Here is a 72,089-nt window from a genome sequence, read left to right as displayed (position 1 = left end):
GAACAAGGTGAGGGTTTCTCTCCATGTTCACTTACTCCAATGCTGGACATCTTAGTCCACAAAATAAGGACAAATGAGGACAAGCTGAGGGGAGTAAGTGTGGAAATGAAAATAAGAAACTACTTTCATTTAAAAAAAAAATCCTAAAAAATCTTCTTCAAATTGTTTTCATTATTTTGTGATATTGACAGGGTCATAGGATTAAAAGTTAATGAACAAACACCCAAACGTGGTGACAAAGGAAGAGACCCTGCACAGAGAAGAATTAGAAGGCTTTAATGTTACCAAATAAGTTATTCTTCTATTTACATCTGCTAAATTTCCAGTGTTAGTTGAAAAACTTCTCCCCAAGGCCAATGTTATACAAATACTTTAAAAAATTATCTTGAAATTACTGTTTAAGTTATTATTATTATTATTATTATTATTATTATTATTTACATTTTGGGCTTACATTCATTTAGATTTTTTCTTTTGGTCTGATGTGTCAGTGCTCCAGCATGATTTCCTTCCAGAAGAGATTTTTTTAAAAGTTATCATTTCCTCCACTGATTTGATATATCATTAGCTTATTTGTTTATATGCCAATATAATCATATTTTTCAAGTTCAATGAATAGAATGTTTTATTCAGCTTTGTGTCACTGTGACCAAAATACCTATCAAGAACACCTTAGAGGAAGGAAAGTGCCTGTGCAGCTAAATATAAATGGAATAGTTTGTCATGCATTCTTTTCTATCTAACTCCTTTTGCGCACCATAATATTTCTGAGATTCTTTTATGTTATTACTCGTATCAATAGTTTATGTTTTTATTGTGGAGTTTTATTCCATTTCAAGGATTATGATAACTTGTTTTATCCAGGAACTTGTTCATGGACATTTTGATTGCTTCCATTTGGGCACTACTCTGAGCATAGCAGTTCTGAAGTTCATGGGAACATGTAGTTTTCTAGTTTTATGCGTTTATGTCTGGTGACAGCATTGACAGGTCACATGATTAGTGTATGCTCATCTTCATAAGCAGCCACCAAACTGTTTTTCAAAGTGATAGTAACATGTATCCCTCTCAACAACAGAGGATGGAGCTGCAGTTGTTCTAAATCCCTGCCAACACTTGGCATAGTCATTTGAATTTTAGACATTGTGATGGATGTGAGTTGGTCTTCATTTTTGTTTTCCTGATGACTCATGCTCTTGAGCAAATTTTCAGGTGTCCATTGATGCTTACATTCCCTTCTTTGTGTAGTATCTGTTGAAATATTTCATCCTTCTTTAAGTTGCTTGTCTTACTATTGCCAAATTTGAAGATGTCCAATGACCATAAATCTTGTCAGATACCTGAATACTGTTAAACTAATAATAATAAAATTTATTTTATTATTATTAATATTGTAAATATTATATGTGACTTATCATTTTCTTTTTCTTGATGGGAAATTTCAAACAGCAGAAGTTTAAGATTCAAATAATGTTTAATTTATCTCTTTTTTACCTTAATAGATTGTCCTCTTTATCTCAAATATAAGAAATCATTGCCAATATAAAAATTCAAGGACAGAAAATTTTTTTATCTTAGTTTTCTTCTCCAAGGTTAGAGTAGCTTTTATTTCTAATGCAAAAACAATGAATTAGCACACTGAGAGATCAAGCTGAAGTCTTTCTCTAAATAGGGCACAAGGGGTAACAGCAACTAAAGGAAGAAGATAAAGAAGTATAAAAGGGAAGCTAAGGAAAATGATTCCCAATCTGACTTCTAGAAAAAAAAAAAAGACACTTTGGGCGAGCACAGATAAGAAAAAATAACATAAATATAAGAAAAATGTCCTGGCTTGTCTTCAGATACAAAGACATATAAAACATTAAAGAAAATTTTAAATCACACATACATGTGTGTACACACACACACACACACACACACACACACACACTAAGGCATACCCCAATGGAAATATATCATTTTGAAATGTTCTATAACCAGAGTAAAAAGAGAAAGCGCAGATTCTTCACAAATTACAGAGGAATTCACAATAGTAGTACATAATGAAAAATACAAAGTAAGATCTTATTATGTTATAAAATTACTAATAATATAACTGTGGACTTGATAGCAAATTTTTAAAAGAGGTGCATAAAATAGAAGCATGAGGTAAAGTATGTTATTAATAATCTCTTTAAAAAGTTTCACATGATGCCAACAAAATTGCAAGATGTTGGAGAAAATGGTAACAAATTATTGTGTAGGAAAACTGTGTTACCCAAGGCAATTTTTACTACCCCAGAAAGCATTTCAAACCCATGTAAAAGGGAAATATGAACTGGCCAAGGCTCCAACTGTTAACAAAATAATATTGAGAGAGTACAGAAAACAATTTCAAACACTCATGGTTTACTCTTTGTTCTGTATTTTTAGTGGATTTTGAAATAATGACTGCATATTCAGAGAAGAACATTATGACTATATTACATTGACAGTTTTGCATTGTTCCCTTGAGGAAAAGCCTTATGATCCACTTTATTATTAAGGAAATAATGAGGTGACCACTGGGTAGTCCTGTAGATAATTTTAACTTGTTGGGAAACCAATTTTACTTCGAGGATTCTCCACATATACCTGTAGGAGTAATGTGAAATATGGTGTTTGGAGAAGGGAACAAAGAAAAGTTGGTATCATTGGCATGAGGGTACACAAGTACTGAGACTGCCCAATGAGTGGCGGTTGACATCTGTAGTGACTTCTGAAGAAACCAGTGGGTCAGCCATCATGAGGCCATTGGAAGGCAGAGGCTCCCACATTCCATGACATCTCCTACCTTCTGATTCTGTTAGACTGTTACCTAGCGCCCTCAGCCCTACCTCCTCATTTCTGTCTTGAGTCCATGCTATAGACTCAGGTGTGTAAATCCTTCTTTGAAAGGTGAAGGAGTTTCAAGTGTTGTGGACTGCTGAGTACTTACTCTCAACAGTAAGTGAATCATGACAGCTTCTGTCTTCCCTTAGTCCTGATGAATGCTACTTCGGTTATTTTTTTTTTTTTTAAATATTTGTGTCAGAAGCACTCAAACACTGAGCCACATATGCAGCCTTTTTTTTTTGTATTTTATTAAGAGACAGGGTCTCACTGAGTGGCTTAGCACCTTGCCATTGCTCAAGCTGACTTCTAACTCTAGATCCTTCTGTCTCACCTTCTGAGCCTCTGAGATTATAGGCGTTTGCCACTGCAGCCAGCTCTTGGATTCACTTGTTTTTAACCCATAACATGTTTGGGTTTTCTTTGCAGGTCCTGGCTGTACATTTACTGTACAAACATGGCAGAATTCTTCAGCCCTTCCCCTGATGGAGGGGCTGAAATGAACCTTGACGGAGAGCCTCAGATGAAACTTCAAGAAATTATACGGGGACTACAGGCTGAAGTACAAGAACACAAAATGAATTTCCGAGATCTGGAAGAAAAATTCATCTTATGTCAATCTACCGTGTGTACCCTGGCCAACCAGTTCCAAAAATATCGTAAGTTGCAGATAGGTTTATGGTCACTAAAGTGAGGTATGATTGTCTGTTTCCCCTCTGAGAAAAAGATTTTCTCCAAAATTTTTTCTCCTCTTTTCTTTCATCAAAAGGAAATCCATCATTTCCAGAATTAAAGATATTGTTATTTTGCCTCAGTTTGCTAACAATGGAATAATGAAACACAAAGACTGTAACAACTTTTAGTTTACAGGGAAGTGTCGGGTGGGCATAGGTTAATTCCCAGTTAGTGATTTCTACTGGAGACATGAAAATGCCTTTTCATCCTCAAGAATAGCTCAAACCTTTTTTAACAGTATTCTGTTGTACCATATCAGATCCACAGACATATAACAGCCATGTTGGTAAAGGTCTGGGACTGATGATTCTTCATTGAGTTCAGGCTTCCCCTGTGTTTGTAGTGAGTGATGTAGAAACTACTCATTGACTGACTGGACATTTCTGAATTTGATTTCAGGGAGTGGTGCAGAGGAGGAGAGTGGAAAAGAACAGGAATTACTGGCTCCCAGGTAACAATGAGTGTTAAAAGCCTGGGAAAGGATGGGTTAAATATGAGGAGGGTCCCCAGATGAACAAACCAAGAGGTACAAAGTGTCCACACAATTCACATGCAAAGGCAAACACAACCTGCTGGTATGACTGCATTCCTCAACCATGGAAGAAGTCCATCTTTTAAGGAGGTGTTTTTCTTTTCTCTGTGGTTCCTGTCTGTATCCAACTAGAAGTAATCAAACTAACTAAATGTTTTTTATTTTTTTTTTTACCTCAGAGAATCTACATCTCCTGTCTTGTATGGGTCCATTGAGTATGAGATATAAATCTGGTTTCTTTCTGGTTGATAAGACTTTTTGGCAGGAATGTCATAGCCTTGGTGGGGGGAATCCACATACACACACATATATAAAAATGCGTGCACACACACACACACACACACAAAGTCCATTTTCTGTGTATGCTGTGGCTCATGGTTGTATCACACAGGGAGAGTGGAGTCTCTGTCCTCAGTTCTTTTCTAGTCAGTAGATTGAGCCCCTCTTCCTATCTCCTGTCATGAAGACATGTGCACCCTGCCCACATCCTAGGAGGATCATTTTCTTTCTCTTTGAAAGGAGTATCCTCTTGCCCTTCTGTGACCACTCCCTTAGGCCTCTATTTAGACCAACTGGGACTCATATTTACTACTCTATTTTAATCGTACTCTTTATCCCTCCAGTCTGAGACAAGCCCCACAGGAGGTGAAAGAAATCCTGCCGGACGTATTGAATGAGGGCTGTAACACTTGCCCTGGTCACTCTGAATCATCAGCTATCCACCAGGCTTCCTGCTTCAGTGCTGATCTCTTGGGTGAGCATGAAGTCTCCCTTTGTCTAGCTGCAGCTCATGACTACCCCATTAAAACACAAATGCACTCCTATTAATTATACTTCTGAGGGTCCAGTGACAAATTCAGGATGGTAAACCTAGAACTAACAAGAGCAGGGAAGTTGTAGAGATTGTTACCTACTCACAGGCACCATTTATGTGTGTGCATATCAGGGCTCTGCATGACCTTATTCTTACAACCTAGGACAACTGATCTCTCCTACAGTGTTCTTACTCATGTTTGATCCTTTGATTACAAGCACAAGCCTATAATCTCAGCTGCTCAGGAGGTTGAGGCAGGAGGATCTTGGGTTTAAAGCCAACTCAGAGGGCATGGGATGTGGCTCAAGTGGTAGGACAGTCACCTAGCATGCATGAGGCATCATAAAAAAATAAAAAAATAAAGATATTGTGTGTCCACCTAAAACTAAAACAATTTAATTGTTTCCTTTACTGTGAAGAAGCTTTGCGGTTTGCCATCCCATTTATTGATTCTGGCCTTCTTAGCATTCAGGCACAGAAACCAAAGCTGACATATCCATCACACGCATGATCTCTGTCACTGTAGCTGAATCACAAGCTGGTTTCCCCAACAGACAGGGACATAAGAAATGGGCATTCTGGGGGGAGGTACTAAAGAAAGAAAGAACTGGGATAGTTATGGAGCCCTCTTCTCCTTTTAGGTATCTCTGAAAAGGGCTGCCTCCAGCAGCCTTTGAGTGGGCATGTGAGCCCCAGTGTGTCAGAGATGCAAGCCTCAGATGTACACCTGGATGTAAATGCCCAAATGAGTAGTTGTCAGGGGACAATGTTGGATCACCAGTTAATCTATGGTGATGGTGGAGCCAGGCTGAGCCTTTCCTCTGCTCTCAATAGCTGTGTAGCCAACACTGACCCTAGAAAACAGTGGATGCTCTTCCCAGGTAGGAAAGGAAAGGGAATTTGTAAACTCTGATCCACGTGTTGGTTGTCAGAATATTGTGGGTGGCAGAGATGGTGGGCCTGTTCATGTTCTCTCGGTCAGACTTAAAGCTTCGATTCTCTGACACAGTGATGTGAGCTGGAGCCTGGGGCCTAGGGTTAGATACACTCTCAGGTCCTGGGCTGGCCTTTATTAAGTGGGTATCCTAGGTGCTTTTATCTCTTTTATTGTTTATTAAAATAGTTTCCATAGTACCAGTTCAATAAAAATAAAAACTTTTAATGAAAGCTTTTACTCTGTAATCTCAAATCCTCAGATAACTTCTGGTGATTTGATAAATATAATTTCACAAAAGATATTTTCATTTTATGTAGAGCAATTTTTCAGTAATAGTATCAATCCTGGGCCCACAAGTCTATGTCCTGACATCCAGCTCACTTTTCTCCTTTCCTCACCTCTTTGAATTAATGAGACACCTGCACACATAAAGTGCACAAATTGTCTCCTTGATGATTCCACACTGAGTCCATCCTCTCCATTCATCTGTCTCCATAGCCATGTTGTCATTGTCCTCATAAGGACTCAATTCTGCTCAGATGTGAAGACTGAGTTTCAGTCCCTCCTGCCCCCTTAATCTGGGTTGTGTGCATCTTGATTCTCTGTCTCCCTCAATGTCAGCTTCTGGAGCCTCTGGTTCTCATGTCAGGTGCCACACTCTGACAGATGTGGGCACCCTTGCCCTCATTACAAACCTGTGAGGTTCATGCAAGGGAAGAAACACCTGTCCCTCATGTAGAGCACTCCCTGGCATGGGCTCAGTGTGTGTCACTGGTGTGTAGTTCTTGAAGCACATGTGATAACTTAAGGAGGCTCACCACCTTTTCTTCCTGCTGGACTCTCTAGGATGCTCCCACAATCCCAGTCAAGACTCAGCCTACCGGCTCAATTGGGTGATAGTGTTCTGGTGTCTCACAGGGAATTTTTGAACATCTGCTTTTCAAACATCTCTCTTTTTTTTCTTCAGGTTTCTAAATTATTTCTGACTTCTAGTGGCCAGAATATTGATATTATACAATCCCACATGTAAATGTTCATAATTATCTGTTCATCAGATGTATCCATTTTATGTTAGGCATATACAGTAGTTCTATTAGTAATAATGCCTGTATATAAAATAAGTCAGTCATAGTAAGAATTAAAATATCCCAGGGATGATTCTTCCCTAGTTCTCTACTTTCATATAGTTTTCCTTCTACGATGATTTTGCTTAACTTTAACAATCTCTATCTGACTAAAAGCTCTGTCTAGATCTGTAGTGGTATCATTGCCTTTTATATTGGGGAGCTACAGGTGTGTATAACTTCCATATTTCTTGAATATTTTCAAGAATTGGAAGCACACTTGCCTCCTGTCAAGTTTATCATACTGGATATACCAGAATCATCAACAAAATGAAAGTATCAGTCTCAATGTCTTTATTTTGATGTGGTGCTGAGGATAGAACCCAGGGCCTCATGCATTTGAGGCAAGTGCTCTAACTCCAAGCTACAACCCCAGCCCTGAAAGTATCAGTCTCTATAAGCTACACATCAATCCTTAGACTTTCTTGTGCAATGCTGCTTTCTTGATTAGGTGACTCTTTGGGGTCAATAGGTGTGTCACACAGGATGATAGTTCCTGTTTTATTTTCAGAACTGAATTTGGATACCTGCATTGAACTGCAGAACCTTCCCACGCTTGAGGGTGATGCCCTTGGAGGCTTGGCTGTCAAAACACCTGGATGTGAGCTGCGTGTCCTCACTGATACCAGGAGTGTCCTGAAACAGAAGATGATGAAAAGAAAACAACTCTTCTGCAAGTGGAGAATGGCATGCAGATTCCCAGTACTTCAAGCTTCGGGTAGAGTGGTGACAACTTTTGTGGCTCTGGGATGCACTTTCCCATTTTAGCTCTCTCTATGAGGATGTAGCTCCTTCTGCTGTGATTTCTCTTCACCATTGGTTCTTTCCAAACCAGATGGAGACTGTCTGGTCTTATGTCTCTATTTTATGGTCTCCCACCCTGAGAGGCCCTTCCATCTCCACCTCCTGTTTGCATTCTGAAGTCTGCTCTGTTCCTACATCTGCTGTCCTGATATTCCCTGTAACTGCCACAGGAAAGCCCAGCCTGATTGGGGGTCCTAATCCCATGAAGAGCATCTTTCAGACACATGCCACCTTCCCTGGAATCACACACTGTCTAGGTTTTTGATCTAACCACCTTCCTTGACTCCGCTGCCTCTTTCTTCTGGGAACATGGCCTTCATAAGTCTCTGGCACATGGCTCCTTTTGGACCCTCCTTGGCAAACAGGACTAAGTCAACCCTGGATTCTTATCTTGTACACACAAAGTAAAATTGTGAAAACTGATGAGGAAGATATGACAACTGAACTTTATCTGGGCTATAGGTGGCAGACCCAAACAGGTCTGGAGTCATTTTGTCTTCACCCCTTAGCCCACTCCATTTTCCATGACTCCTTTTTCTGCTCATTCCTGATCTAAATTGTCATACCTTTCAAGATTTCCTGCAGATCTTATTCCTGTCTAGCCAAGGTGACTGAAGAACCCACAGGGGCTCTGTGTTGAAATGGGTGAAATAGCACTATGTAATGACTCCTGGATGTTTTTGAATTGTTTGCAGAAAACCATGAAAATGATGATGGAAAAGACCAAAATTCACTGAATTCCAGGTAACAACAAATAATCTGGAGATTGTAAGAAAGGGCAAAATAAGGGGTTCAGGATAACCTGAAAGAATAGATCATGAGGTCAAAAGTAGACACATTTGATGACCAAATGTAAAACAGACTACTGTTGGCACTGGTGATGTTGACTAAGCCCAGTGTGATGGAGCCCTTTAGCAAGGTTATCTTTTATCTTTCTGGTGCTGGTACAGTGAGTGTGACTGAGAAGAACTGCACAATCAGTCTTGGGCATTTATTCCTTTTAACAAAAATAACTTGTTTATTTTTAAGTTGAATAATCAGAATTAGAGGCATACTATCTTTCTATACTATGGCCTGATAATCGCAGAAAGGTATGTCATAGCAAGAGAAGCAGAAATACACTCCCTTTCTACCCCTTTCACCCCCCCAACAAAGTATTATATCAAAAAAAGAATGGATAGAAAAAGTTCTAGAAGGCACACATTCTTTGGGCACTCTATCATGTACCAGGCTGTATTTGCTGGCCATCTATATGTAAGTGTCAATATCAGTCATGCCCTAGGTTCAACTACAGCTTTGCTTCTCATTGTATGATCCTTCTGTAGTTGTACTTTATAGATGAAGTTGAGCCTCCTTTCTCATCAGCTTGTAATCTGGCCAGTACACTGGACACTGGTGGCTCTCCCTCTCTCATACCATGGCACCTGAACTATGTTCATCAGATGAAAATAATTTTATGGATCACTTTTGAAGGGAGGGATCTGTTTGGGGACTCCACCCTTCATCTTTAAATCAGGACCAACTGGGAGGCTGTAGCTTCTAAACCACCTTGATTTTTTTTCTGTTATTCTTCCTTGTCTCAGCATTCCCAATGGTGAACTTCTGGAGAAGGAGGATGCCCTCCTGCTGGGGAAAACTTATTTTCTACCCTCGGATCATCCTAATTCCTCTAACACACAAGAACTTTTCAGAAGCTCTGTCATTCCATCAGCTGAGCCTAAAGTCAGTCCTGCTGCAGATGAAGCCAGTGAGTACTCCTATCATAATTCAGATGAATCTAGCTTCTCTCCCTGGGAAAGCACAAATTCTCTGCACTCAACTCTACTGTGTAGGCTGAGATATATGCATGTAGAGGCAGGAGACCCATTTTGTTTCAGAGTAGGTACAGAGGTCAGGTGGAACTTAAGCTTTGCTGTTTTCCTATGGCCTGGTCAGGTTTATTTCATTGTTGCCTTTTCTGTGTCAGCCATATATTTGCATGTAGGTTGCAATTAAGAGGGAGCACATCATGAGCACTTCAGAGACTCTGACTGATTCTGTCTTTAAAGTATGTCCGCTGTGCTTGGCATGGGGCTCAGGCCAAAAATCCCAGTGGCTTAGGAGGCTGAGACAGGAGAATGAATTCAAAGCCAGCCTCAGCAACAGTGGGGTGCTAAGAAACTCAGTGAAACCCAATTTGTAAATTAAACACAAAATAGGGCTGGGGATGTGGCTCAGTGGTCAAGTCCCCTGAGTTAAATCTCTGGTGTCCCCCCCTTAAGAAAAATATGATGTTCACCATTTCTATTCATGAACTTTTCTGCCTGTGGATCAAGATCAATAAATTCCTTTTTTTGTCCCATGCCCTGGTGTCTCTGTAGAATGTTCCCTCCAGAAATAGTGAGTAAGATTAATCATATTTGGATAATAAACATGAACACACTGTTACTTTAAAGCCCTCTTTGTCAATTGGATAACTTTATTTTAGGAACTTTTGTATGGGTACCACCCACCCAAGAAATACCTAGGCACATGTACAAAAGATGACATGTCCATTGGACACATGATTTCTGTCACTGTGCCTGGGTCGCTAGATTGGGTCAATTTGCAGGGACATAAAAAATGGGTTTTCCAGGAGTGGTTAGCAAAGGAAGAATTGGGATTGTTACTGAACCCTCTTTTCCTTTCAACTTCCTCAGAGAAGGCCCAAGGGCCTTTGAGTGGATATGTGAGCCCATACATATCCTAGATGCAAGTTTCCCATGCACAGGTGGAGTCAAGAGCCCAAAGGAGCAGTTGTCCATCAGATAAATATAGAGATCCCTCTTGTGTGTATTACACATTGTTTATACTTGTGCTTTATCATATATAATGGGTATACATGAAGTATATCATTATTATGCATATTTTTTAATTCCTTAGGATGAGTTTTCCTTTCTTTAATAATGTGTTTGTTTCTCCTTTGATTTTGCTTGATTTTTATTATCTCTTTCTTCTCCAAAGCGCAACCTACCTGCACTTTGATTTTCTAGTGTTTGGCAAATATATCTGGGTGCTATTGGATTTTACAAATCCTGTCTTACTTGCACATACTTACAGAGCATGTCCTCAATGATGCCACAGGTGTCAGCCAACAGAGGATAATTACAAGAAAAATTCTGATGAGCAAGAGGAAACTAGCATGCAGATTCCCTGGCCTTCAGGCTTCAGGTATGTTGGCTCTGGGATGCACTTGACTCCTTTTAACTCTATAGAAGATTGTAGCTCCTACTTCTGCAGTGATTTCTCTTCACCTGTGCTTGTCTCCAACAGCAGATGGAGCCTCTGTTTGGTCTTATCTGTGTTTCCCATGGCCTTGTGGCCCTGACCTGCCCTTCCATCTACATTTCCTGTTTACATTCTGAACTCTGCTCTGTTCTCACACCTGGTCTCCTAATATTCTTGATAACTGCCACAGGGAAGCCCAGTCAGATTAGGGTCCCAACCTTATGAAGAGTATCTTTCAGACACATGCTACCTTCCCTTAAATTCTATACTTTCTAGACATTTTTGCCTTCTGTACCTGACTTCCTTGACTTCATTACCTCTTTCTGCTGGGAATGAGTCTTTCCTAAGTTACTAGCACATGGATCTCTCTCTGGGGGTTTTCATATGGAACAAGTCTAACTCAAACCTGGCTTGTTATCTTTTTTTTTAATATTTTTTTTAGTTGTAGTTGGACACAATGCCTCTATTTCACTTATTTATTTTTATGTGGTGCTGAGGATGGAACCCAGGGTCTTGTACATGCGAGGCGAGTGCTCTACCACTGAGCCACAAACCCAGCCCCCTGGATTGTTAACTTCAACATGCAAATTAAAGTGTCATTTTTTATTATGTTTTTTATTGCTTTTTAGTTATTCATGAGAGTAGAGCCCATTTTGATATCATATAGAAGCATTGAATATATCTTAATCTAATTAGGACCCCAGGCTTTTGATGTACATAAAGGTGACATTCTCTGCATTGTGTTCCTATATGGACATAGTAAAATTATGTCAGGTTCATTCCTTTTCTTACCATTCATTTCCTTTCCTTACCGTACTCTTTTTCCTTCATTTCCCTTTGTATAATACCTGGAACTTGTATTCTTCCCCTCTTCCCTCCTTAGTGTAGATTAGCTTCCAAATGTCAGAGAAAACATTTGATATTTGTATTTGGAAAGTTTGACTTAATTCACCTAGCATGGTAGTCTACAGATTCATCCATATACTGGCAAATATCATAAAGTTATTCTTCTTTATGACTGAGTAATACATGTGTATGTATGTGTGTGTGTATATATGTGTGTGTGTGTGTGTGTGTTTGTGTATATATATATATATATATATATATATATATATATATATACATATATATATATAAATAAATATATAAATATAAATAAATATATCTCAAAACCTAGATTGACTCCATAGCTTAGCTATTGTGAATTGTGCTACTAAAAACATTGATGTGACTATATCACTATAGTGTGCTGAGGATAGCCTCTTCAACAAATGGTGCTGGAAAAACTGGAAATCCATATGTAGTCAAATGAAATTTAGTCCCTCTCTCTTAACACTGAACTGAAAGCATATCAAAGACCTTTGAAGTAGACCAGAAACCCTGCATCTACCAGAAGAACATGTAGGCCCAACACTCTAACATCGAGGCTCAGGAACTGAATTCCTTAAGTACACTCCTAAAGTTCAAGAAATAAAATCAACACCACAAATGGGATGGCATCAACCAAAAGTCTTAAAACTGACGAACAATCATCCTGGATAAAAAGCTGTATTGCAAGTCCAGAAGATGGTGATATAGTAGCAAGCTGCATTACCTTGTCTCATGAGCATAGCAACAGGAATACAGACACTTACTGAGGTTGATGCAAAAGGAATTTCACAAAATATAATAGTGTACATTCAATTGGACTAGGGAATCAGAAATTTGAGTACAAAAACAAAGAAAAAGAATATATAGATGTCAACGCACCTTCCACCTGGGTACAGAAAGCAGCAAAGATTCCCCACAAAGGGAGAGGAGAACACAGAGATACACAGATTGAGTACAGAAAAACCTGAGATCAGAAAAGCTGCCTAAACTTGGTTGATCCAGAGGTTGCAGTATATAAATTCTTAGCAATTAGAGAAATGTAAATCAAAAGTATACTGAGAATTCACTCACCCCACTCAGAATGGTAAATATTAAAAATAAAAGCAACAGTAAATGATGGCAAGGTTGTGGGGAAAGAGATTCACTTAATACATTGCTGGTGGAATTGCAAATTGGTGCAACCATTCTGGAAAGCAGTGTGGAGCTTTTTTACAATACTTGGAATGGAACCGCTATTTGACCCCATTATCCCACTCCTCACTTTATACCCAAACAACTTAAAATCAGCATACCACAGTGACATAGCCACTTGAATATTTAATAGCACCTCAATTCACAATAGTCAAGCTATGGAACCAACTTAGGTGCCCTACATCAGATGAATAGATAAAGAATTTATTATACATACAAAATGGAATACTACTCAGCCATAACGAAGAATGAAATTATATTATTCACCAGTAAATGAATGGAACTGGAAACTATCATGCTTTGTGGAATAAGGCAGTTCCAAAACCCAAAGGCAGAATGTGGATGCTAACTCACAACAAGGGAGTGAAAGATTAGAGGTTCATTGGACTAAACAAAGGGGAATGAAGAGAAAGGGGGAACATGTAATAGGAAAGACAGGAGAATGAATAAGACACATCTTTCCTATCTTCATGTATGAATATACAAACAATGAAGTTCTTCATCATGTACAACCACAATAATGGGGGATCCTATTTTCAACAGTTATAATTATTCTATGTATGTATAGTATGCCAAAATATGCTATTATGTAAAAATAATATTTTTAAAAAGAATTTTCAATAAAAATACTGTATTCCTAGATTTGGGGTTATAGCTCAGTGGCGGAGCACTTCCCCAGCATGTGTGAGGCACTGATTTTATCCTCAGCACCACATAAAAGTAAATAAAGTAAAAGTATTAAACAAAAATAGCTCTACGAAAAGAAAAAAATATACTGTATTGATATATATATATATATATATATATATATGTATATGTGTGTATGTATATATAAATATATATTGTAATTCCCAGGATGTTAATATATTAGCCTACATAGTTGTCTCCTACTATCTAATTCTTGAACTAGTTTTCTATTTCAGTTTGTTTTTTCTTATTGGTACCACTGTTAAATACAAAACACCCGACAATAAGTAATGCTGCAGAGCTCTAGTAACAAAAAGCATGATATTGTCACAAAAATAGACCCAAAGAACAATAGGACTGAATAGAAGACAGAGACAAATCCACATACTTAGAGCCCTGTGGTACTTAACAAAGGTGCAAAAATATACATTGGAGAAATGAGCCTTTTTAATAAATGGTTCTGGGACAAGTGGATAACTATGTAGAGAAATAACACTAAAACCCTATTTCTCACCCTGCACAAAACCCAAATGAAAATGGATCAAACACTTAGGAATTAGACCAGAAACCTTACAACTGTTAGAAAAGAATGTAGGGCCAACATTCTACATATAATTGCTGGCACCAGCTTCCTCAAAAGCACATGAACTGAAACTATGAATAAATAAGTGGGACGCCATCAAACTACAAAACTTCTTCCCAGCAAAGGAAAGAAAGAAGAGTGTGAAGAGAGAGCCTACAGAATGGGAAAAATATCTTGGCCAGCTACTCATCTGGTAAGGGATTAATACCCCAAATATATAAATAACTCAAAGCACTTCATACAAATATATCCCAAATAACCCAATCAATAATGGGCAATAGAAAAAATGAAGTAGAAAATTCTAAACAAAAATTTACAAAGAGCCAAATGGATGAGAAAAGGTTCAACATCACTAGCAATTAGGGAAAGCAAATGAAAGCAGTACTAAAATTTTATAACCAGAATTGCAATGTTCAAGGATATAAATATGCAGGCAAGGTTGTGGGGAAAATGTACACTTGTATATTGTTAATGGGACTGCAGACTAGTACAAGTCCAGAAACCACTATAGAGATTCACCAAAAAACTAGAGATGTAAACATCCTATGAGGATCTGCCCACTCCTTGGTATTTTGCCAAAACTTCTAAAATCAGCATACTACAGTGACAGCTACCTCAATGTTTATAGCAGCACATTTCACAATAGCTAAATTATGGAATCACCTTAATAGATAAATAAATTTTATGATTCTGACACATATATATGATATGTGTGTAAACACACACACACACACACACACACACACACACACACACATTGGTGTTCTTCAAAGGCGTAAAAGAAAATGAAATAATGGCATTTACAGGTAAATGGATAGCAATGAGAATATCATGCTACGTGAAATAAGCCAAACACAAAAACTCAAAACTTGAATGTTTACTCTCATGCAGAAACTAGAGTAAAACAAAGGAAATGGGGAGGGCAGGATAGGATATCATACAAATAAAGTAAAGGGCAGTAAGGGAGAAGATTGAGAGGTAGAGTGCAGAGATGGGTAAGGGGAGGCAATGCAGGTGATTGTTTTGTTGTTGTTGTTATAGATGAACACAATATATTTATATATATTTTTAACCTGGTGCTTAGGATTGATCAAAGGGACTCAGGCATTTGAGGCAAGTGATCTCGACTAAGCCACAACCCCAGCCCCAGAATGAATTCTTAAAAAGTTGTTACGTGGACATATAAATACACCACAGGGAACTCCACCTTTATGCATAGGTAGAAAGAAGCCATCAAATATAAATTAATAGATGAGCAAAAAGAAGTCTAGTAGAGTAGATGAAAAAGATTTGGGAAATGTTAGGGGGAATGGGAGAAAAAAGAGAGAGGGAATGGGGCAATCATGAACTGAAGTCAAATTGCATGTGTGTATGATTTTGTCCAAATGAAACCACTACTATGTACAACTACACAGTTCTAATCTTAAAAAAGAAATATAGGTTAGAAAATCATTATGAAACCTAAAAAGGCAAAATCAAATTTCTATGGAAGTTTGGCTATAGGTGGGGGACACATACTGGCCTGGAGCCTGTGTTTTCCAATGTCATTTATAGTAGGACAGGTTTTACTATATTTTTATATTTTACATGATCCAACTGACAAAGGGGGGAGCTGAGACATTAATAGACAAGCTGGGTTTACAGGATTTAGAGACCTAATCAGGTGCTTGGCTTTTTAGTTGGTCTTCCTTCCACTTCACTAGGCTCCGTATCAGTATCAGACCTTCCACACTCTCTAAAGTGGGTTCCTTTTCTTCACCTAGGGGGACCTCAGTATGTGGCACAATGCTCCTGTCCCTAAGGAAACCAGGGCTGTGGAAAAGTGCTGGGTGGCAGGCACATTTATTCCACGTGGTAGACATCCACTTGTGCGCCAGTCTCTTGCCTGCCTCTTCAGATCAGCATGTTCACCAGATTTCTCTGGCTCTCTTCAATATCCAGCCTCTATCTTGCCTCCCTACTTTTAATTGGAGTGTTAACAGAGGCCCCACTCCCCAGCCTCTTGACACAACATTCCGCTCTGTGTCTTCTGTTTTGTCTTTTGGGGGCACCAATGGATTCACGCTCTCCAATCACCTCCATGGCCATATCCTCAATCACTTCTGCTCAGGTTTCTCAAAGTCTGAGCCTTGAAATTTTCATGCCAGATATTCTTGGGTCATGTTAATCCTTCCTTTCTCTGTTGCGGTGAATACTCATTTTTCAGATAATGACCTCGAGTGTCAGATGAAAGTGGACTATTTCATGGACTTTTTATTATGGCCTGTAAGTAAGATATATCTGTAAACTGCTAAGCTCAGTACCCAGCTGGCAGGAACTGCTCAGGATACATTAGGTTGCTGCCTTGCCCTTTTGGAGCTGCCACGGTGGGTGTGGTGTTAAGGCTCCTCTTCACTTCCTCCTGACAGGGCTTCCCTGTCACTGTTTTCCCATGTACCAGCTGAGATGCAGCAGCCTGGCTCAGTCCCTGCTCTTCCTCTTGTTCCCAGCCCCAGAGGCCTGAACTGGAACCTGGCTCTGACCCACACTCCTCTTAGCAGGAACTCCTTTTATTGATTGTATTACCCCACACTCCTCTTAGCAGGAACTCCTTTTATTGATTGTATTACAAAAGTTCAACAAAATGTAAACTGAGAAATTGAACCCAAGTTCTTCTGAGTGTGCCAGACCTGCCATACTCTATAGAGTGGTTTCTTTTTCTTCATTCTACCACTGAACTGCACCCTAGACCTTGATAAATATTTTAACATATACATATTTCACATATATGCATATGTATATGTATTTTCTATATGAATGTCATTTTGTGCATATTTAAGTTTCACTACAAGGCATTGTACTAGAAAGCACATAGAAAATTATACACAAAGTTGGTTTATGAAATTGTACCTAACAAGTTTTTACTGGAAGTTACATTCATGTGGAATATCCATCCATCAAACATTTTTTCTTTCAAATAATAGAAACATAAAAATCTGTTAACTTTTGCTTTTCTATGTGACATATATGGGCTAATGATATGAGAGGGAAGTCCTGGCACCTTAGATCTTGTGTGGTGAAGGCTGGACTGTGCGTGATTTGGGGTGCAGGCTGTTTGTGATGTCCTAAACACTGGTTGTTTTTACTCCCTAGATTCAGTTGTTTCCTCTGTACTTGGGGTGTTGTCATAGATTTTCTAACTCTGGTCCTCCACAGCTCTTCTTTCTCTTCTCCTGGCTCAGATACTGTCATTGTCACCAGGACAAATGGTATAAATATGACAAGTAAAGGGCTTGGACACAATGAAGGGAAATTATTAATGCAAATAGCTGTTGGTCCTCTGTAAGTGTGTCATGTGAATTGAGAAAATTTTCTGTGCGCAACATCCTTTTTCCTGACAGAGAAAGCATCGTCCATGTTCCTTGACTCTTCTGTGGCTGCCTTTCTTCTCATTCTTCTTCTTGCCAAAGTTGTCCTATTGCTCTCTTTTGGTCATTGCCCTGTACACATTCTTATTCAATTGTCTATGCCTTTTCTATACAGAAAACTTTCATGTTTATAATAGTGTCCTGAATAGCCCACTTGTCGATGAACACAAAATTTGTTATGTAATGATGTAAGAAAGATTATAAAAATAAAGAAACCAAAAGGTGTCTATGGGCTTGACCCACCCTGCATTTCTGAAGGCTGCCTTTCTTGAACCTGGGCTCTTTCACTGTCTCTGCACTGGTGAGAACTGAGGATAGTATCATGAATAACAGCAGATCTTTATTATTGTGGTTTTCTTTTTCAGAGCTGGATTCAAATGATCCTTCAGGAATGAAGAACTCTCTGAAGCTAGAGGGTGATTCTATGGATGGCTCCTTCGCCAACAAGCATGGCCGCCACATCATAGGCCACATCGATGACTATACTGCTCTCAGAGAGCAGATTGGGGAGGGGAAACAGCTGGTTGAAAAGATCCAGTCTCTCCTGAGGCCCACATGCAACTTCCTGGGCCTTGAAGCTCAGAGCTCAGAGGTAGTCACACCTGCAGCTCCTGGGTTCACCCTTTCTTTGTGCCCTTTGTCCTTAATTCTAGTTTCTTCTCCTCTATTTACTTTTGTGGCCTGCATCTCCCAAGGACAGAGAAAGCATCTTCCAATTATTCTAGCCAAGCCCTTGCTTCCCTATCTCCTGATTCATTCTATGTTCTACTCTGTGGTACAGGAAGCAAACTAGATATTCTCCCTCAGAGCCACAGAGATGTCTGTGCAGTGTTGCCACCATCCTCAGTAAAGTATTTGTTAAGAGTTGATGCCCATATGATGTTGAAATCAGCACTGTCTCATGGTTCATTATCTGTTACAGTCATGCTGGCCCATGTGGATTAAAATCAGTCAGATGGACAGGTAGTGAGGGATTTGCATCCTTGTATGTGGAAAGAGTAAGAACCTGGCAATGGGAGGGAGGCAATCTGCAAATGCTTCTCAGAGTACATCTCTGTTCAGAGACAACAAGGGCCAATGGCTGTGCTGTCTGAGCCACCAGAGACCCATGGATGTATAGACAGAGCCTTGCATCCAGGTAACCCCCACTTCAGGGCAAGACACAGACCCCTATTTATAAACCAACTAATGGGCCACAGGCGCAATGTGAGAAGTCACCTCTTGTGCCTCAAGTTCACTGGTGCAGAGGGGTCTTTTATTGCATGTGAGGAAGGGTAAAGGTCTGTAGAGGACATGACATGGGAATGAGCTTGATAGCCTTATATATGGTGTCCAGGTGAGGAGTCATTCCAGGTAAAAGGAGCCACACTTCAGTCCTGGGACCTCAAAGGGATGAGCTAGGGTTTTCCAGGTTCAAGCAGCCCATGCTTTGTGCCTCATCAACAAAGGAAGCTTGAGTCTTGTGCAGGGCTGCAATGTCGTGAGCCCTGAGATGTCTCAACTTCAGTGATGTCCATGGCTCCCTTCCACCTTTCCACAGGCACCAGGCAGCAAATGTTTCCATGAGCTAAGAAGCAGTGCTCATGCCCTGCAGCACACCCTAAATGAGTCAGCCTCACTCCTGACCATGTTCTGGAGAGCAGCTTTACCAAGCTTCCACGGCCCTGGGCTGCCTGGCAAAGTGGTAAGAGGCCAGTGTTGTCTTCTGGTATAAGCCCTGCCCTTCTGCCCCATGAGATTCTATATTCTCAGTTCCAGGGCTTTCTGAGGGTCAGAAGTTACATAGGTTGTTAGAATGTGCTGGATCTTAATGTAGCATCCTGGAGGGAGATCCCTGGTGGATGTTTTCATTGAAACTCTGATTCCCTTACTTTGTCCTCACACCCCAAACCCCAAGATAATAATTCAAAGAGAAGAAAAGGAAATGGAGAAGCACAGACGTGGATGCCCTGGTAATCTATAAATATCTGCTTCCAATAAATCTGAAATTTGAGGCAAAATTCAGGGGCCTTTGAAGCTTCTCCATTCCTCTGAGCTTCTTGGTCAAAGGATCAAAGGAAGTCACTGTTATCCTGCAGCTTCTTTCAGTCATGCTCCTAGAATCCCAACACACCTTTTATCTCTGTTCCAGTCTGGGGAAAAGGTAGAGCCCCTAAAGGATTGTCCTGCTTTTGGTGGGCTAGTCTCTGAATCCCCTCACCAGTTTTTATTTCCATATTAATATAACTGGTATGTTTGGGGAACAAATTATGCTAATTACAAGGAAGCACTTTACCATCTTCAGGTTCGTACAGACATTTTGAAATGTGAACACTGTCATCAGGTAGCCCTGTGTCCCAGACATTGTATCTCTGAAATTCCAAGTCCTTCATGGATGGGAGAAGGGTGAGACCAAGCTTCTTCAAGGACTGATTTGGAGGTCTTGTTCACAGTTGGGAGTTGCTGTGGGTCTGGAGTCAGGGTCTCCTTGATCACAGGAATGTAGGCCTGTGCTAGTCTGATTGGGGGCTTACAGGTTCTCAACATTCCTACCTGTGGTCTTTTTCTCAACTGTTCTGAACTGAGGGAATTGAGAAGTTATAATGAGGGAAACTCAGTCTGCAAGTGCTCAGAAGATTATATAGAGTTCAGCTTCTGATTGGTAGGAACCACAAAGAACTGGATATGTTTGGTCTCCAAACTGTTGTCTGAGAGGTTGTCCTTCTTCCCCAGGATGAGACAATGGAAAGGGAGCTCCTGGATCTGCGAGCCCAAGTATCCAAACAGGAGAAGCTCCTTGAGAGTACAGCTGAGCGTCTGAAGACTGCTAACCAGCAGAAGGAGAACATGGAGCAGTTCATTGTCAGCCAGGGTAGGTGCCCCTGAGCTGTGGAGCAGCAGAGGAAAGGGCTGGTCTTGCAGATGTCCCACTTGTGCTGCAGATAAACAGTGACCACAGAGGCACTGGAATGTTTGGAAGGGAGAGTCTGATGCACTGGGCCCAACCCTCCTGTGACATGAGCAATTGAGGTTGCAGAGGGAGCGGGGACAAAGGGGTCAGCAATAGGCCATGATTGAGGGGTGAGAAGAAAATGCTCTAGAAAATGCATGCCCAGCAAGTAGAGCCTAGCTGGAAATTCCTTCTTTGTGGGGCTCTTTTCTTCTTTCAGTGACCAGGACACATGATGTTTTGAAGAAGGCAAGGACTAACTTGGAGCTAAGGCAACGGTTGCACCTTACACAGTCACAGAGCCTGCTTCAAATACATCACCATCTGACATCAGATCTGTAAGTGACCCTGATCTCCTTTACCTTCTAGGAGATATCTGGTCCACCACACAGGTCTTAGCTCCTGGATAGTCTCCTCTTAAGATTCAATCCCTTCACCCTCCTCTCCGCTCCGCTTTCTACCCTGTTATTATTCTCCTCTCCTCACCATCTCTCCCCTTTAGCCCAATTTTCTCTCTTTGATGTCAGTCAAGCAAGGCGTCGGAGAAATGCAGTTCAGTTGGTCACTGAGGGAAGAAACTTTCAAAGTCTCTCTGTGAATTAGTTGTCTACCAAGAGATCTTGAGGTCATATGTGGATTCTGGACTTTCCTGAACTAGTTTATGAAAAACCAAATAAGGCATAACCTTATAAATTGACTTTAGTGCACAAAATTAGGTTAAGAACAGCAATTTTATTTTAACACCACATTTTTTTTAAAAAACAAGAAGGAAGATCCACTTGGTCTCCTGGATATAAAAGAAAAAACTGATAATGAAAAAAAGACACTTTAAGGGAAATTAAAAAAAATATATATATAATATATATATATCAGATATTCTCTACATTTACTTAAATGCTGTGCTAATAATTCCCTAGAAATCCTATTAAGAGAAACTTGATGTGTAACTGATTGTTTTAAATATGAGACATGAAACCTTTAAACTTAGAGGGTAAATATCAGAGCAGTTGAGCCTTCTAGGAATGTTCCTAAGTTGTACCCTGAGAGCCTTGACACCCACAGTGTGATCAAGCATGGGATGTATATTAACTAGCTCTTACTTTCTAATTCCCTTTGGATCTTCTCTGAGGATTGCTTTCTTTCCTGAGCCTCTTATCACAACACTTAGAGGATTGGCTCTGTACAGCCTCCTCCTATTGCTGCCAAGTTAACCCACAGCCTCCAGTTCCTGCTGGCTCCCTCCAGTGTGCAGCCCACCCTCTCCTTATTCATGATATCTGGTCTCTAACTCCAGGCTTAATGTTAATTGGTTGTATGCCTTTGGCTGGCCCCTTTGCCTCTGTGAGCTACTACCCTTCATCTGTTAAAGGTGGACCTAGACTTTGATAATATCTGAGGTCCCTGCCAATTTGACTTCTCCTTAAGAAAAATGAGAGACAAACTTAACAGGGGAACTTGCCTCAATATGTCCTCTTCAGTACAGGCTGTTTCTACATGTGTATGTTTCATGCTCCATATTTCTTTTCCTGGAATATGACAAAGGCCTATATTTTTCTTCAGACCACATAACATGTAGTATGAACTGGGTAATAAAAGGACAGTAGTAGGATCTGACCCTAAGACATGCAGTAGGGCTATGGATGGGGCACCAGGTATTTGGGTGCACAGGGAAGCTTATCCTCTAAGCTGGAACCTGGAATCTCCTCCAGACCTAGTGCATCCCCTTGACTCATTCTTTTTACCACCTCCGACCATGTTTATGCCTTCCTGCATGCTGTGCCCTAATTCCAGTGTCTGGGCATCATAAGTGGGGTCTAACAGTTTCATCTGAACAGGATTCTTTTGTTTACTTGCAGGTGAAATCCTTAAGGGTCCTTCTGTGTGCTCCAGCATTGAGACCCTTGCCTTCCAGGAGCCACAAAAGAAGCAAAGCCAGCACAGGTCCCTTAAACACGAGGAAGCCTAGGCCTAATCCCCCTCACCACAACTGAACAACTGTCTATATGCTAAGGAGCACCTGGGCCCTATTTCTTCAAATCTGGTGCAGGTCTGAAGAGGTGATCAGAGATGTCTACTACTAGGGTAGTCAGAGAGGCAGAATGACTTCCTGGCAGTGATAGAATACCAGTAGTCAAATGCCACCAGGCCTCTCACTAGATAAAGTGCACCTAAGAGTGCATGCTAAACCTTGAGACACTGCTTCTGAACAGCCTCAGTGACACAGCACCTGTCACAACACAGTTCTCACCTCAGCAGCTCTCCTCAGAAAATCAGCTCTGGGGAAATTGTTGCCTCCTACACAAGGGTCATGTGGTCCCAATGTAGAGCTCCTTGGCAGTTCTAGAAGCACCCTAGTGAGCAGCAGGGCACTGCTGGACAGTGTCAGTGAAACTCAGCACCTTTCACAGATCCACACCTGACCAGGTAGCTCCTCTAGGCCAAGCCAGTTTGGACTTTGCACTGCACCATCAGGTCTGACCACTTTGAGTCCATGTGAGGAAGGAAATTGATGACTTGCTAAGAGGCCCTCTCCTTTCTAGCCTAGCACAATCTGCTTCCTTTATTCACTCATTCTCCAAATCTTACTGCCCCCACTCCTCCACATTAAATATGCTGTGCCATTTTGCTAACCTAACATCCCTCAGGGGAATATGAGACTGATGTCCACACCAAGCCTATGCAAAGTCTTGCATATGGCAGCCTCTACTTGTTTCTTAGTGGTGTGGTTTGTATAAATAGTTTCTTTCTTTCTTTTTTTTTGTCTTTGTTTCCCATTTCTACATCATTCCCTAGAACAAGTGTTAAGAATAGAAAATAAAATAAGCCATACCCAAAAAAACAAAGACTGAATGTTTTCTCTGATACGCAGATGCTGATCTACAAAGTGGGGTGGGGGAAATAAAGGAACCTTGGATTGGACAGAGGGGAGGGGGAGGTAAAGGGAGGGGTGTGGAGGTGTGAAGGATTGTGGAATGAGAGGGACTTTCATACCCTAGGTACATTTGTGACTACACTACTGGTGTTGACTCTGCATCACGTTCAGCCAGAGGAAGTGCTCCATTTGTGTACAATACTGTCATGTATAATTAATTAGAATAAATTTAAAAATTAATATTAAAAAATGATAAAAATCTTTAAAAGAATAGAAAATAAAACTGTCCTCAAGAAATTTATTGGCTTATTCTGAGGCCTAAGTTTTAAAAAGTGACAATTTTTCCTCCTTGCCATTTTTCAAGAATTTGTAAGACAAGACAAGTGATTCTTAAACTTTTGATGTGCCTTTACAAATTCACAGGGAAGGACATATTTTGAGGTTTGTTCTGCAGCATTAAAACTCAGGAGTCAGTATGGCAATGGAGAATTGGTTTCTTTCCATCCTGGGTTTGAGCAAGATAGAGAAGAACATTTTCTTTGACCTGTCTTCATCTTTGATGACTGTGAGGCATGGAAAGCTTTTATAAAAAGAGGGCACAGTGTGGGGGAAAGGCAGGAAATGCCCAAGTGTGTATTCAGCTAGAGTGTGTTAATCAGGAACCTGTCTCAAAGTGTATGTTCCCCTTTGCAGTGCCCAAGAGGGCCAGGCAGTCCATCAACCTTCATCGTCAGTTTAAAGAAAAAAATTAAAAAAGAATTTGAAGATTTTCATTTCAAAGGGGGTCTGTTTCACAGTCAGGTGTGGGGATCATGGTAGCAACTCCCTGGGCTGCAGTATAAAGCACTTTAGTGGTTGTGGGACTCTATTCAAGGATCTGCCTCTTTATGTAAGTATCCCAGGTGATACTGATGCAGACACAGTTTAACAAACTGATGACTCTGATACAGGTGGGCCACAGATGACAGTTTAACACACATTATGCATGTCATTGAGTCACAATAAATTTACTTAAGAACCTTAATTGATAATGATCATTCCATAAATTTTGGAATAAAATTTTTTTAAATAATCCTTCTGAAAATTTTTGTGTTCTTTCTCCTTACAGAATTAAAATAGAGCTATTAGTCTATAGTTATTTCCTAGAAATAGTTAAAAATTAACACAATGGACAGAACAAAAACTTATAATCATTATCACAAAACCACCACCATTACCAGCAGCAACAACAAAAAACCTTCAATAGACCTCCCTGGGTAGAGACATGGCCACTCCCTTGGGAAGATATGAAGTCAACCTGTGCTTTACACTTGAGTGTTTTAAGTATTTGCATGAATGATTTTGGCTTTGAAATACAGGAATTTGCTGGCAGATTTAGCTGAATGGTTGGAAACTGCACAGACCCATTACTGAATCTAAAAATAATGTAGTCAATGGTAAGGACGTGCCTGTATAGTTTCACAGGGAAGGGCATATTTTGCTGGTTAAAAGATACTATTATGTATTTTAAGTGCTACAATAGGTAGCACTTTTCTGACCCTGAGTTTATTGCTGCAAGCCTGCAAATTTCCTTCTTTTACTTCTGAACTTCAAGGGCTGGTATCCTTGATGAAATAATCAATGGTCACAGGACCACTCAAATATTTCTTCTTAGTAAGTCAGCTTACTATGAAGCAACTTTACCATGACAACGGCAACATATTACCTCTTGTAAGTCTGAGACTGGTGGATACAGTTCCCAGCTACTTTTGGAGAAAACTTTTAAAAGCTATTGTATTTCCCCATTTATGATTATAAGAAATAATTCAAAATATCTGTTTGAATTAATAAATTTTTAAAAGGCAACAGCAAAAGCTGGAGTTGTAGCTCAGTGGTAGAGCATTTGCCTCGCAAGTGTGAGACACTGGGTTTGATCCTAGCACCACATGAAAACAAAGGCATTGAGTCCATGTACAACTGAAATAAATAAATAAAAGGTGACAGCAAAATATCCTTGAGGCAGATTCTCCAGTATTTAATTTTTAATAAGTATATTCTATCCCTGTTGTGGCAGAAACACAGCTCATTCTGTAAGAAATAAAAAAAAAAAGGAGTGGGAGGCTAGTACAGTTCAGTTCATAGAGTGCTAACCTTTGCAAGCACAAGACCCTGGATTCAATCCCCAGCATCATGAAATTAAAAAAGAAAAAGGAAAGGAAAGGGGGAAACCTCAGTCATATATGACTACCACTGTCTTCCAAGTTTTTCTAATTCAAATAAAATCCATGGAGAATTCTTTGAGGAAAATAGAGTGAAAGTCCATAAAGGGAGACAGAAAAGCAAATAGGACAGGTACCTATTGTAGCACTTAAAATACAAAATACTATGTCTTGACCTGCTGTCTTAAGACCTTCAGAATTTACAGAAAATTCATCATAGGGTTAGGGTTAGGGTTATGAAATAATACTTGCCACAGTCTGGGTGGGCACAAAATAACGGAGCCATCTCACAGCCTTGTAGGTTCAAAACAGGAACTCCTTTATTCTCTGCACTCCTGCGAACGCCAAGCACGCAGCCTTCTTCCAGGACACACCACACAGCAACCAGAAATCCCTACTCTGAAAATCCCTCCTCCTGCACTTCCCCAACCAACCAGAACTCACCAGGAATCCCCGCAAGAACTCCAAAGTTGCAGGCCGAGTAGGACAGCTGGGGTCTAATATACAATTGAATACACAGCTTACCATAACCTCATCATCTCAATGGCTTCCTGGCATCACCTCTCAACAACTCCCTTCTGTCAAAAATGCCATGTGTCATCCCGACTCGGCTGTGGCCCTCAACAAATATTCTATTTTTAATGGTGAAGTAGAAGAACCTGGAGAAGAAGGAGGAGGAGGAGGAGGAGGAGGAGAAGGAGTTGGAGGAGGAGGAGGAGGAGGAGGAGGAGGAAAAGGAGAGGAAAGAAAAGGGAAGAGAAAGAGGAGGAGAGAAAATGTTAAAGAATGAAGATGATATGCTGTGTCCTTGGAAATCTGCTAGGGGCTCCATTGCCTTCCACATACCTCCAGGATTCTAATAAATATTGTCATCTCCCCCCTCAATGCAATGGCAGCCCCTTCAGAACTAAGTCCAACCACCCCATGAAATTATAATTTTCTGCCCTGAAATTACAATTCTGCATTTTTCTCCATTGGTGTCTTTTTCACCAACAAGTCTTCTGATCTAGTTCTGAAATCAGGAAAGAGGAAAACAAAAAGACTCATGCTTCATACTGTTTTAGAAAATTAATTTGGAGACACCTCCAGTACTGTGGTTTCCTATTGAAATAAAAGAAACCACAACTCAAGACAGAAAAAGAAAACTCAAGATTAATCACTAAACACAAATAATTAACTTGCAAATGAAAGCTTTGTAGTTGAAACAATCAAATATTTTGTCTTTTTTCATTAGCACCTTAAAATTTATTTCCCTTCCACCCATTGAGTGGTGCCCTGATCTCCTGCCAACTGAGCTATTAACTTATGTTATTAAGTTCATGAAGTGCTTACCTTGCAAGCACAAGGCCCTGGATTCAATCCCCAGCTCAAACAACTATTTAAAATTTTAATGTGACTCACTCTTTCTTTGATTCAAACAGCAAAATTCTCATCTTTCTATTTCTTATGTTAGCCAGCATCTTTTTTTCCTGAATTTTCATTTCTTAAAATCTGTGCTGTCAAGAAAAGAAACAAATGGCCCTGAAATACTACCAGGATGGACAAAGAAGGATATGCCCAGAAAACCCACATGTGGTGCTTTGAGAAATAGCCCTGAATCTGCATACGCACATGCACATTTTGTTCATGGAATATGGCACAACCGTCATGCACCGTTCTATAACCTTTTTCTTGCAAGTTTCACATTGTTATAACACTTGAAGTAGATTTCCTCCCCTTGGTGTATAATCAGGGAGAAAGGTTAAGAATCCAACCAAATAAGCAGGGAAGATTCACCAACTTTGCATTTTTAAGTCAATAGATAATTTTATGGTTATTCATGGAAGACAAAATGATAATTTAGTACATTTATACAATGTGTAATGACTATAATCAGGGATGTTACCATTTCCATTCCCTAATAAACTCAACAAATTTTTAAAAAGTAATTGTTTTTACTGAACACAAAATTATGTTATAATTAATAATAGGTGGAGCTGGATCCAACATGGCATTGGGCAGAGAGGCTGCGCTTTTAATGCACTCCCAGTGATGGGGTCATACAGTCGCAAGGATAACTCTTGGATTCTACCAACGGAGATTCTCCTAGCAAAATTCCACTGAAGAGAGACCGCCCGGGAGCTACTAGGATTTTTCTGAAGCGTCTGTGTGACCCGGATGAGCGGGACCCTGCCACGGAGTTCCAGATCCACCAGCCACAGTCCCGCACCGCCGGCGCAGCTGCAGATCGGTCCACCAGCCCGCAGCCAAAGTGACTGGGCCCTGCTAGACGCCGAGGAGATGCAGCTTGGCAGGAAGAAGTCTTTAGCCAAGCCTCCAGGAGCCAGGAGCAGAGGCGAACCGGGCCGGTCCAGTCCCACCCCTCCCCTCGGACACTCCGGCAAGGAGCCTGGGGCCCGCCATAGCAGAGAGGTGACGTCATTGGAGTTCAGCCGGCGGAATTCCTTCCCAGCAGAATCCTCTCTAGCAGGTGCGTGACTCCCCATACTGATACAAGCAGCCAGGAAACTTCATTGACTTCTCAGGGGTCGTGTCCATAGGGAAGCAGAGGGGATCCCCGACCCCCAGCCCCCCATATCACCAGCGGTGACCCCCAAGGTCTTAGCTGCCAGTTTACCACAGCACTGGGGCTTAAAAGGGACACGTGGTGGAGCTGCAAGTGTAACTAGATCTCTGGGGAATCACTTCTGGGGAACAGGACCTGGCTGGCAGGCTGACAGGAGGAAGGGGGTTAAGGGCTGGAGAAGTGAAATGGCTCTGGACTGACAAGTCTGAGAGACTCCCAGGAGATGCCTTACTGAGATAGCTCTCGGCAGGTCAGGTAGAGAGCAGACGCTCTGCTTGGAGGGCACAGCTCTGCCTACTGGAAGAGAAGAAGGTGGATCTCTAAGACTTTAAATTTTGTTGTTGTTGTTGTTGTTGCTGTTGTCGTTATTTTTTTCTCTCCTTCTTCTCTCCCTGTTCCTTTCTCCCCTTTTCCTTCTCTCTTTCTATCCCATTTCAAGTTTTATTGTTCTTTTCATTCCCCTATAATCTATCTCTCCCTCTATCCTTCTCTCTTTTTAACAGCACCTTCATTCCCCTACCCCCCAACTCTCATCCCAAGTATTACATCTTCCATTGCATGTAATTGTCTAAATGCAAATAGGTGAATGTCTTGAGGCTGTCTATAAGACTCCTAAATACCTAGCTACTACCAACACCCTGAACCAATTGCCTGGTAGTATCCACCTTCAGTGGAGCAATTTTCTGAAGTAGCCAAGACATACTAACCATCGTACCACCAGAGCACCTAACCTAAACATATAGTCCTAAGAACAAACAGCAAATCACTATTTGTATACAGAACCTAGAAGCCTTATATGAATTGAATGAATCAGCTTTAAAGTACAACAAAGCCCAACATTTCTAGGCATAATCTCCCACCACAAAAGAGAGACAACAGAGATATACAAAACCAAAACAAATGTATAGGAGAAAGCAGTTACAAAGCAGTCAAACAGAGCTGGAAAGCAACGTGAACAATATGAAAAAACAAGGGAAAAAAGGGTTACAAACAATGCAGGACAACCTAAATATACAGAAGGACCTAGAAGAATCAGAAACATGGACAGGGAAAGAAATCAAGGCATACGTAATTCAGATGGAACGGAATATTAGAGAAGACATGAGACAGCAAATCCAAGCATTGAAAGTATATTTTGAAGAGGAACTAACCGCACAAATTCAATCCGAAAAGAATGAGCTTACCAGGAGATAGAGGTGTTAAAAAAAATCAAGCTGTAATCATAGAAATGCAAGAAACCGTAAATCAGATTAAAAGCACTAATGAGAATTTTACAAACAGACTAGATCAAGTAGAAGTCAGAACATCAGATAATGAAGACAAAGTTTATCAACTTGAAAAGAATATAGTCAACACAGAAAAGATGCTTAAATCTCACGAGCAATCTATCCAAGAGTTATGGGATCTCATCAAAAGACCAAATTTGAGAGTCATTGGGATAGAAGAAGGCACAGAGATTCAGTCCAAAGGAATGGATAGCTTACTAAATGAGATAATACTAGAAAACTTCCCAGAGATGAAAGATGGAATGGATTGCCAAATCCTGGAAGCTTACAGGACCCCAAACATCCAAAACCATAATAGACCAACTCCAAGACACATAATTATGAAGATACCTAACATACAGGACAAGGAGAGAATACTAAAAGCTACGAGAGAAAGGAGGCAGATTACATTTAGGGGTAAACCAATTAGGTTAACGACTGATTTTTCATCACAGACTTTGAAAGCGAGAAGATCCTGGAACAACGTATTTCAAACACTGAAAAATAATGGATTCCAACCAACAATACTGTATCCAGCAAAACTAAGCTTCAGATTTGACAATTAAATTAAAATATTTCACGATAAACAAAAGCTAAAAGAATTCGCAGCCAGAAAACCAGCACTGCAAAGCATGTTGAGCAAAATATTACAAGAAGAGGAATTGAAAAATAGCGCCCAAAACTAACAGTGGGAGATATCTCAGAAAAGGGGGAGAAAAATAACCAAAGAGGGAAAACTAGCCAATCTAAAATAAATAAATAAATAAATAAACATGACTGGAAGTACAAACCATATTTCAATTGTAACCTTAAATGTTAATGGCTTAAATTCACCAATCAAGAGACATAGGCTAGTAACCTGGATTAAAAAAACAAATCCAACAATATGCTGCCTTCAGGAGATGCATATGATAGGAAATGACATACACAGACTGAAGGTGAAAGGTTGGGAAAAATCATACCACTCACATGGCCCTCGGAAGCAAGCAGGAGTGGCCATTCTCATATCAAATAAAGTCAACTTCAAGCCTAAGGTAATCAAAAGGGATAAAGAAGGACACTATATACTGTTAAAAGGAACCATCCACCATCAAGACATAACAATTATCAATTTGTATGCACCAAACAATGGTGCTGCAACGTTCATAAAACAAACTCTCCTCAAGTTCAAGAGTCAAATAGACCACAACACAATAATTGTGGGTGACTTCAACACACCACTCTCGCCATTGGACAGATCCCGTAGACAAAAGCTGAACAAAGAAACTATAAAACTCAATAACGCAATCAATAACCTAGACTTAACCGACATATATAGAATATATCAACCATCATCAAGTGGATACACATTCTTCTCAGCAGCACATGGATCCTACTCAAAGATACACCATATATTATGCCATAGGGCGACTCTCAGTAAATATAAAGGTGTGGAGATAATACCATGCACCATATCTGACCATAATGGAATGAAACTAAAAATCAATGATAAAAGAAGGAGGGAAAATTCCTGCATCACCTGGAAAATGAACAATATGTTACTGAATGATCAATGGGCTACAGAAGATATTAAGGAGGAAATCAAAAAATTCCTAGAGATAAATGACAATACAGACACAACATACCGAAATCTATGGGACACAATGAAAGCAGTTCTAAGAGGGAAATTCATTTCCTGGAGTTCATTCCTCAAAAAAAGAAAAAACCAACAAATAAATGAACTCACACTACATCTTAAAACCTTAGAAAAGGAAGAGCAAAACAACAGCAAATATAGCAGAAGACAAGAAATAATTAAAATCAGAGCGGAAATCAACGAAATTGAAACAAAAAAAACCATTGAAAAAATTGAAAAAACTAAAAGTTGGTTCTTTGAAAAAATAAATAAGATCGACAGACCCTTAGCCATGCTAACGAAGAGAAGAAGAGAGAGAATGAAAATTACTAATATACGGGATGAAAAAGGCAATATCACAACAGACACTACAGAAATACAGAAAATAATTAAAAAGTATTTTGAAACCCTATATTCCAATAAAATAGAAGATAGTGAAGATATCGATAAATTGCTTAAGTCATATGATCTGCCCAGATTGAGACAGAAAGACACACACAATTTAAACAGACCAATAACAAAAGAAGAAATTGAACAGGCCATCAAAAGACTACCAACTAAGAAAAGCCCGGGACCGGATGGGTATACAGCAGAGTTCTACAAAACCTTCAAAGAAGAATTAATACCAATACTTTTCAAGCTATTTCAAGAAATACAAAAAGAAGGAGCTCTTCCAAATTCATTCTATGAGGCCAACATAACCCTGATCACAAAACCAGACAAAGACACTTCAAAGAAAGAAAACTACAGACCAATATCTCTAATGAACTTGGATGCAAAAATTCTCAATAAAATTCTGGCAAATCGAATACAAAAGCATATCAAAAAAATTGTGCACCATGATCAAGTAGGATTCATCCCTGAAATGCAAGGCTGGTTCAATCTATGGAAATCAATAAATACTATTCACCACATCAATAGACTTAAAGACAAGAACCATATGATCATCTCAATAGATGCGGAAAAAGCATTTGACAAAGTACAGCATCCCTTTATGAGCAAAGCACTAGAAAAACTAGGGATAACAGGAACTTACCTCAACATTGTAAAAGCTATATATGCTAAACCTCAGGCTAGCATCATCCTAAATGGAGAAAAACTAAAGGCATTCCCTCTAAAATCTGGAACAAGACAGGGATGCCCTCTATCACCACTTCTATTCAATTTAGTACTTGAAATACTAGCCAGAGCAATTAGACAGACAAATGAAATTAAAGGCATAAAAATAGGAAAAGAAGAAATTAAATTATCGCTATTTGTGGACGACATGATAATATATTTAACAGACCCAAAAGGGTCTCCAAAGAAACTGCTAGAGTTAATAAATGAATTCAGCAAAGTGGCAGGATATAAAATCAACATGCATAAATCAAAGTCATTCCTGTATATCAGCAACAAAACTTCTGAAATGGAAATGAGGAAAACCACTCTATTCACAATATCCTCAAAGAAAATAAAATACTTGGGAATCAACGTAACAAAAGAGGTGAAAGATTTATACAATGAAAACTACAGAACCCTAAAGAGAGAAATAGAAGAAGATCTTAGAAGATGGAAAAATGTACCCTGTTCATGGATAGGCAGAACTAACATCATCAAAATGGCGATATTACCCAAAGTTCTCTACAGGTTTAATGCGTTGCCAATTAAAATCCCAATGGCATTTCTTGTAGAAATAGATAAAGCAATCATGAAATTCATATGGAATAACAAAAGACCCAGAATAGCAAAAGCAATTCTAAGCAGGAAGTGTGAATTGGGAGGTATAGCGATACCAGAGTTCAAACTGTACTACAGAGCAATAGTAATAAAAACAGCATGGTACTGGTACCAAAACAGGTGGGTGGATCAATGGTACAGAATAGAGGACACAGAGACCAATGCACAAAATTACAACTATCTTATATTTGATAAAGGGGCTAAAAACATGCAATGGAGGAAGGAGAGCATCTTCAACAAATGGTGTTGGGAAAATTGGAAATCCATATGCAACAAAATGAAACTGAATCCCTTTCTCTCGCCATACACAAAAGTTAACTCAAAGTGGATCAAGGATCTAGATATCAAATCAGAGACACTGCGTCTGATAGAAGAAAAAGTTGGCTACGATCTATATACTGTGGGGTCGGGCTCCAAATTCCTTAATAGGACACTCATAGGCCAAGAGTTAATAACAAGAATAAATAAATGGGACTTACTTAAATTAAAAAGTTTTTTCTCATCAAGAGAAACAATAAAAGAGGTAAATAGAGAGTCTACATCCTGGGAACAAATTTTTACCACTCACACTTCAGATAGAGCCCTAATATCTAGAATATACAAAGAACTCAAAAAATTAAACAATAAGATAACAAATAACCCAATCAACAAATGGGCCAAGACCTGAACAGGCAATTCACAGAGGAGGACATACAATCAATCAACAAGTACATTAAAAAATGTTCACCATCTCTAGCAGTCAGAGAAATGCAAATTAAAACCACCCTAAGATACCATCTCACTCCAGTAAGAGTGGCAGCCATTATGAAGTCAAACAACAGTAAGTGTTGGCGAGGATGTGGGAAAAAGGGTACACTTGTACACTGCTGGTGGGACTGTAAATTGGTAAGGCAAATATGGAAAGCAGTATGGAGATTCCTGGGAAAGCTGGGAATGGATCCACTATTTGACCCAGCTATCGCCGACCTCGGACTATTCCCTGAGGATCTTAAAAGAGCGTACTATAGGGATACTGCCACATCAATGATCATAGCGGCACAATTCACAATAGCTAGACTGTGGAACCAGCCTAGATGCCCTTAAATAGATGAATGGATAAAAAAATGTGGTATCTATACACAATGGAGTACTACGCAGCAATAAAAAATGATAAAATCATAGAATTTGCAGGGAAATGGATGGCATTAGAGCAGATTATGTTAAGCGAAGCTACCAATTCTTAAAAAACAAATGCCAAATGTCTTCTTTGATATAAAGAGAGCAACTGAGAACAGAACAGGGAGGAAGAGCATGAGGAAAAGATTAACATTAAACAAAGACGATTGTGGGGAGAGAGAGGGAGAGAGAAGGGAAAACATATGGAAATGGTAGGAGACCCTCAATGTTACACAAAATACATAGAAGAGGTTGTGAGGGGAAAGAGGGGGAAACAAGGGAGAGAATTGAACAACAGCACAAGAGGTAGAGAGGGAAGATGGGAGGGGAGGGGAGGGGGGATAGTAGGGGATAGGAAAGGTAGCAGAATACAACAGTCACTAATATGCCATTATGTAAAAAGGTGAGTGTGTAACCGATGTGATTCTGCAATATGTATTTGGGGTGAAAATGGGAGTTCATAACCCAATTGAGTCAAATGTATGAAAGATGATTTATCATGAGCTTTGTAATGTTTTGAACAACCAATAAAAAAAATGTTCCATAACCAGAGTAAAAAGAGAAAGCGCAGATTCTTCACAAAATTACAGAGGAATTCACAATAGTAGTACATAATGAAAAATACAAAGTAAGAACTGTGGACTTGATAGCAAATTTTTAAAAGAGGTGCATAAAATAGAAGCTTGAGGTAAAGTATGTTATTAATAATCTCTTTAAAAAGTTTCACATGATGCCAACAAAATTGCAAGATGTTAGAGAAAATGGTAACAAATTATTGTGTAGGAAAACTGTGTTACCCAAGGCAATTTTTACTACCCCAGACAGCATTTCAAACCCATGTAAAAGGGAAATATGAACTGGCCAAGGCTCCAACTGTTCTTTTCACCATGTGTCAAAAAGAGAAATCACCAACTGCACATTTCACTGTTGCTGTTTATTTATGTTACTATTTTTATGGCTGGTCCCTAAGATCTGAGTTGGCAGAGGCAGAGGCTCTATTTTTACAGACCAACATCCCTAAATTATAGAAAAAAAGTATATTTTCTCTTTTCTTATACTTAATGCAGAATGACTTTTGTTCACCAAAATGTGTGTGGATATTTGATCCTCTAACAGTCAGTCAGTTCTCTAGTGGATACCCTCTGGGAGTCCTGTAATTCAATTCTATGCTGACACTTCCTAGAGAATAGGGTTAGATCCCACAGTTTGAGGTTGAATCTTATGAGGCTGTGCTCCACTTTGGATTCCAACAGCAAGCATAGGCTGTGACCTGTGCTAATGTATGTGTGTGTTTGTGTGTGTGTGTGTGTGTGTGTGTGTGTGTGTGTGTATTTGTTTGTATATTTATATTTTATCATATAAACATTTTATTTTATAAATTTATCTATTATAAGTATAGATGGTAGGCTATAAATTGGGGTTCCTAATCCCCTCCTTACTTATGGTTAATTTGCTAGAGCAGCTCACAGAACTCAGGCAAATACTTGGGTTTGCAAATTTATTGGTCTATCAACAAAATATATTACAGAATAGATTGACATGAAGCCAGATGAAAGAGAGCACAGGTAAGGGAGAAGAGGGGCAGAGCTTCCTGCCCTCTCCAGGAATGCCACTGTCCAGGAACCTCCCCATGTTCCACTACCTGAAAGTTCACTCAAATCATGCTAATTGCATTTTTTAAGAGTAAAACTGAAAATACTTTAGATGGAAGTATATAGTGTGTCAATGTCTAGGTCAATCCTGACATGCCTGGTCATGTTACTGGAAAGCAGAAAACTGTTCTGTACTGGGGCAGAGTATCATGAGTCCTTGACAGCCTGTGGATTTCCAGATTTGGGCATGTGGGGAGTGGTGCTTCTTGTAGTAGACTTGACATGTGTTGGGGATGAGTTGAAGTCAGAGCTCTAAATTAACAGTCAGCCTGAGAAGGGCAACTGCCAAGGCATTTGCAATAAGAAAAAACTGCTACTGTTCTATTGACTGGGTCCTCCTTTCTGTGGGGAGCAGGCATTTTCAGGAAGTGTCCAAGTGGGCCTGCAGGAGAGATGAGAGGACCTGTCCAAGAAAGAGCAGTGCCCTTCATTCTTTCATTGGTTTCTTTCTCTTGCTGTTGTCTGCAATCTTCCATTTTTCAGGGTAAGGATAGGAAAATATCTTCAATATACAAAGATCAGAAAACCAAAAAAGATGTCCCATGCTAAAATTAAAAAGACACCCAAGGTGAAAGTAAAACCAAATCAAAGAGATGTAAAAATATAAAAGCTACCTACCCCTATGTATTCTGTAACATCAGCTTCTATTCTAAACAGTGCATCTTTAGGATACTTCCCTTTGCTCTACTCAACGTCTTGACAATATCAGTGACTGCTATTTTCTTTAGGCAAAGAATAGTGTAATCTACTTAGAAATTATATATGATATATAATTATTATATATATAATAGTATTCTAAATAAACCATTTGTGACAGTCACTGTCAAGAGTATCACTCTATACTGACTAGACTAAAAACAATTGTCCTTTGGGGCTGGGTCATGACTCTGTGGTGGAGAGCTTATCTGACATGTGTGAGGCCCTGGTTTGATCCTCAGCAACACATAAAAATAAATAAATAAAATAAAGTTATTGTGTCCATCAACAACTAAAAGGCTGTTTAAAAAGAGGAAGAAACACAATTGTCTCTCATGAAACCTTATTTTAGGGGGTATTCCTTTTGAAATTATAGTCTTTTATGAATCTTTTAGGCAGAAGAAAAAAAATTAATGATATTAAGTCTTTCTAAGAAAAATCAATTCAAGTCTCTTTTTGTGCATAACTTAGTATGTTAAATTATCCTTCCAATAGATTTTGCACATCTCTCTTATATTTTTTCTCTAATTATTTGGTTTGTTGTTGCTACTATGAATGGATCCTTTCTTCCTTCACATCTTGTGGTAGTTGCTGTATGTGTAGCAGTAGTGATAATAATAGAAAAATGTACTGAATATTAACCATGTGCAAGTCAATTGTTATAGTAAGGACCTAGAAATGTCCCCTAAAGAACTCAAGTGTTAAACAAAGCAACCATGTTCAGAGGTGAAACAGTTGGATTACAAGAGCTGGATTGATCCATTTGATGAATTAAAAATTTGAATGAACTCTTGGTTGGTAACTGTAAGCAGGTGAGTCATGATGGGAGGAAGAAGGTCAGAGAGAGCATGACCTTGGGCTCTATATGTCCTGGTCCCATCCTCTCTCTCTCTCTCTGCTTCTTAGTTCCCATGTGCTGAGCAGTTTTCCTCCATCATATCCTTCCTCCATAATATTTCTGCCTTGGAGCCAGCCAGTGGTAGTCTAAACACTCTGAAATTGTGAACCCAAATCAATCTCTCCTCTAAAAGTTATTCTTTCAGGTATTTTTCATCAAAGCTCATTAACATAGCAATGATGTGTTTTAGGTCAATCAACTCAATCTTTACAAATAAGGCATCAGCCAGGTCTTATATGCAGAGAGTAGAATTCACTCCAGTAATTATATAATTAATTACATATAATTATGTTTTGTAATTAATTATATAATATAATGCAATTATATTACATTAAGGGATATATTCAAGATATTTCCATAATTTATAAAATTTCCAGGAAGGACAGAGACCTCTGTTTGGATTCTGCACAGCTAGAAAAAAATGGAGCCAGGAGGAAGGTCCAAACACAGCACAGAAGTATTCTGTGGACACTGCCCCCCCAACTTGTGCCACTTAACACCTTGCTGCCAGGAACCCAACTTCAAGGGATGCTACCTCCTGGATGCACAGAGCAGTTCCACTGGACACTCACTGTCTTAAAAGAACTCAAATTACCTACATGCCACTCCTACCCTGAATTGCCCATATGCACATGTAGTTTTGTCTCACATGAATTCATCTCATTGAAGAATCAGTTCCAATTGGAACTCTTACTTCAGATGAGACTGGGAAACTGCACTTGTCTATGCAGCAGTAGAAGGCAAGATAAATGGAGAAAAAGACATCTGCCATAGTAGACATTAGACTCATTATGTACTTTTGAAACAAATTTATATACTGTTCAGTCCCCATGAGGATCTTGCATCCCTTGCTGGCAGCAACCTTGGTTTTAGGGGTTAGGTGAGTGGCTCCGAGTGCTGGGGGAGGTAGAGCTGAGGCTGAGAAGGTCCAGCAGTCGGCTGAGGGCCAAGTGCACACCCAGGGAGATAGGGAAGCTGAAGACAAATTGTGAGGTAAGGGTGGAGATGGGCTTGCAGCTCCCCTAAGGGGCCTGAAGGGCTGGCTGGCCTGGAGGGGTAGGATGTGGCCAGCACCTGGGACAGGTACTCCATGCAGCTGAAGGCCTTCTCCAGCCTCAGCTGCTCACTCCTCATTCCTGCTAAGCCAAGCAGATGGTAGCAGAGCACACGATGCCCTTTTAACAGTGCACCATCCCTGGACCACGGTAGTCCTTCACCGCACAGTCCTACTCCATGGCTTCCATGAACCAGGAGCCCATGTTGGACTTGTGGTTGTCTTCCACCAGATGCCTTTGTACTGGTAGCATCCTTGCATGTGGTTTGGGCATTCGGAGGAGACATTCAACAGGACTGTGATCCCTAAGGCATTCAGCATGTCTATCCAGGAAGCGTGGTAGGCACCGTGGAAGTAGAGGAACTGAAGAATCTCCAAGGGACCCCTCCGCCTGGATGCGCAGAGCAGTTCCACTGGAGCTGCAGCCCAGGTGACAGAACTCAGTGGCACTGGTGGGATGTCTGCCGGGTCCTTGGTTTTGGAACAGAATTCTGGGTAAGCAGAGGAAAACTTCTCACAGCCACTTTTGAGCAAGCAGATGTCTGCTCACTGGGGCTTAGGATGGAGTGTCTGCACTACTAGGGTCCTGGTGCAGTCCTCCCTGAGCCCTTGGCAGGCGAGCTCCACTCAAAGTAGAGGATGACAGCCAAGTAGAGGATAGAGCACAAGAGGGCGCACTTCCTCTTGGGCGTGCAGGATGGACTCCGGACTCCTGGAGCCTTTGTTCCGCCTATTGTCCTGGGTGTTGTATCAAAGGAGGTGCACCGAACCTCTGATAGGAAAGGTGTGCAAAAAATTGAGCAGCAAGCGTTTGCTGGCGCTCCCCAGCCCCAGGGTTGGGGGCTGCCCTGCTGTCAGCCGAGCTGCCGCCAGGCACTGCACCATCCACCCCGCCCCTCAACCCATCGCAACCACCAGCTCCCAACCTCTGCCTTGGTGGTTCTCACTTAGCTTCATCAGCCTTTTGAGCACATTGCCGTCCATCTCTCCCAGTTAATCAATCGTCACCATGGAGTGTAGGAACTGGGGCGATTGATAGTCACCCAGGCCAACCAGGCAACAGGAATGGGCGAACCAGGATTAAGAGAAGGAGCCTTCAGAAGTGACAACCAACTTGGCCCCCAGAGGCTTGGGCGGCCAGACCCCTATTGGGTCACCTTCCTCCTGCATGTTCAGGTTACATAGCAGTCCTAGCAGCCTCAGGTGCCTTGCATGAGCTTGCACTCACTAGGGGGTGGCAGCGGAGTGTGTGTGTTGAAGGGAGAGTAGTGCTGGCTCCTTCCTGTTGTTGCCTCAAATGTGTTTTGCTGCTCCTACACATTGGGCTGCAGCCTGCTCATTGCTGCTCTTCCCCTAGCACCCGCCAGAGCTCTGGGCACTGCATCTACTTTTTATGGGAGGAAGGTTGATAATTGGTTTGGCAAGATGCTTGTCATCTATGTTGTCACTGAGATAATTGTTTTTCATATCATACATCATTACAAGAGTATTCATAGTACTAAGTTATTGTAACATCATAGGATCAGTTCAGATAACTTTTGTATTTGGTATTGCTCATTGTGCTTTTCCGTCTTACTTGGTCTTGTCCTCATAAAGTTTAGTGAACTTTTTGAGAAATTCTTTTCTGTGTTCTTGTTTTTCTTTATGGTGTCATCATTTTCTCCTGTCTTTATTTTACCTGGAAAAAGATAATAAGGGTAGGCCTTTATTATCTTTTTCCATCCACTTTGTTCTAATTTCTTCCTTCTTGTTTTTTTTTTCTTTTTCTTTTTTTTTTTGGTTGTTGTTGTTTTGCTTTGTTTTGTTTTTGCAACTACTCAAGGTGGAAGATCAGAATCAACATTGATTTTATTATCCATGTACCTTTTTCTAATGTAAGCAAGTTGAAGTAGAAGCAGTACTTTAAGAACTTCTTAAGATACATCCTATTGCTGTTGATTAGTTGAATGTCAGTTATCTTCTGCTCAAAATTATTTCCAAATTTCCTTGTAAGTTTTATCTTTACCCCATATGTATATTTTACTAAAATGCTTCGCTTCATTTCAAAAATTTTGGTGATTTTCCACATGGTTCACTTTGTTGACTCATCATTTAGTTCTGTATTAGATCACTTTCCAACACAGTGACAAAATACCTGAGATAAACAATTGAAAAGAAGGGAAGATGCATTTGAGATTTCCAGGAATCAAGGAAAAAGTGGGAATGTCCAAGAGTGCTGCCTGTACATGGGTCCACTGCCCAGAAACCCCAGCCCCTTTTTGCTATTCTTTCAACCCACTGTTCAGCCACGCAGCTCCCAGGGAAGCAGGGCACCCACGCAAGGGCACTAATGGCTTTTCTGAAAACAGTAAGCCTCACCCAATCATGGGGCTTTGAGACAGGCAGACAGGATGAACCATGCCAACACAGGTTGACCATTCATGGAAGCATATGTGGTGAACCTGGGCCTGTCTGTTTTGCTGGGTGAGAAAGAGCATTGTGACCTGATGGTGACATAGAGGCTTGAAGTCATTCACGGGTGAACAGAGATGTTTGTTGCCATGTAGCCTCTCCAAGTGCTTTAAAAATGCCCTCCTTTCTAGCCAAGTTTGAAAGGACCTCTAATCTGGCACTCAATGACAACACTGTTCAACAACACTGCAAATGAAGTAACTTTTTCCTTCCCTGCTCCCCTAGCCGTTCCCAAAGAAGTACATCCTTCTTTCTCCAAAACCGTTGCTCCATCTGGAATGGCTCCTTAAAATGGCTTTAGTCCAGGTCAGGCTTCAACATGGCTCCCAGATGCTCTTCACTGGAGCTGGCACGAGGCAAGGACTCTGTCCCACCTCCACCTCTCCTGCACTTCTAGAATTCAAGGAGAACTGAACAGTGGAGTCCCCATTTAAATCAAAAGAGGGCCTTTGAAGAGAGTCTCCTCACAGGAATTTAATTTTTCAAAACTATATTAGTATACTTCCAGTAATCTGCCTAAAATTAAGAACTACAATATATGCGAAAGAGAGGAGATGGTGCTTCCAAGCACAAAGGATTCATTTCAGGTCTATGCCTAAGTAATTGCTTTCCCCCATGATCTTGCCAGATAATTCACTGAAGAAAAATCTGAATTGTACCAGAGTTTCCAGGAGCACCTTATGTAATGTGGCCTCTGTCACAGAGAGTAGGCCTAGAAGAAAAATGCTCCAAAGACCCCCCCCCCCCAAAAAAAATGTTCTATGGTTGTGGTCAATGTGCCCAGGATCCAGGAGCACAAATAAATAAGAAATAGTCCTTTCCCTTCCTTTCTCTTCCCACCCCATCCTGCCTCTCAGTGACAACAAAGTCAAGATCTTCAGCTGACCTGTGCACATCTTCAAGACACCATTCAGCTCCTGGCCATTTGCACATTTGCCTGCTGTGGTGCTGCACTCTTTGTGATCTCACGTTGGTATGTGCTACATCCACTGGCCCTGGACTCCATGTACATATCTACTCTAAGCAAATTCTTAATTATTATTAGAAATAAATTATCATTAGTGCTTCTCAAGTTTCATGATCAGAGTCAACACTGATTTTATCCCTGTGTCTTTTTCTAATGTAAGCAGGTGGAATTATGAACTGCTTCATCTGCCTCCTATTGCTTTGATTTGTTGAATCCTTGTTATCTGTCAGCTCAAAAGCATTTCCAATTTTCCTTGTAATGTTTTTCTTTACCCCATATATATATTTTATAAAAAGTCTTTGCTTTATTTGAAACTTCTGATGATCTTTGACTTGCTAATTCATAATTTAATTCTATGTTCAAATCATCTATTCTCAATAAATCCTTGAGGAAATTTTGAGTTTTGCTTTATGACTGCATTTGGTATCTTGCCTTCACTATTTCAAAATACCTGAGATAAACTTTTTTTCCTTGTACTTTTTCTATTTTCTATTATTATATATTAAACATATATGTTTCCAACTATATATATGGCAGTGGATTTTATTTAGTTATTGTCAACATTTCTCCATATAATGTTCTTTTTTACTAGGTCTGTGTTCATTTTTCATATATGTTTTATATGTATTTTCACATGCATATTCTTTGAATACTCATGGTTTTTTATATATATTCATACCCTAACTTTAACCTTTACACTACACAATATTTAATACTAATCCTAAACTTACCCCATTCCTAATTGAACATTAATACAAAAGCATATATAGTAATATGAATATTCTTACATACATATTCAAATATCCAATTGATAATTGTATACATAAATATTTATATATGTTCACATATAATTTATCTGTACATTAGGAAATTAATAAATGTGTATTTATACATCTCACACCTTTTCATATCTCAAAACACATATATTTCTATGTATTTTAATGCACATTTTTACATGTATATTCTTATAATTACTCATGTTTTTCAATATACCTATTCATTGCCTAATGTTTATGTGTAATTTGACTTGCATTCAAATATCATTGGTATATTTGCATATATACAATTTATATACATATATATACATATATCTCCTTTCACCAATTAAAAATGTCTTCCTAAATCTCATATTGAACTCTTCAGAATTCCAAAACATCAAAATTGCACATGTACATTCTTAAAATATTCATATATTTCAATATGCTTATTCATTCCCTAACCCTAACTATATACAAAATTTAGTACTAACCATAATTTTGCCCCTATAACTACCCTACATTCAGATAAAAGCATAAATACTTATATGAATACTCATATGCATTCATATTTACATACACATTTATCACTTATATTTGCAGAAGTGTTATTATATATACATATATAAAATTTATCTTTGCATTTGCATATTAAAAATTTGTATTTATATCTCATATTAACCCTTCCCTATTTCAAAACATATACTTATGTTAATTTTTATGCAAATGTTACCATGCAAATTCTTAGGTGTATTCATATTTCCAACAAGTATATTTATTCCTTAAAGATAAACGTAAATGTAAACCAAAATTTGAAAGTGATAATAACCCTATATTTACTTATATAGTTAAACCTACCTTTAAATAAATGTATATATAATAATTTTAATATTCATTTGTAAATAATTATGTATTCAAGTATCAATGTTATATTAGAATATGTATAAGTATATATTCATATATATAATAAATCTGTGCAGTCCTAGTTTTAAAAATCTGTATTCATATGTGTCATGTTAAAACCTTTCTTAGTTCAGGGCTGGGACTGGGGCTCAGTGGTAGTGCAATTTACTGGCATGTATGAATCACTAGGTTTGATTCTCATCACTGCATATAAATAAATAAAATGAAGGTCTATCAACAACTAAATTTTTAAAAATGATAAATAAAAAATAAAACCTTCCCTAGTTCAAAACATATATATTTATTTATATTTTCATGAGTTATTCTAATGAGTATTCTTGGTTTTCCATATGCATTTCTTTTACTAACCCTAATTATTACCCTACACAAAATTTAACACTAAAGCTAAATATAACCTTATACCTGAATTTCTACATTAATATAGAACATACATAAAATTGTGAATTTAAATGTGTAATGAGACATATATATTCAATTATAAAAAATATATTTGCATATATATTATATATGCATATTTATTTGTGCATTCACAGATTTAAAAATGTGTATGCAAACGTCTCACATTAAGCTCTTTTCTATTTCAAAAAAATATATTTTTATATATTTTCACATGTACATTCTTAGAAAATTCATGTTTTTTGATATACAGATTCATTCCATAGCCATATTGCTAACTCTTGCCATAATTTAATACTAATCCTATGCATACCCCTTTAAGTAAATCTAATTTTGCATAAAAGCTTATGTATTTACATAAATGTTTTTGTGTATTTTGATACATATATTCAATTATCAATGGTATATTTGCATATTTTTGTATTAATATATATTTTCTATTTCTGCATTTGCAAAATAAGAAATGTATATTCATACAACTCACATTAAACCTTTCACTGTTTTAAAGCATATGTGTTTATATATATTTTCATAGGTATTTTCACAAGTATATGCTCATTAATATTCATGTTTTCTGAAAAACGTATTCATTCCCAAACATCAACCCTAACCCAAGCCATAATTTAATACTAACTCTCACAACACCCTTATACCTAAACCTATTTACATAAATATATGTGCAGTAATATGAATGTGTATGTGTATTTCAACTTAGATATTCAATTACAAATGGTATATTTACATATATATTATTGTTTATGCATATATAAAATTTATCTCTACAATTGCAATTTTAAAATATGTATTTATAAGACTCACTTCCCTATTTCAAAACATATACCAGGGGCATAGTGACACAAACCTGTAATCCCAGTGGCTCTGGAGTCTCAGGATGACCTGGAGTTCAAAACCAGCCTCAGGAAAACAAGGCAATAAGCAACTCAGTAAGACTCTCTAAATAAAAATTGACATAGCAATAGGGATGTGGCTCAGTGGTCAAGGATGGCCCTGAGTTCAATCCCTGGAAACACCTCCCCAAACACCAAACCCATATATAGGGATATATATTGCCATACAAATATACTCATGTACATTCTTATGAATATTCATGATTTTCAATATATATACATATATTAATTCCTAACCCTAACCTTAAAAACAATAGTAATCCTAAATTTAACAATATACCTAAAAATATTAATATAGCATCATATATAATAATATGAATATTTTTGTTAATTAGACACGTCCATTTCATAAGTATTATTACATATTAATATACATTTATCTGTGTTTATAATTTTTAAAAAATGTGTATTTATGTCTTCTATTAAACCCTTCTCCATTTGAAAAATGTACACTTACATATATATTCATTTGTAATTATATTTTTGTTTTTGATTTACATATTCATTCTCTAACTTTAACCCAAGCTATAATTTAATATTAACTCTCAAAATATCTCTGTAGTTAATTTTACATGAATGTGTATGTAGTAATACGTTTATGTATATTTTGACTTCTATATTCAATTTTCAATGGTATATTTGCATATATATCAATATATTTTATATAATTTATCTCTGCATTTGCAAATTAAAAGTGTGTATTATGATTCAAATTAAACCCTTGCCTTTTTCAAAACATATATATTTTCATACATATTTTCATGTGTACATTCTTATGAATATTCATGCCTTTGATAGGGATATATATATATATATATATCCCTATGTCTAACCCTACAGTATTCCTAAATTTAGTTCTATACATACAACTACATTAATATAAAGCATATGTAATAATATGAATATTCATGTGTAATTAGACATAAATTTAATATCAATGGATAAAGAGTGTGGCATAGGGAGGCAACTTACACGATGATCAGAAAGCAGAGAAAGAGAGAAACTCTTTTCTCCAGATTCAAAATGTATACCTCATACACATGCCTCCAATGACAACTTCCTCCAGCCACACCCCACCTGCCTTGAGTTTACCACTCAACTAATTCACTGATTAGATCAAGACAAACATTCAGTCATTTCTCCTCTGAACCTTCTTGCACTGTCTCACATATGAGACAGTGATTTTCTTTGCCTTCAACTTCATTGATTGGCATGAGACAGACAATCTTTTGCAAGGCCTCACTGACAAAATATAGTTCAACTTCATCTATTTGTGCTTATCTTCCCATGTTAGCTCTCAAAATATTTTGTGAGTGCTACTCAAGAAAATATGAAATGGTGATCAGTTCTGCTAACACTGAGTATTTGTTTCACTAATATCAAATTTCTACCCTGCTGCTCTGTTTCCATGCTTTTCTGTATATATGATAAACTTGAGTCATAGGGTAATATTTTTGAAGCCATTTTACAATGCCAATCAAACCTGGCATTTTTTATATTAATGATACGCAGGTCAGTCGAGGGGATAACACTATAAGCTGTAATTCACATGTGCACAATCTGGGATAATTCTGTGACTATCAACTGGTTGGTGGTAATGAGATACATCCCAATTTCAGACAAGCTAAAATGTGAAGAAAAGAATACTCTGGCAGACACCCGCAGAATCACTTTGATGATTCCTTCTATCTTTCTGAAAGTGATGAGAAATGCAGTATGGTGAGCATGGACAGCACCCTGGAGAATGTCCTGGAGGAGGCCACTTTCCTGTGCACTGGCTGTGCCAAGGATTTAGGGCTCCTTCAAGCACTGGTGCAGTGGGGTCCTCGAGATGAGCAGGTGCAGGGGACCAACTGCAGTGCTTGATGGGCCTTTTTGTTGTCTGCTTTGTGGACACTGTGGTGACCTTAGCAGAGTGCACCCATAAGACATCAACTGGCAAGGCAATGAGGAGAACATGGCCCTAATAACAGCTGTGCCTGCAGGACACCCCACCATCACCAACTACCTATTGAAGTATTTCTCTGGTCTTGATCTTGAAAGAAGGAACGTGTTCAGCTTCACTGCCATGATGAAAGTCACCATGCAGGGCTAAATGGAGTGTGCCAGAGTCCTGATGCAGGGGCAGATATACATGGAAGGGAGACCCGTCATGAAATATCCCCCCAGAAGTGAGCCGCTTACATAGGCTGGGTGGAGGCTGTGTGCAACTTCCTCCTGAACATTTTGGGGAAAAGTACAGGCTAGAGCTGCTGCTGGCCTCTGAGGAAGTTCTGAAGCTTACAACCTCCCAAAAATGCTTGCAGAGACTCACTGAGTTTGTGTGGTCCATGCTGACCTAGCACTCCAACTGGGGCCTGGAGGATGGGAGCATCCTAGACCATATGATCAGGATGAGCATCAGCTTTTACAGTCCAATTGTGGCCATCATCTGCCAAACTGTGTGCCCCGAGGACCTTTCCTGTGTGGGAAAAAGGCAGCAGGCAGTAAGGAAATCCTAGCAGCTAGGGGAGAACCAGGACACCCTTGCCCAAGAGAGGGATGAGGAGGAAGGCACTGAACAACAATAGCAGACTTCTGAGGCCATGAGAGCCTCCAGAGAGGAGGTTCCAAGAGTCAGCACCCCATCTCTTTACCTTCCAGGGGCCCAGGGGTCAGCCTCTGCCAGGTGGAAGGCCAGCCTCCTGTCCCACAAGCTCCTGCATCAGAGAAGTGAGTGGCCGGGTGTGGTGGTCCTCAGCATCCACATCAGCAAGGTGCAGGCACCCATCTTCCAGAGGGACCAGAAAGTCTTCAAGGGCAACACCAAGACAGCACCCACCTGCAGATCCCCAAGTGGCAGGACAAGAGTCCAAGAAAGAAAAGAGGAAGGCAGAAGGGGCAGAGAGGAAGCACCAGGCAAAAGCACAGAAGGAAAGGGGTGGGTGCCATGCTGGAGGAAAAGGACATGAGGGGGTCTATTGAGCAGAGGACCTGTTTCAGGCTAGCAGCTGTGGACTTGGTGCAGAGCCTCAGCTAGGAGGTGGGTGGGTTCATGCAAGAAGTTGAAACATGCAGGGGAGGGGAGAAACACAGGGAGGGGGCCCCAGGATCGATTCACAGAAGGATGCACAGGGCTCCTACAGTGTGCTCTGCCAGTCCTGCACAGCCTCTCCTAACAGACTTCTTCCCAGAATCTAGGAGGTGATGAAGCTGTTTCTAACTGGGAACAACACAAACTGATTTGTCTAACACCCATTCTCCTAGCAATCAATACACCTGAAGGACAATTTACCTAAATGTCACCATTTATAGAACCTCAATTAAGAAATTTTTAAAAACCAATTTGTCAAAAGGCAGTATTTTTGCATTATTTTGTATTTTTATTCATTATTCACCAGTCTGCACCATTTTACAGGTATGTGGCTCTTTGTATTTAAAGAAGTTTAACTACATGTGCCCCAAGACCCTTGGATTAAAATATTTGTGGTGGCTGTATGAATACACACAGAACTCATGGGTTCTTCAACTTTTTACCATTGGTTTTGGCTTTTACATTTTCCATCTAATTGTGGGTGCAAATTTGCACTATATTTTCCTATTAATTTGATTAATTGATGTGTACATTTGTTTTTACTTGATGGAAGCTTTGACTTTTACAGAAAAATGATCAAGTGAAACAATTCAGATTTCAGTGTATCTTATTTTAAAACTCTCTTGGCCATACAGTAATAATAAAAATAATTGTCAAAATTTATGAAATAATGCATAAATAAACTTGAATTTATTGCTAGATTCACTTTAAACAGAGACTTTGGATACACCACTTAGTAAATCTTTAACTAGTTATAAGAAAAAAAATTGAGTTTTAATAAAAGGGGTAAGTTTTTAAAGTGATTAGTAGAAATAGAAAATTAAGTCATATGCCCTTAGGTAAGTCAAATCTGTATATCATTAAAAGGTAAAAATGATCATTCCAACAAAGATATATGAGAGCAAATATAGGAAGCTAAAGATTACCTCAAGAGAGAGACAGAGTATCTGAAAAAAAGTCAGAAATCCTTGAAATTAAGGATACAATAAATTGAATAAAAAACTCAATAAAAAGCATAACCAACAGACTAGATCACTTGGAAGAAAGAATGTCTGATAATGAAGACAAAGTATACAATATGGAAAATAAAGTTGATCACATAGTGAAGATAGTAAGAAACCATGAACACAACATACAAGAATTGTGGGACAGCATCAAAAGACCAAATCTAAGAGTTATTGGGATAGAGGAAGGCACAGAGTTTCAAACCAAAGGAATGCACAATCTCTTCAATGAGATAATATCAGAAAATTTTCCAAGCATGAAGAATTAATTGGAAAACCAAATGCAAGAGGCTTACGGGACACCAAATGTATGAAATTACAACAGATATACACCAAGGCACATTATAATGAAAATGCCTAGCATACAGAATAAAGATAGAACCTTAAAAGCTGCAAAAGAGAAAAATCATATCACATACATGGGGAGACCAATTCATATCTCAGCAGATTTTTCAACCCAGACCTCAAAGCCAGGAGATTGAGGAACAACATATACCAAGCCCTGAAAGAAAATGGATGCAAACTAAGAATCTTATATTCAGCAAAATTATGCTCTAGATTTGATGATGAAATAAAACACTTCCATGATAAACAAGTTAAAAGAATTACAACTAGAAAGCCTGTACTACAGAACATCCTCAACTAAATATTCCAAGAAGAGGAAATTAAAAACAATGATGAAAATCAATAGAGGGAGGTATTACACTAAAGGAAAATCTAATCAGAGAAGAAACCAAGTCTCATTAAATACCAAAAATAAACAAAAATTGCTGGGAGTACAAGTCATCTCTCAGTAATGTTAATGGCCTAAACTCACCAAGCAAAAGACATAGACTAGCAGATTGGATCCAAAAAAAAAAAAAAAAACCCAGCAATATGATGCCAACAATATGCTGCCTCCAGGAGACTCTCTTATAGGAAAAGACATACACAGACTGAAGATGAAGTGTTGGGAAAAATCATATCACTCACAAGGACAGTGGAAGCAAGCAGAGGTTTCCATCCTCATATCAAATAAAGTAGACTACAAGCCAAAGTTCATCAAAAGGGATAAAGATGGACATTACATATTGTTCAAGAGAACCATACAAAAAAAGAAACGATTGAAAAAATTGACAGAACAAAAAGTTGGTTCTTTGAAAAAATAAGTAAAATTGACAAAAACCCTTAGCCATGCTAACAAAGAAAAGGAGAGAGAAATGGTAGTAGGACTTGGAGACATGACCTGCCTGGAACATGCTAAGCAAGTACTTTGCCACTAAGCTACATCCTCAGGTCCCAATGTAGCAAATAAAGAATTTGACACAATAAGTGAGATTTCACATTAAGCCCACCAAGACATCTCAATTTAAGAAACAAATGGAAAAAAACCAATAAAATAATACAGTTGGTGGTAATTCAGAAAAATTGGCATTCCAATAAATTTCTGGGAAATGTAATATGGCATATGGTGTATACAGTATACAGTGTATACTGAAACATTCAATGTTTCAGTAATGCAACATAGAATTATCACATGACCTATCAACTCTACTCTCAGTTCTATACTCAAATGACCTAAAAATATACACACAAACACTTGCATATGATGTTCATGGCAGCACCATTCATGTTAGCCAAACGTGAGAACAATCCAAACCCATGAACAAAAGATTGGATAGTCAAAATGTGCTCTGTATACATATACATGCCATGTAAACTAAGCAATGCACATGCTACAACATAGATAAATCTCAAAAATGTTAAACTAAGTAAACAAAGCAGTGTGATATATATATATATATATATATATATATATATATATATATATATATATATATATATATCATAATTCCATTCAGGTGAACTATCAAGGATATGTAAACTCACAGACTCAAATGAAGTGCTGGTTGCCAGGTGATGGGAGGGCAGGGGGAAGAGTGTTCACTTAATGGATACATGATTTTGTTGTAGTTATTAAAAGATTAGGAAGAATATAAAAGTATTCAACAGCAATAATATGAATACTATTATCAGACTTTAAACTCAAAATCAAACAAACAAACAAAAAACCCAGAAAATAATGAAAAAAAAAAAAACACCTGAAAGTCTACTTGGTTGTAGAGAATATCAGCTCTTGGTGAAATAAAGGCACTGAGGATCTATACATTCCCTTATGTACTCTGGATCCCTGACTTAAATCTTGGCTGGTAACTCCAGGAATTTGAAGCTTACTATATATCAGGACGTATTTCAGTTTCCTTATATAATTTAATCCTTACCTTTCTCCAAGGTCTTACATTCTGCTTGGAGAAATTCTCACTTTTTATATTAATTTGCTATCAGTGATTGACCTAGTATTACTTAACTACTAAGCCAATCCATAGCTCTTTATATTTTTCACATTGAGACAGCCTCTTAATAAGTTGCTCAGGGACTCACAAAGCTGCTGAGGCTAGCCTTGAACTTATCATCCTCATTCCTCAGCCTCCTGAGCCACCTGAATTACAGTCCTGTGCCACCATGTCAGGCAGAATCATGCTTTTACAGATAACTAAATTAAGAGAGATTTTTCAAAGTTTGCCCACTATGCAGACCAGGGATATGACTACTTATATAAATTCCAAATTATTCTTTCATCTATGATGATAAAAATTTTGTTCTGGGTTGTTTCTATATAAAAGAGGAGGGAAGAGGCAATATTTCCAAAGGGGCACAAGGAACATTTTGGGTGTGATGTCAATGTTCACTGTCTTGATTATGGTGATGATTTTATTATTAGATATAAATATATAAAAACTCAACATATTGATAATTCTATATGTGTTGTTTATTGTATGTCAGTTTTACTTTTTTTGTTAATTAATGAAAGATCTGAGGAGTTATACCAACAAATATCGATGACAAACAAGGACAGGAAAACATGTTCAACATCGTGGATCACACTGAATTGCAAGTAATGCACCCATAAGCATGGCTGAAATTCCAAAATCTTACAATACAAACTGCTAGGCAAAGGAAGAGGAACAAGACCAATTTTTATTTATGGCTAAGGGGATCACAAAAGTGTACAGTCCACCTGGAAAGAGAGTTTGGCAATTTTTTTTTTTTGAGAAGAAAAGAGAAAGGTTGAGTTTATTGTTTATATATTATCAAGCAGACATTTGATGACCTGTAGAATTAAAATCATTCAACAGACATTTCCGGTGATAGGCACAGAGTAGGCAGCTCTTCATGAGGTGATTTTCTACTAAAATGAACAGCTTAAGGACAGGTTGCCTTACTGCAGGCTGGAAGGCCCTGCTTCCTCCCATGGTTAGATCTCAGTGGACAGAGAATTTGGGATTGCACATTGCTGATCCTGGTAGAGCAGAGTCAGGCTTCTGCTTTAAGGACTGAGGTTCAGGGCAGGACAGGTCCATGGTCTTCAAATAGTGGTGTTCTGTGTTTTTCTAGACTTCTTCTATCTTACTTTCTGCCCTAGGTTGTGTGGTAGGGGATGTTGATTAGTTTGCTGAACAGACACAAATATTTTCAGCAAAGTTCATGGCATCTCATATCCCACATTTCAGCCAAAGGTTTACATCAGACTCTGGCTCCAGGCTGGGGCCCCCTTTCAAAATGAGGCACTTGGGACTTGCCCTTATTTCTTGTGCTTCCCAGTGAAGACTATGTGTCCTCCTCCTTCTACAAGAATTGAGTGTCCCCTGGGAGCAAGTAGTCTTACTGAATATGCAGGAGGCACTGAGCATGGTTTCTGTTCCAACCCAGAGAGAGGAGACTAACTTCTAACCCTGCTTTGCTCTGAGATTGGCTCACTGATATGGTGGGCATTTGGCTTCACAGGGGACTGAAGCTGTCTGAGCCAGGGATATTTCTAGAGCATTCGCTAAACTTTCTGAAGTAATCAGTGTGGCACAGGCACAGAGGGGTGAAGTTAGAGAGGATCTGGAGATCAGCAAAGAGACAGTCAGCTCTCCTTGCTAAAGAGAAACAATAGTTCTGTGCTCATGAGATTTGTGTCCACAGGACAGGGAGCTGCCTAGATAGCAAGTTCTCACTTCCCTGAACGGACATAGGAGGCTGACTCTTCAGACAAAGAAGAAAACATTGGAGAACAAAGTGAACCAGCAGAGGAAAGATGACAGATGGAGTAGAGCCAGAAAACTAGAAACAGTTAAGAAATTCCTGTCCCACCCAGGAAGTCCTATATGCAATCTGATGGTCACAAAGCAAGGACACATGAAAAGATACAACACTGGGGGAGGAAGCCTATGTTTTATTCTATGTAAGGAGAAACTGTAATGAATAAATGAACTCAGTTCACTAGAACACCCAACAAATTACTCAGTGACTTTTGAACCCTTGGGCAGTGTGCTGTCAGAGCTCTTCCTTCGGAAAGTGATCTCTCAGGAGCTGCCTATAGACCCTACCCCTCCAACTGTCCATCTCCTGCCCAGCAGTGGGAGGAATGGGTAAACCAATGGGCTCCTCTTCTCCTTCAAGCTTTTTTAGCATTTCTTTTTCAGAGGTAGATACTCCCAGTGAATATTTTTATGCTGCAATACAAATTATGTCTATACACGTTTAACTCTGACCCAAGTTCACCTGCTAAAAATCTTTCCATTGTTGGATGTTTGGAAATGCCATAGCCATCCTATCACTACGAGGGCAGTGACCAAAATCCTGAAGATAGCACAGCAGAAAGATGAAAGAAGTTGGACAAGCAGCTCATGGAATCCTCAAAACTCAATGAGCTCTTCCTGTATCCATCACTTCCAGACACAGTCGTTCATTTATAAAATAACAAATCTCCTTAATACAGGGGGAATTTTTTTTTCCCCAGAAGAGATCACTTTTCCTAAGAACTATATGCTTCCCATTTATTCTCAGTCTAAACTATATTGAGACATTAAGATGTGCTGCTGTAATCTAACATTGCCAACCTTCATGGCCATCCCCTAATCAGTCAGGAGAGAAAGGATGCATACTGGGTGGAGAGGCTCCAGGTCTCTGCTAGGTAGGCAGCTGGGTCTGACTACAAAAAGAACTTTCCTACCTCAACCACACCCTTACTTAAAAATCATATCTGGCATGCTCACTCTCCCCTGATGAATGACCTACTTTGCAAGCTCTGTGATAGTTATTTTCATCTTCCATCTAGCAAAGTGTATGATGATAGTTAATGAGCACTTTTGAGAAGATTTTGTTGCATAGCTAAGTGGAGCCACCTGCCTTAAAGTTCAGGAGAGATCAAGCATGAGAGTATCTGAAGTAAATCCTTTGCTTTTAAGCTCCTGGAAGATTGCTAGGCTTTTACATTGGACACCGACCTGCGGCTGACCAGATGCTTGCCTGGGAGGCAATAGGGAGAAGAGAAAGGAAGATGATAGGAACCAAGCAAAGAAAAGGACAATGGAAATAAAGACAGAGAAGAAATGAATATTGTTTTAGCATCAAAGAGGGGAGTTGTTGCCCTTCAGTACTTGTCATTTACTGAACTGGAATGTGTTAAGATCATCATCTTTAGCATCCAGGTAGCATTACTCAGTAGTTAATTAACAGAACATTAAACCTCTACTGGATTTTGGAACAGGACCCTGGACAACCTCAAACTCAGCCGCTCTTATAGCTTCCATCTCCAGTTCTTTTAATCCTGGCCAAGACAGTGGCCTTCCATACTTTCTTCCGGTCATAAGCCAGGCCGAGGACAGCCATGCAATCAATGAAGAACGTGGTAAAGTTGATGTGCCAGAGGTACTCACTGGCAGAGTAGTCATAGGGGAAGGTGTGGTGGTAGTTGTGGAAACCCTCGCCCACAGCTCCCAGGGAAACCAGGATATTCTCCCGGGAGTTGATATTCTTGTCCTAGGGGCGGTATCATTAGAGGTGGGCAGCACTGTTCACCAGCCAGGTGGCATTAAGCACTATGGTATATCGCAGTAAAGAGGCGACTTACAAGCTGTGTGCAAAGGTTTCACCCCAACAAAACCAGGGCACCAGTGTGGGCAGGATGAAGCACATCAACAGAACAGCGGACTTGTAGTACCTCCTCTGGAACATCACCAGCTTCTCAGCTTTTAGGTCAGACAGGTCCAGGGTCGCCCCCTTCTCTTTGACAGCTGGGTGTTTGCGCACCAGCAGCCAACCCACGTGAGAGAAGAAGCAGCCGCGGGAGAGTTGGGAGGGTCGGCATGTGTTTCTGAGAACTTGTGGTGGGCGCGGTGATCTCGGGCCCATTCATAAACATCATTCTGGAACGCCTTGGTGTTGGCAATGATCAGGAAGAGCCTCAGGGGCAGCCGCGCTTTGTAAGTTCGGTGGCTCCACAGGCGATGAGCTCCGGCTGTGATGCCCAGGCCACTGATTAAATAGTACACATAGGCCCAGATCCAAGTGTAGAACTTGCAGGTGGGAACCAGTATGACCCCAGACAGGGCTCCCAGGTGCAGCAGGCCCATGAGGATGATGTTTCTCCAGACATACTCAAGCTTGGGTGTGGGGCCCTCGGCATCCTGATAGCTGTGATCATACAAATCATCTTTCATTTCAGGGCGAATGTCTTCTGCTGAGTAAAGGGACATCTTCTCCAATTTCTGTTCTCCATCATGGAGACCCTCATTTGGAGGTGCTCTGATGGTGGTGGTGGTCACATAGGAGCTGGAGATCTCCTGCAGCATGTGGGCGGGCATCTGGCTCTCCGGTGCTGGGATCGCCCTCCCAGGGCTGAGGCTGCGGAGCAAATTTGGGGCAGCTGAGACAGAGGATGGACTTCGGCTCAGGGTCCGCTGGTGCCGGGCGTCGCACGTGGATGGCTGTGCAGGCCCCACCCCTGTGCGCTGATGCTCTGGGCTCGGAATTTAAAGGGAAGAGTTAGCCTGGGGCGACCGTTTCCTCAAAACTCTTTGATCTGCTGCCAAAAGGGAGGAAGTGAGCAGAGCTGCCTGGCCGAGACAGCCCCGAGTGGAAATAAGGGCGGGGGAGGGGACAGAAAGTCGAGTAGCTCAGCCACCGGATCGGCAATTTTTTTTTAAAGCCGCAGTATTGCCATATATCTACAGACCACTTCACATACTAGGTATTTATTTATTGGAGTTGAAAGCTGGAGTCCACACAAAATTCTGCATGCAAAGGCTGATGATTTTTTGATTGGGGATGTGGCTCGTTGGTAGAGCACTTGCCTAGCAAGCATGAGAATTCAGGTTTCATCCCCAGTCTGTCTGTCTCTCTCTCTCTCTCTCTCTCTCTCTCTCTCTCTCTCTCTCACACACACACACACACACACACACACACACACATACACAAAATGTAACTTATTTATTCATATTTTGCAAGAACAGAAAGCAATAAAGTTATCCTTTGGTAAGTATTTACATATTATTAATCAAAAATGTACTCATCAATAAATTGAAACGATTCAGCCATAAAACATTAATAAGCAAACAAATACGGAAAGATGAGGAGGCATCTTAAACACACCTTGATTAGGAAAATAGCTAGGATAAAATGCCACATCTATGTTATTCTGAGTATATGACCCAGACAATAATGAGATTTATGATTGCCAGAGACTCAGGGCAACTAGGAAAGGAAAAAATTGGAGGTGTTTGGAGTACTGAATCTATTCTGTAACATACTATAATGGTGGCTATTCTAGATTAGGTTTTTTCCAATACTTAAACAACTGCATAGCTTGGCATCATTGTGAACAAATGTAATCACAGCAGATTGGGAAGCTGAGAAGAGACAGGAAGATCACATGTTCAAGGACAGACTCAGCAACTTAGAAAGGCCTTAAGCAACTTTGAGAAACCCTACCTCCAAATCAACCAGAAAAACCCCATTCATCATGAGTTCTTTATTGTCTTCCTCATTTTCTCTTCTGCTTTCTTCTAATCTCCCACCATTGCTACCTTCCTGGCTTTATTTCTAGGACAAGATATCCCACAACCCTCTCCATATTTTCTTCTCACAACCAAAGTATTTAGACATCAAAACTCATTGCTATTGGGATTCATTACTTAGAGCTGCTTCATCAGACAGATCTGAAAAATTCATATTTCCATGCACGAATAACATTAGTTGGTTTGCTTCAGTTATTTTATGTAAGATCATAGCTATTTGGGGTACATGAGAGCCTTTAGACTTGTTTGCTATGAATGCTGTGCACAGTAGCCCAGGTTCCTCTGACCTTAGAAAAGGAGAGCTAGAAATTGAGAAGGGTTTGATGTGTGTAGATGCTCCATTGTTTGGGGCATAAATATTCATGATTGTTATGTCTTATTGATGTATAATTCCCTTAAGCAGTATGTAATATCCTTCTTTGTCCCTTCTAATTAACTTTTTAAAAGTTTTTAGTTGTAGATAAACACAACACTTCTATGTGGTACTGAGGATCAAACCCAGTGCTCCACACATGTGAGGCAAGCATTCTACCACTGAGCCACAACTCTAACCCCTATTTCTAGTTTTTAGCTTGAATTAGTTTCTCACTTGATTGACTATTCTTTTAGTGTAGTTCCTACAAAACCAAAAATCAGGTTTTCAATTTTTTTTTCATTTCATCTTTATGGTATATTTTGTTTAGAATGTTCTGAAGTGCAGGCTTTCTAGTTTCAAATTCTTTGAACTTTTGTTTATCATGGAAAGTTTTCATTTTATCTTCAAATTTGAAGCTTAATTTTGCTGGATTTGGGTAAACCCTTCTCGATATCAAGAATCAAATAGACCACAATTTAATAATACTGGGTAAATTTAACATGCTTCTGTGACCACTGGATAGATGCTCCAAACAAAAACTAAAGCCAAAGAACTAAAAAATACAATTGACAATGTAGACTTAACAGACAGACTATTTTGTCCATCAATGACTGAATACACTTTCTTAGCAGTCAATAGAGCCTTCTGTAATATAGACCATGTTATGTAAGCTATCACATATGTTCACATACAATTGTAATATTACCTTAATATATTTTTAGCATCCATAGGATTATTTATATAGCTCTCTTTCCATTGATATTAATTTTGGGGTTCTTGCTTTTTTCTTGATTAGATTTGTTTATCAAATTTTAGCTGTATTATTTCTTATTTTATATATTTTAAAATAACTGACATGTGGGGGTGGGGTTTTATATATCTTATGATGATTGATTTTTGATGTAATAAATCACACAGAAAACTCAGTCCTCATGATTTCAATTTTTTTTAAGTAATGGGAATGCTTTTTATACTAATTATATTGGTTACATACACGTTGAAACTGATCAAATTGCATACTTCAAATTTGTGCATTTTATTTTACTTCAATTTTAATAAAGTTATGAGAAAAAAAGAAAAGGAGAGCCAGAAACACAAAAAGTTTTTATCTAGATGCTGCATGTTTACCATTTTTTGAGAATGGAAGAAGTATTATCCTTTCCTTTAGGAATGCCCTCTGAGCAAGACAGGCTTCATATACAACACCAAAATTACCAGTCTACTGAGAGATGAGCTAAAGCTCTCTGTCCATATAACCTCATCTTGAAAATCTCAGTTCCAAATCTGAGTGGAAGAGAAGCAGTGGAGACTCTAAGGAGGCATTGGAGGAATGCATTTTGACATCTGACTTTTACTGCTTCATAACCAAGAAACAGATATTTATTCCTAATGTACTACAGGACTTCTCTAAACTTCCATAGTACAACGATTCATGTGAATTCTGATTATATTATTTTTAATTTATATTATAATTATAATTTATAATATCACAAATGTTATTGTCTTAAATGAATGATTTTTCCAGAATAAAGATTCATAAGGTGTAATAATTTAAAAGGTCAGTATTTTCTAGCTTTACATTACTTTTTAGAACTAGAGATATTTAAAAATCACTTTTGGAAATTCCTAAGCTTGGAGACTCATCTGCTAAAACACATGAAATAAGAGACATTGCATTCTTTAAAATGGTTCTTGGTACACTATATCAGAATTACTTTATCTTGCTCTTTACTACATCTTAGATATTCAATGGAGGTGTATTTAAATTTTTAAAATATCCTAGTGATGCAGGGAGACAGAAAAATAGTATAATAAACTTAAGTTTGTAATAAAATAAAATATACTATTTCTTTCATGGTTTGGCATACTGATGATATTAGAATATACAACCCAAAATTCTGGTTACAGTTTAGGATTTCATATATCAGAAAACATTGTTTATTTATATCTAATATGGATCTGGAATGCCAATATTTTAGTTGATCTTGTAGCTTTAGTGTTTTTCCTTATGAAGACACAATCCTTGAGAAAGAACATAGAATTTGACAACAGAATTTTCCAATACTAGTGTTTGCTTTTATGTAAATACATTGAATTTTGTAATTTTAAAAATACCAAATATATGAATACAGAGTAAAACACTAGAATAAATTTAAATTTGTGATCAAATAAAAACATGCTACTTTTTATGACATGACAGAGTGCTATTATCACAAACAACCACAGGCTCATTTAAATGGATATTGCTAACTTCCCCCTCTATTATAAAACTTTTTTTCTTTGATACCTAAAATTTTTTAGAATTCTTTTCTTCTACCAGCTGTTTTATGAGCTTTAGAGTTATTCTTTACTAATGTATAATCATGTAAATATTTCATAAAATTCTGATAATTTTCAATAAGCAGAATTAACTGAACATAACTTTACTAGGTACATATATAAATCTACCACAGTGAAGAACATAATCAAATAAATTAACAAAAGTGTGGTCCCAGTTAGAATGAGATATATTCTATTCCATGCTTGTATAATTATACCAAAGTGCATCCTCCTGTCATGTATAAGGTACTCAAAAATAAAAAATGCTTATTTTAATTTTTAATAACTTTATTTATTTTTTTAATATTGTGCCAAGGATTGAACCCAGAGGGTCACAAGTCTTAGGGAAGCATGCTATCACTGAATGATAACTCCAGCCCCTTGCTTATTTTAAATATATAAATGCTTTTAGAACTAAAATTGATTTAGTATAATTTTAATGAATTTTCTGCAGTAAAGAAGAGCAATTTACAATAACCTAGAGAAACTGTATTTTCTTTTTCCATGAGAACTATTTTCTCTTCTATTTTTCATCCAAATATTAACTGATGGTGTTCTAAGTTAAATTTTTTTCAAAAAAAAATATTTTCCAAGTGCAGTTTCAATCCAGTCACATTTACCTATTCATGAAGGTACATAAACCAAAACCTTCAGGAATTTGTTTGATTTAGATTAAAAAGAAAATGGTAACTAGATCATAAGAGTGGAGATATTTTGCACACTGGTTTGCAACTATCTAAATACAGCCGTCGGTAGGAGAATGAGTCTAAGTGTGAAAACATGGGCAGATTTTATAAAGAAGAAACAATACCTTGGGTGTTTCAGTGCCTCAATGAATACGATAAAAAAAGAGTCACATAAAGAATGTCATACAGGCCGCTGGCCGGGCTCTCAGTGGCTGTGGCGGGGCGGCCCCGGGTGGGGACGGGGCGAGGGCCGGGCCGGGGCTACAAGGGGAGTCGGCGCCGCCCCCTGCCCACCCTCCGCCGCTGCCGGCCCTGCCCGCGCCGCTCCCTCGCAGCAGCCGCCCCCAGCTCCGCCGCCTCGGCCCGCGTGGACGCCCCGGGCGCCCCCCGACGACGGCACCGGCCCACTGGCAGGCGGGCTAGCTGGCGGCCGCGCCCGCCGGCACCGTGGGGGTTCAGTGGCCCAAGTAAACGGATCTCGGCGATCGGCGCCAGAGATTCGCTAGCCCAGCGCCCTGCGCGGCCGCCCGCCGCCTCCCGCCAGCCGGTCCCGACCCGCCGAGCGACCACCGAGCCGCGCCGGAGCCAGCCCCGCGGCAGGAAACGATGAAGGGGGACACCAGACACCTCAGTGAAGGAGAGGGCGCCAGCTGAAGGGAGGACTCCGTCATTCTCACCAACGGGGCCAGCAGTGACCAGTCCTCAGACTCCAAGGACGCCCCTTCGCCCCCATCCTGGAGGCTGTTCGCTCACCAGAGATCAGAGGCCGCAGATCCAGCTCCCGCCTGTCCAAGACGGAGGTCTCCAGCCTCATCAGCTCCACTCGGGATCTGACAGGGGAAGCAGATGGTGAAGGAGAAGATGGGGACAGCTCTGAGGCTCCTGTGATGCCAAGACTCTTCCAGGAAACCAGGACCCGCTCTGCAAGCCCAGCAGTCCGGACCCGAAATAGCAACGACAGTGCCTCCAGTCGGGAGAGGTACAAGTCCTTCCCACATCCCACCCAGGGCCGCCAGGGCCGCAGTCACGTGGACGAGTCTCCCATGGAGTTCCCGACTACCAGGTCCCTAAGGCAGCGGTCAGCAGCCTCGCCAGGTACGCCGTGGCCATCCCCGTCCACTCCTTACCTCACCATCGACCTCACGGAGGACGATGTGACACCACAGAGCAGCAGTACCCCCTGTGCCAGCCTAGCTGAGAGCCAGCAGGAGACCTCCCAGGTGTGCGAAGAATCCATGGCCGTTGGAACCGTGAAGCACGAGGGCAACGTCAAATATGTGAATGACGTCAGGAACATCACCAAGAAAAATATGGAAGAGCGGGGTCCATTTGATTTAGTGATTGGTGGAAGCCCATGCAATGACCTATCAAATGTGAATCCTGCCCGGAAAGGCCTGTATGAGGGCACTGGCCGACTCTTCTTCGAATTCTACCACCTGCTCAATTACTCACGCCCCAAAGAAGGGGATGACTGGCCTTTCTTCTGGATGTTTGAGAATGTTGTAGCCATGAAGGTCGACGACAAGAGGGACATCTCACAGTTCCTGGAGTGCAACCCAGTGATGATTGATGCTATCAAAGTTTCTGCTGCTCACAGGGCTAGATACTTCTGGGGAAACCTACCTGGGATGAACAGGCCTGTGATAGCATCAAAGAATGATAAGCTCGAGCTGCAGGACTGCTTGGAATTCAGTAGGACTGCAAAGTTAAAGTGCAGACAATAACCACCAAGTCCAACTCCATCAAACAGGGGAAAAACCAACTTTTCCCTGTTGTCATGAATGGCAAAGAAGATGTTTTGTGGTGCACTTAAGTGGAGAGGGTATGTCACATTCCTCATTGAACTATCTGTTATCTGCAGGAGAAAATCAGTCACAAAATAATGTCCATAAGAGAAACCCACATTACCTTGAAGAAGGGAATTTCTGTGACTCTCTCCACATACCAGATTCTGAAAACCAGGGAGATACAGATATTTGTTTATACCTCTAAAATCTGCAAGAATTATGGTTAAGAATCCAATGAGAAAAATTTAAAGCATTCCCTCTAAAATTCAAAAAAAGTAAAAGGATGCCCTTTTATGCCACTTCTATTCAACATCCTCCTTGAAACTCTATCCAAAACTATTAGAAGAAAGAATTAAAGATAAATGAATAGAAAAAGAGGAACTCAAACTATCACTATTTGCTAATGATATGCTTCTATATTTAGAATATCCAAAAAAATTTCACCTGAAAAACTTTCTTGACTAATAAATAAATTCAGCAAAATAGCACAATATAAAATAAACACCCATAAACCAAATGCATTTCTATACTTAAGCAATGAATCCACTGTAAAAAAAAAAATAGGCAAACCACTTCATTAACAATGACCTCAAAAAAGAAAAAGAAAGAATAATATAAAATACTTGGGAATCAATCTTAAAAAAGAGGTAAAATACCTCTACAATGAAAACTACAGAACACTAAAGATAGAAATTGAAGATCTTAGAAGATGTAAACATGTTCCATGCTCTTGGATAGGCAGAAGATCTTGGTCAAAATGGCAAATCTAACAAAATAGTTATACAGATTCAATGCAATTCCTTTTAAACTCCCAAGACATTCCTCATAAAACTAGAAAAATCAATCATGAAATTCATTTGAAAAATAGAAGAGCCACAATAGTTAAAGCAATTCTCAACAAAATGAGTGAATCAGTAGGCATCACAATACTAGACCTTAAACTATACTACAGAAAAATAGTTTATAAAAAAAAGTACCCAAAGACATGTACACCAATCCATACTAGTTAAAGGTGCCAACAACATAAATTGGAAAAAAGACAACCTGTTCAATAATTGGTGCTGGGAAAACTGGAAATCCATATGTAAAAAGATGAAATTAAACCTCTGTCTCTCAGTGTGCTCAAAAATAAACTCAAAGTAGATCAAAGACTTAGACAAGAGAACAGAGACCCTGTGCCTAACAGAAAAAAAAAAAAAAAAAAAAAGAAGGTCCACATTCTCATCATATTAGCTTAGGAACTGATTCTTGAAGAAGACTCCTAAAACACAAACAGTATAATTAGGAATCAATAAATGGGATGGATTCAAACTAAGAAGCTTATTCTCCACAAAGAAAACAATCTATAACATGAAGAGAGAGCCTACAGAATGGGAAAATAAATCTTTACAACACACACATCAAATAGAGCAGTAATCTCCAAGATATATAAAGAACACAACAAACTTTAATGCCAAAAAGAGACATAACCCATCAATAAATGGACTAGGAAACTGAACAAGACACTTCACAGAAGAAGAAATACAATTGATCAACAAACATAAAAAAGACCATCATCTTTAGCAATTACATAAATGCAAATCAAAGCTATTTCAATATTTAATTTCACTGCAGTTATAATGGCAATTATCAAGAAAACAAGCAATAGTAGTGTTCATGCGGATGTGAGAGAAAAGATACACTCATACATTGCTGGTGGCCACATCAATGTAGAGTAGGTCAACTCACAGTAACTAAACTATGGAACCAACATTAGGTACCTTCAACAGATTAATAAATAAATAAGATGTGATATCTTTGCCACCCTGTAGTTCTTTTTAGTGGTTTTCAGAATAAAAGGTTCTGCCTTTCTTTTTAAAATAATCTCTTCCAGAAATCCATGTCATTACATTTCCCTGATTTTCTATCTCCTTAACTGGATGCCCTCATTCTCTGTCTCCTTCATAGACTTTTCTCCTCCATTGCTAAATATAGGTTTCTCTGAGCTCCAGCTAAGAGAAGAGCTCGCTCTACTTGTATATCTTCACCCACACTCAGGGTCATGCTCAGTCTCATGGCAGTATTTTCTGAATTCCCCTCCCTCCCAAATATACATTTTTTTCCCAGTCCTCTCCTGTCACCTTCAGACATGTTCATGTGGATATCTAGGAGAAATCACAAACATCAACACAAAAGCCATCCTCAAGACTAGCACTCTTTTCCCTGACTCATGTGGTCTTTCTGCCCCATACAGGATTGGGTATCAGCAACTACCCTAGAGTGCTCAAGTCAAAAATTCAGCAATTGTCCTTGGTCTTTTCACCATTACACTCACCCCAATCCATCCCCAAACCCTGCTTATCTTAAAGACAATATTATAAACATATATATGTGAGAGAGAGACAGAGAGATACATATATTCAAAATTATAAATATATAAGTATACAATTATATGTATATTAAATATCTAAAATATATAATTATAAATAAATAAATCAGGTTAAGATAATTTATTCCTATTACCAAGTCATGCCATCATGTTATATCATACATATTCTATTGATAATCATATCCATAGGGACAAGTTCTGCTAAATGGCCACAAATTCTTCTCATTTGGCGGCCCCCGCCACTGCGCCCGCGCCTCCCGGGCTCAACCGCCACCGCGCCCGCCCCTGCTTGGGCTCGCGGACCTTCCCATTGAGGGCTTGGGGGCGCGGGGACAGCCACGCTGGGGGCCCGGGCGCGCGGGGACACTCTGTGTCCCGAGGCCGGGCGCCCGAGGAGCTTGTTCCCAAATGGGTCGGGGACTTCCCCACATTGTCCAGGGAACGCGCGGGGACACCCCACACCGAGGGCTCCGTGCGCGGGAAGGACGCTCTCGGGTGGGTTGGGCACCTCCCAGGACCTGGGAGCGCAGGGACCCGTCCCTGGGCGGCCTGCCTTCCCCCTCTTGGCTCGCAGTCCTAAGGCCCGGGTCCAGCGGAGCGAATGGCAGCTGCGTGCGGGGTACTAAAGTCCCTGGCGCCGCGCCGCCCCTCCGGAACCGACGAGCGCGGCGCCGAGCCGAGGGGGCGCTGCGCGCGGACGGACCGCACCGGAAGTGACGCGGTGACAGTCCGCGGCCGCTGCCATGGCTCACATCAGGATCAACCAGTACCTGCAGCAGGTGTATGAAGCGATTGACACCAGGGATGGAGCATCCTGTGCAGAGCTGGTATCTTTCAAGCACCCTCATGTTGCAAACCCACGGCTGCAGATGGCTTCTCCAGAAGAGAAATGTCAACAAGTTTTGGAACCCTCGTATGATGAAATGTTTGCAGCTCATTTGAGGTGCACCTATGCTGTGGGGAACCATGACTTCATAGAGGCATATAAATGCCAGACGGTGATAATCCAGTCATTTCTGCGGGCATTTCAGGCCCACAAAGAAGAAAACTGGGCTCTACCAGTCATGTATGCGGTAGCCCTGGACCTCCGTGTGTTCGCCAACAACGCAGATCAGCAGTTGGTGAAGAAAGGAAAGAGCAAAGTTGGGGATATGTTGGGAAAAGCTGCTGAGCTACTGATGAGCTGCTTTCGAGTCTGTGCCAGTGACACTCGTGCTGGCATAGAGGACTCTAAGGAGTGGGGGATGCTGTTCCTGGTGAACCAGTGTTTAAGATCTACTTTAAGATCAACAAACTCCATTTGTGTAAACCCCTGATTAGAGCCATCGACAGCTCCAACCTGAGAGACGATTACAGCACTGCCCAGAGGGTGACGTACAAGTACTACGTTGGACGCAAGGCCATGTTCGACAGTGACTTTAAGCAAGCTGAGGAGTACCTGTCGTTCGCCTTTGAACACTGCCATCGCTCCAGCCAGAAGAACAAGAGGATGATCCTCATCTACCTGCTCCCTGTGAAGATGCTGTTGGGCCACATGCCGACGGTGGAGCTCTTGAGGAAGTACCACCTCATGCAGTTTGCCGACGTGACCCGAGCTGTGAGCGAGGGCAACCTGCTCCTGCTGAATGAGGCGCTGGCGAGGCACGAGACCTTCTTCATCCGCTGTGGCATCTTTCTCATCCTCGAGAAGCTGAAGATCATCACCTACCGGAACCTCTTCAAGAAAGTGTATCTGCTGCTCAGAACACACCAGCTGTCTCTGGAGGCCTTCGTGGTCGCCCTGAAGTTCATGCACGTGGAGGACGTGGACATCGACGAGGTGCAGTGCATCCTGGCCAACCTGATATACATGGGTCACATTAAAGGCTACATATCCCATCAGCATCAGAAGCTAGTTGTCAGCAAGCAAAACCCATACCCTCCGCTGTCGACCATGTGCTGAGGCTTGCAGGACCCTCTGGGCAGAGAGTGGCTCTCATCTGCAGCTGTCTTGGGCTGCAGTCAGCTCTGGGCTGCACCGTTCTCTGCAGCTGGAACCTTCTGGGTGCCTTCCCAGGGTGCTAAGACCAGTTTGCCCACACCCTGAGCATCCTGAACCCCTTGGCGCTCTGTGAGCGGTGGCAGTGTTGGGGCTCCTGAGGGAGGCCTGGGGCAGCTCTCTCTGCTTCCCCAGTGTTGTCACAGAGGCCAGCTTTGTGACTTTTTGTAGCTCTTTCTATAAAAAAGGATATTTTGAGTTGTTATCTTCTAAGATATATCTATTTTTATTAAATCTGAATTTTCATGTGATTGAAAAAAAAATTCTTCTCATTTCAAGGACTCAAAAGCTGCTTTTGCCAAAAAACACTGATTATTTACTTAGGTCTACAGATGCCCAATGGACAACTACAAGCGAGATAACACTTGGCATTTCTGAGATATATTTATTCTATTTATTGGCTCATAATAATCACAGCATAGAGAAGAGAAAGAAATACCTGCAGTATTAGTAAGGACTCTTGAAACATCCCAGGCACAACAGGTGTAGGAAGAGGCCATGACTGAATTGAAACCCTTACTCCACTTCTGACTAAAATTTAAAAAAAATACACACACACACACACACACACACACACACTGGGTAGTGAAAGTAATACTCTTTTTCTTACCTGGATGATTAATTTCATAATGCAATTAATGAAGATTTGTATGAAAAAAATAAAAAGCTGCTTGTAGAACAAGTACTGAAGGGCTTTCTAAAACAGATGTGTAAATATTCATAATCAGTCTCATTTCATCTCTTTAAACAACAACAACAACAAAACCTACCACCACAATGTTCTACCATCTGTTTGATGGTACACTAAGCTAAAGACTTAACAGTATTTTTACTTCAGTAGATCATTAGAAATGAAGCACTCTTTGGAGTTAATCTGCAAATTAAAAAAAAAACTCATGAAACTAAATGATATTTCATTTTATACCCTTTCACACTTCTTGAATGAACATTATCTTATAAATGAAGCTACATCACAAAATTTATACATATTTATTTGCTATCAAGTTAAAATGATTATTTCTCCAAATTATGCTGTAATCGATAATAATTAAGAAGAAGCTTACTTTAATCTACCTCCCCATCCCTAGTACAAATTTCTCTCTAGCACTTCTGACACCTTCATTTGTCATACTGTGTTCAATTCTGCAAACTTCTGAAACATCTATATACAACTCTGAGTGGTATCTTCCAGAATGGTTCTATAAAACTCCTCACTAACATCTGCTCAGCCTAACAATTTCTTAAGACAATGAGATATTGATTCTTCATTTTTTTTGTTTCACCCAAACTTGAAAATCATCTGTTATAATTAAAATTAATATAAATTGAATATCTAAATTACTTTTCATAAAACAAATAAAAGGTGATAGCAGTTATCACATTTTCTAAGGTCATTAGTAATTTTAGAATTTTTAAATATGACTTTTACATGTATTTCAGGTTTGTATTCCTGTTTCAATAACAAAAGCAGAAATACATGCTAAATAAGCTTAAAAATAGTCTACATTAAAACAGTGTTTTTGTAGGCCTAGGTGGACAAATGAAAAAACTGGGCTTAAAGAGGAGATTCCATGAGTTTAAAGTTAGGGGAGGAAAAAGTTTATGCCACAATTACTTTCATAATTTCAATTAAAATCTATTTAGTAATTGTCTTAGAAATATCTCTTTTGAACAACAAAACAAAACAAAAAGCTTCTTCTTACACTTACAAAAAAATTCTTCATAAATCTTTACATAAGCGAAGCCACTTGGCAGCATAAATATATTTTACCCCAAGCTTATATCATTTCATGATTCTTTTGGAAATTGTCATCCTTTACACGTTTATATTCAGAATATTGTCTTTAGATTAAATATAACTAGTTTTAAAATATATACTAAATATTCTTGTTAACCACATAAATCTCCAAATGAAGAAAACCTGTCTAGCATTACACAAATATCTTGAATGTGAGATAGGCAAGAACACCTTGAAATAATGCTTAACTAATCACAAAGTGACAATTCTGTAATAGATTGCTGCTATTAGACAAAAGTAAATAAAACTGTCATGATAAGATAAAAGAATAAAGCGAAATAAGCAGTAATTACTGTTTTGTCATTAGAGAAAGTAATATCCAACACAGCTCAATAAAAAAGGAGGGAAAGCCCATAGCTTTACAAAGTAAAGAAGAGACCTGATCAAATCAGTACTAGAAGCTAGACACAATTCAGGGATAAGAGTGACACCTAAACATCTATCAAAGAATGGAACAATGGGCTGCAAAGAGAAGACAAGTGTTTTTAGGTTCAGGGTATGCCACATACTGAAGAGTAATATCACATGGGCACTGGCTGAAAAATAACCAAGCTATTCTCAAAACAGCTCTTTATTAAAGACTGAGTTAGGACTTAAGTGAAGATATTCTTTTCAAGTAATTGGTAGTCTTAATTAGGTCACTTAATATGCAAATGGTTCCAGCAAGTATAATCAATTGTGTCTGAAACTTTAATGTTTAGAGCAACTTAAATTCTAAGGACACAGAGAAGCCCAGGAAAATGTCATGCAAACATGGAGACAGAAGATGACAATCTACATGTCAAAGAGTGCACCTCAAAGGAATTCATTCCAGAAATTACCTTGATATATAAATTTTAGAATTAGGACAACTAAATTTCTGTGTAATCTCATCTGTGCATTGTCTTACAACAGCCCTGTGAAACTAATGCAGCCCATTTGGACACACATACACTGTCCCTGCCCCCTGGCTGAATGAATATACAATTGGATCACATCACCTTTCAACAGCATTGAAAGGCTGACCTGCTGCAAGAAAACACATGTCTTACTATAATATTCTTAAGGTATGCAAAAAAACAGCTCCTGACCTGATGGGGATATAGAGATTTATGGTATGGCACAGTAATACAAAATATATACTATTTTACCTCCTTCATTAGTGTAACTCTCACTTCTCTTTGTGTCAAAACTTTCCTGGTGAGGATGTTTGTATATAAGTTTTGTATAAGGACTAGGAGGCCAATGGAGTTGACTGGTACATAGGCTACCTGGGGCATGTGGCTAAAACAAAAACAGTGGTAAAGTTCTAAAAGTTTAGAGAAGTCCCCATCTTGAGTATTTGTTCTGGCATATTCTGGCCATCTCTGGGTTTTTCCTGTGGAGACAATTCTCCAGAAGGCTCAGCTAACCTCAGACCACAGATGTCATTGTGGGTTTTGTGGTGTACTTGCTCTTTCCACAGGAGACAGAATTAAAATGTAGCTTTTGATGGTCTACAGGAAGCTCTGCAAAGACTTTGTCTTACATGTAGGACAACAATTAACATAACCATCATGGCTGTTTCCACAGGAGTCACTCCCACTGAAAAAAATTTTTTTTTAAATTAATTTTTATTGTAGGTTGTTCAAAACATTACATAGTTCTTGATATGTCATATTTCACACTTTGATTCAAGTGGGATATGAACTCCCGTTTTTACCCCATATACAGATTGCAGAATCACATCAGTTGCACAACCATTGATTTACATATTGCCATTCTGGTGTCTGTTGTATTCTTCTGCCTTTCCTATCCTCTACTATCCCCCCTCCCCCATCCCCTCCCCTCTTCTCTCTCTACCCCCTCTACTGTAATTCATTTCTCCCCCCTTATATTTTTCTTCCTTTCCCCTCACTTCCTCTTGTATGTAATTTTGGATACCCCTGCGGGTCTCCTTCCATTTACATGCAATTTCCCTTCTCTCTCCCTTTCCCTCCCACCTCTCATCCCTGTTTAATGTTAATCTTCTTCTCATGCTCTTTGTCCCTACTCTGTTCTTAGTTACTCTCCTTATATCAAAGAAGACATTTGGCATTTGTTTTTGAGGGATTGGCTAGCTTCACTTAGCATAATCTGCTCTAATGCCATCCATTTCCCTCCAAATTCTATGATTTTGTCATTTCTTCATGCGAGCCCACTGAAAATTTTTAATACACAGATTAGAAATAGACGAATATATGCATAGGCCTCCATACATTGGATTACAGAATAAGGGCTTTGGACAATTATTTCAGTAGAAAAACTAGAATCCAATATTTAAATATCCACCCTACCACACATGTCCTGATAACCTAATTCTGCCATTTCAGGTAGCAGAATTACTACCCTCAATTACTAACCTCCCCCCACACACACACACACAGAAAGGGAAGGTCAAAAGACTTTCCACCTGTGATCCAAGATAAGGACTTGCCTGGATTGCTCTTCTCTGGACTGCTCTCTTTTACCTGTAAATACCTCCTGATAAATAGTCATAGATCCTAGTGTGAAGGCTGAGACAACATGTAAATATTCTCAGGACATTTTTGTGCCTAGAACCCTGGAAGTTTGCATACATCATAAAAAAACATATTTTTTATTTTGGGCATCTCCATTTAAATGAGCTGAATAATGCACCCTCTCTGGAATGTGTGTGCCTGGTTTTCAGAGTTCTAAGTTTGGTTCTAATGCTGAGAAATTGAGGTTGATCCTTCAAAGTTTCATTACCTTGGCCACTTCCTATAATAAGACCACCACAAAACATTCTTTATAGTGCTGAATTTTTATCTTTTTATCTGTATAAAAATGAACAAATGGATGTGGTCTTTTAGTCTCTTGGGAAGTTGTCAATACATCTTATAAAAGGACTATAAGGCCAGTAGAGTTGACTGGAACATGGGCTACCTGGGGCAGGGAGCTAAAACAAAAACAGTAACAACAGAAAAGAAATATTAAGTCCCCAATAAACCCTGACAATGATGTGTGCACACTTTGGTGAAGGCTTCCAGCAGGTGTGGCAGGTGCCCTAGAGTAGACTTGGACCTGGATGGCAACATTAGAGCTTGATTTTTTTCTGAGTTTAATCTGGAGGCAGAATAAGAAGATCAGAACAGAAGAGACATCATAGAGCACAGACATGTGTACAACCCAACTGTCCCTGGGCTCCCTTGCTCTCTGGTGAGGCATTTTTTGAGAGAAATACCTGTGGTGGCCACATGATGGCAGTTTGCACAGACCAAAGCAAACCTGGGCATTCTGTCTGGCTCCCACCACTCACCTGGATCTTGGGACCTGGGCGCTCAGCTGCTTTTCTACAAAAGTCAAAAATACTCTGCCCAGAGGTGCATCCATAATTGCAGCTGGATACTCTGAACTTTACATAAAAAAAATCAAAACAAAACAAACAAACAACAACAACAATAAAAAACAGCATTACTAACTGCCCACCTCTGGCTGCTTGTTTTGATGCAAATAGAGTAGATCTGATTCAAAACAGAGTTCTGTATCTTGCTCCCCAGATATCAGGGGTGCAAAAAAATCACATTACAGACAAGACTTATTGTTAAGAGAGGGTCAAGGGTCTCTCTCTTCAAGGAAAAAAAGAATATTTGGCTTTCATTGTGAATCCAGGAAAACTAATCCCAGATTTTTTTAATTTTATGAATAACTCCATACACATACCAATAAATAAATACATAACCAGGCAACCTGCTCCTCTCTGCCCTAGTTAAATGTGGGCTGCCTTGAGATTCCCTGCTCCCTTGGATCCCTTCACCTGCATATCAATGCAGCAGGTGTGCAGTCCCTTCTGCTCCTCTTTGCAGTATCCTGATCTTCTATCTAATTATTTTCAGGCCTGAACACCTTTGGCAGACTCCACTTGGGGAGAGATTCAGAAAATTCTGGAATAAACCTAAAGACATTTCATCATCAAGCTATGACACTATCAATTTCTTTCTATGTTCCTATTCACTATTT

General features: G+C 39.5%; 4 pseudogenes; 2 read left to right on the top strand and 2 right to left on the bottom strand.

The window, feature by feature from the left end:
• Window positions 1-38,214: 38,214 nt before the first annotated feature.
• LOC143404053 (dual specificity protein phosphatase 4 pseudogene) lies at window positions 38,215-40,467 on the bottom strand (annotated as a pseudogene).
• Window positions 40,468-54,472: 14,005 nt separating this feature from the next.
• On the bottom strand, window positions 54,473-55,632 carry LOC143404624 (acyl-CoA desaturase 1 pseudogene; annotated as a pseudogene).
• Window positions 55,633-60,726: 5,094 nt separating this feature from the next.
• Window positions 60,727-64,992, top strand: LOC143404052 (DNA (cytosine-5)-methyltransferase 3B-like; annotated as a pseudogene).
• Window positions 64,993-65,018: 26 nt separating this feature from the next.
• On the top strand, window positions 65,019-66,217 carry LOC143404623 (PCI domain-containing protein 2 pseudogene; annotated as a pseudogene).
• Window positions 66,218-72,089: the final 5,872 nt, after the last annotated feature.

This window comes from Callospermophilus lateralis, chromosome 7 (assembly GCF_048772815.1).
Source record: "Callospermophilus lateralis isolate mCalLat2 chromosome 7, mCalLat2.hap1, whole genome shotgun sequence".
Taxonomy (NCBI): Eukaryota; Metazoa; Chordata; class Mammalia; order Rodentia; family Sciuridae; genus Callospermophilus; species Callospermophilus lateralis.
This window is presented reverse-complemented; position numbering and strand designations above follow the sequence as displayed.